This window comes from Trichoplusia ni, chromosome 13 (assembly GCF_003590095.1).
Source record: "Trichoplusia ni isolate ovarian cell line Hi5 chromosome 13, tn1, whole genome shotgun sequence".
Lineage (NCBI taxonomy): Eukaryota > Metazoa > Arthropoda > Insecta > Lepidoptera > Noctuidae > Trichoplusia > Trichoplusia ni.
In genome coordinates this window covers 8,235,330-8,307,418 of record NC_039490.1, presented here as the reverse complement: position 1 = coordinate 8,307,418, position 72,089 = coordinate 8,235,330, and the positions used below count along the sequence as shown (strand labels likewise).

At 34.5% G+C, this 72,089-nt stretch overlaps 1 protein-coding gene across 1 annotated transcript; it reads right to left on the bottom strand.

Annotated features, from left to right (window-relative positions):
* Positions 1-29,298: 29,298 nt before the first annotated feature.
* Positions 29,299-51,104, bottom strand: LOC113500028 (venom acid phosphatase Acph-1-like). The gene is made up of 8 exons (XM_026880672.1): positions 50,998-51,104; positions 40,160-40,273; positions 37,481-37,591; positions 36,289-36,546; positions 33,762-33,944; positions 32,745-32,865; positions 31,526-31,740; positions 29,299-30,857 (listed from the first exon to the last, which is right to left on the bottom strand). The coding sequence occupies exons 2-8, from the start codon at positions 40,268-40,270 to the stop codon at positions 30,690-30,692; spliced, it is 1,167 nt and encodes a 388-aa protein (XP_026736473.1). The 5' UTR covers positions 40,271-40,273; positions 50,998-51,104; the 3' UTR covers positions 29,299-30,689.
* Between the last annotated feature and the right edge of the window lie 20,985 nt (positions 51,105-72,089).

The window sequence follows — 72,089 nt, the reverse complement described above, 5'->3', positions numbered from 1 at the left end:
GCGATCCTTTAATATTGCTAACAACGATAATAACAATTTCTTTTCTTCTAGGTTAAGTTCGTTAGGAATTTCATCGCCAAACAGTGTTAAAATTTTCATTCAATAAACATCAATTAATGAAGTTAATACCGATCACTAAAACTATTAAATATCTTAGAAAACCAGATAAATACGAATTAGGATCGCGACACTAAGGAATCCTTATCTAAAAATAGGTTAAAAAACACAAATTTACATCAAAAAGTCAACCGTCAAATCTCATGAACGTACCAACCATGACTTAACATCGACATATTTTCAACAATTTTCTTAAAACGGAATCAGAAATATATCATCAGTGAGCATTCAACTGTCTTGCTACAAAACGGACAGAAAGCCAGCAAAACCTTAGTAACCTTAAAGAATCTTAAAAACAAACGCTACCCAACTCTATCTTCATCCTATTATCCTGAGGGTACAAAGAACTATCGTAAGCCGAGCCAGGCTGAGCCGCTTCCGAACATAAATCTATTACATAATACTTCCTTACACAAGATAGGCTCTTCGCGTAATACCGTTTGAATTGAAGGTTTTTCTGTTATAGACTATTTTTGGACTCGGAGTCAGAGTAGATTTTTATATTATATATAGGATTGCAGATTTTTGAGTTCATAGTTCTGAAAATTTTTCATTCATTTATCGATCCAGAGTAAAGATGTTAGATTTATTCATTTATTACTATTACCAAGTTTTTGTTAGAGTTTTGCCTTTAGGTTCTTAACCTTTGGGTAACCCAAATGGATTGGAGAGGGGAAAATTTAAAACAAAATCTAAGATTCCGCTGTCTATCTAGCTTGAGCAGCGTTTGTTTCAAAAGAAAAAACAAATTTGCACAAGAATTTGCTCACCTACCAAATTTATGACCTCGCAAACCACTTTTTAAACGTGATTTTTATTTTTACAGCAGCAACAAATACATTTTCTTAGATTCAAACTGCCCAGCTATAACAGTAACAGAAGGGAAGACTAAGCCTAATATAATTCAATTTCCACCCTTCGATCAATTAACACACTCTATTAGAAGAATCTCCGCCAATCCTACTCTCGCCAATAGGCTAAGAGGCATACGCTATTACAAGCTGAATACTATTAACATTCATACTATGATGTTATAGTGATATGAATTCAAATGTAATTTAAATTATTCATGAATTTACAGAGAAACCGTCAGGGTTTAGATGCTATTATATGTAAGCCTTAATCTGTACTCTGTTCTAATATATAAAGCAGAAGAGTTTGTTTGTTTGAACGCGCTAAACTCAGGAATTACTGGTCCAAATTGAAAAATTCTTTCAGTGTTGAATAGACCATTCATCGAGGAAGGTTTTAGGCTATATACCATCACGCTGCGACTTATAGGAGCGAAGATACAATGGAAAATGTGATAAAAATAGGGCAGGTATATCTTCGAACCACGCGGACGAAGTTGCGGGCAACAGCTAGTAGTAATATGAATCCATATGTTATTTAAATTATTCATGAACATACAGAGGAACCGTCAGGGTTTAGATGGTATTATATGTTAGCCTTAAGCCCAGTTACACCATACTCTGTTTGTTAAATCAAAATTGGTCATTTACTAACGGACCGTTACCTCGTCTTGTGTCCCATTATTTTCGAAAATAGCGCAGCGTGCATTTTGACTTCCCCTTGACAGTCTGTTAGTATCCAACTGACGTCTTGACCGGTAATTAGATTTAATGCCTTGTACTCGAAGTTAACACTCGTTTTGTAATGGTGGAAAACTCGATAACTTTAACAGTCCGTTTATTGTCTTAATAGATGGTTAAATATTTAACAGACTATGGTGAAACTGGACCTGTAATGTGTCTGATATGTATTAAGAGTGTTCGTGTTAATAAATTATGTATAGAATTGTTTGTTTGTCTTTGTTTGTGTCAAATTACTTTTCTGCTGGAGTATGAGGTTCTCCTGGCTTCCTTTGTTGGAATTTAAAAATATTTTACGGAAGTATATCTCGTAGTGACTATAAAACATGTGTATGACTATAAATGATGATAAATGAGTATGATTTCCGTGTTTTTTTTGGATTCTATACTCAAAGGGTACAAAAGAAACCGTATCACTAAGCATTCATCTGTCTGTCTAACCTAATTATTGAGCCTCTTCTGCCTGTCCGTCCGTCTAGACCAGGCTGTGTTCTAATGAACGCTGACAGTTGATTTTTAAATTACAATTAAAATGAGGTTCATTTGTATGGAGCCCTTAGTGTCCCGACTGCGATTGCCCTTGACCGCTTATTTAGATACTAAATACCGCTATAGATTATCTTTTCGCTGATTCCCCGTTGCTTCCAATGAATTCATTGTTTTCAGTACAAGAATAAATCCTTGTTAACAAAACGTTTCTTTAATCTTTTTAATCCTAAAAGTATTAACACGTGCCTTCAAGCCCAATATTTCTGAGTAAATATATTTTGCTGGAAAATATGATAAGTTAAATGGGACGATCAAACAATGATTTAAATACAGTCAGCAAAACGAACTTAACGAACACTTTTATAGAGAACCTTATTCCACAGCAAATAAGGTTGAAATTCGCTACGTTTATACCCAAGACTTGCGGAAAAGTGTACGTTCTTTGAAAAAAGAGTCCGAAACTCTTACACTTCATTTGATTTAATTCCGATCTTCATCAACACTGAGTAAAAAAGTTACGAAATTTAAGATTCATGATTCGTAACACGATTTTTCAAGCCTATTTTATTCCAAAGTCGATTCTGAAGTTCCCTCCTCGAGATGTTAATTTTCCTCCCTGAATTCAAAATTAAGTCAAGTTTTTTGGACAAGAAAGGGGTACCTGAGCTTTTACAACGAGCTCTTAAAGCAATGCTTATGGCGGTGTGGAAGCAAGATAGAGCGATATTCTCTGTATAGATCCTTCTCGCTCTCACAGTGTGAGTCATCATGTTTTAGGAGTGCTTGGTACAGGGTCTAAAGTTTGAGTGGCTTGTGACGTCATATCGGTGCTTGAACACGTCGGGTTGAAAGCTCTTAAGGTTTTTGAGGAAAGGAAGTATCTATAGAAGACATTTTTACCAGTTTCCTTACGACATTTTTGTGCAAAATTCTCTACTCCAACATACAACGACATAGATTGAACAAAAAGTGGTTATTACATGAAAATTGCGCTTTAATAATACGTTTACCGTGTGTATTCAGCCTTATACGAAGTTAATCGACTTTCAGGCTTTATCGCGACAGCTAATGACTTATTACGTATAAGATCCTTGCGAAAACACGCCCCTATTACAGAAATCGGTAGCTCAATCATGTTCTTTTGGTATAGCAATAACTAGTTTTTGGATTTACTGTTGATTACTCGCAATAGCAATTATGGGCTGTTTTATTAGAAACTATTCGATTTTGTAACATGGATGGTGTTAAGGAAATCTAATGTTAGTCTTTTACGTTCACTTTCATAGCAATTTGTTGTTTAGAATTTAGAAATAAGTATTCATTAAAAACACCTTCTGTTAACGCGTTTAATTTGATACTTTCCATGTATTATTCATAAAATAACCGCCATGTTTGTTTTAGACGTCATCTGTCAAAGAAAACTTTAAGCTGTTAAGTCGAATCTAACGATACCTCAATTATGTAAATAAATCTAAAATAAATCCATTCAACGGTTTAGGAGTTCTGGAGTTCCCTAGCTTACAGTCGAATAAAACAATACTTAACAAATAGCTATTGTATGAAAGATTTTTTTGACAATACTAGTAACAAAGACATCTTCAAAGCTGGCTCATAACAGATGATTATAGAAGCATACAGATTATAGTACTATATCTGCTGCTGCCATAACAAAGAATAATAATAAAACTAAAGATTGACGCATAAATTAGTAGCCACGCTTTGTTTTGTTTCGAGAGTCCGACTTACTCTCAACCGTTTTTCACCAATTGAGTACGGTAATTCAATAACAAAGATATCAAATATTAAAAGAATAAATGACTATGCCATCAATATCGATATTAAAACGTACCATTCATGTCACATTAAGTTACATCAACACAACATCGGCCTCATTTTACTTACAAGTTTCAAATTTCAACGCGTCATTTATTTTGCAAGAAATTCTGTCATTAGCATATTATTATACGAAAGGAATTTGTCAGGAACGAGATTGAAAATGAATGAACATAAATATATTATGGTTAGAAAGATGTAACTTTGCTGGTAATTTTACCATCATTTATAAATAGGTAACTGATTAGCTAAACGAAGACTGTTATATAAACATAAATACTTACGGAATTCCTGTTATTATTGTATAAATAATTATTTCTACTTATGATCGACTCGTAACAACAAATAAATCGAAACCAAAAAATCATAAGAATCCTAGCCTTTTCCCAACTAAGTTGCGGTCGGCTTCCAGTCTAACCAGATGCAGCTAAGTACCAGCGTTTTACAAGGAGCGACTGTCTATCTGACCTCCTCAACCCAGTTACCAGGGCAATACGATACCCCTTAGTCAGAATAGTTGTCTCACTTTCTAGCTTCTGACTACGTCTACTTCTGAGTACGTAACGACTGTTAAAAATGTGTAAAGCACCTACAATTTGATCAGAACATGATGATCACCCATAATAGATTATCGACCGTATCAAGTACACCTTAACTTGTGATCGATCTAGTGCAGTTTTAGTTTAGCCAGGAGCATCCAAACCTAAGTATATTAATATCAAATGATCACTAGACTAATATACTCCAATGTTTTGCCTCAGAAGCTCAAGTCCCAGTAAATCTTAAGACATTTAATTATACAATTAACTCGCAGATTCAATCGTAGCAAGAAACCAGACATCCAATCTCCGGATTGCATCCAACCTACTTGTAATTAAGTTAGCAGTGTGTGGCTATTGTTTTACAAAGGGATTTAATTACATCTTCTTAAAGCCCTGTTCAGTTGTCTTTTTACCTTCAATGTTAAAAGTAGGGTGTTATTAAGGTCGACTGCTATGTGTTCCTCTGTGGCATGTAGTACTTTAATAAGTGAACTGAAACCCAACCGTAGGAAAGTATGTATGTTTTAGTAAAAAAATCGGTAAATCACAAGTCGGGCTAGCGACCCTGAGGGTTCTGAACAAATACGCTAAAGAACATATCTACAACAAAAATTGGTGGCCCATAACTTTTTTGACGGGACCCCTCTAGGTGAAAATTTAAACCGTATGAATATCATAATTTATGAGATACAGTCCGGAAGTAGATAGACTGACAGATAGCGGAGTTTGTGTTTCATGGTTTCGAAAGTTAACAAGATATTATATTTTGCGATTGATAAAACTCAGCTCCTACAATCATCATTCCAAAACAATCTCAGCGACTATTTCATAATTAAAAATTTCAGAAAAGTACCAGGAGCGCAGGAACAAAGAGAGCTTCGCTGTCTGCAATTAAGGATACGTAGAGCAACCACAGGTAGCGTATTGTTCAAGCTTGCGTACTACAGGGCAGGGTTGGCCTATAAACTCTCAATAAAGGAATACCCTTGTACTTGTGGAAGAGAGGCAGAGGTATGCGCTGTCCCGCTTCAACAACGGCAATAGTATTACTATCAGAGGTGATGATAGCTAGCAACGCACTGACCATAAAGAGCTTTTCTATCAAGGCCCATCAAATTGTTTTTAAGCCATTTCATGTTCTATTTCACTTCTAATTGAAGATTGAGGGCATGGTACTGATAGTCACGTACAAAAGCACAAACTTTTTCTAAAAGTTTTCTCCAGTTGCTAGCCATGAGTGTTGAATTAATTGCCGTTGCAATTGATATACGATTAAATATTTTAATACCGTTTTGGAGTATCCTACTACTATTATAAAGGCGAAAGTTTGTAAGTATGGATGTTTGTTACTCTTTCACGTAAAAACTACTGAATGGATTTGAATTAAACTTTACCACAATATAGCTTATACATCAGAATAACACATAGGCTACAATTTTTGAGGTTTCTAATGTGAGGTCGTAAAAAAACACATTTTTTGCGCTTACATTGCAAACGCTGACTGAATCCTACAAGATAGATAGAAGGCAGATAGAAGGCAGGTATAAATTATAACTTATATCTTCTAAGCACGCGGACGAAGTCGCGGGCAACAGCTAGTTTAGAGATAATGAAAACGATCAATGTGTTTCATTTTCAAAATCTAGTTCAGCACTTGGGTGAGGTCTATCAGTTGTTTATTTTCACTTTCTGTTAATAAATGTTACTAGAAAAACACTTGACTTACCCAGCTTAAGTTGAAATAGTTAAAGTAAAATCTATGTTAACTTTTAAGTGCTTCCAAGGTCGATACCAAAAATGTAGTCCAACTAAGTAGTTTAAATGTTGTGCCCGCAAAATGTTTAAACATTTTATAATAAATAAATATATATAAGAAACCTGTCAAAAAGCTTTTTAAATGTCGACCTACATTCTTGGCCTTAGTAATGTTTTATACCTTAAAGGAGGATAGAAAATGGCGGCACCATTCGTAATGAAATTACGTTTAAAAGCCTTCGATAAAAACTGTATTTATAATATTTCCTTTTATATTTGTGAATGATAGATATATTTAGGCCGATCATCCTCTTTGATCTTTATATTAAAATAATATATAATAGGTAATAATAGGATAATATTACTGATTCGAATGTATGGAAAATACATTTCTGTCAAAACGGCACGTGACTAGATAAATTCCATATTTTCGAGCGTTTTGGTTAGTATTAACTATTGTCTACTGCTGAATAACGAATTTGAACTTTAACATATATGTCTAAGATTGATTTCGGCTAGACAGACTAAGTTTCATTTCATCTTTATCTTTCTTCAACTCCACAAGTCACATTTAAATACGTTAAGTAGAAGCATAATAGTGTTAGACTTAATAAGACCGAGGAAGCTAGCAGAAACTCGTATAGCATAATTTAATATGAGGTAAGTTCCTTCATTTCCTCAGCTCTGCTGCATTTAAGTAAAAATAAATCACAATTTACCTAAAAATTTAGCTCGCTAAAAAGCTATTTCATGTTTCAAGTAAAACTGTAATAGAAAATATGCAACGTATGTCTTCTATACGGCTAAAATAACTTGGTGCGTCAAATAGACTTGAAACATATAACCGTCTCTTTCGCACGCATCATTTACGCATCATTCTGTCTCGCTCTATCAGTATTGTAGCTCATTTTAGACGTACCAAGTTGTAGTTATTGTAGAGTGAACTTTAGTGAAAGCAAATACATTAGTTATTAATGCTGGCGTATTCGCGTTATGCATATTCATCTAGCAACAGGTACAGGTTGTGGGAAAATGTCTCGATTTGAGGCTTTTATGCTTTCCCAACACGTCGGCGAACGTGCGTCGATTGAATGTACCATAAAGTTTGGCGTTTGCGTTCGTAGGTACCTAATGTACCTATAATACTAGAACCACATGTATTCGTTACTGAAGTTTGTTATACAATGGACTTGCTTGGACTAAAGATTGAGTCAAATCATGATAGACAGACTATTATACAATTTATACGTCAATAAACAAGTTTATGTTTCGAGTGAAGCTACGAAACTCCTTGATACAACTTCACGAGAATCACCAAACTAACTTCGTATAAGCACGTCTGAGAAAATTAGCTTAAAACAATATCCATCTGTAACCGTTTGGTAAAGACATTCAAAATCCGCCAAGTATTTTGTATTCGACAAGAAGTTTCGCTTTACCTAAATCCCTTTGTACACGATGCAATGGATGATACCAACTCTGGTCACACTGGCTTATAAGGACTACAAATAAACGAGAACATTGAAGTCATCCTAGTTGTAGGAGATTTCAGTGGTCGGCCTTAAAAGGCAGTCCCAAAGTTCTTTAAAAAGAAAAAGGTCAAGAGCAAGTTGGGTTAGGGTTCCATACTAATAAGTTAAAAAAACATTATAACAGTAACATCGTTGCTTAACCTCTCTGTTTTCTTTATTTTTAGTATTTGTTTTAATATCGTGTTCATGCATCATCTGTGAAAGTTTTACCTGATGAAGTTCATCCGTGTAGCTATCACAGTTAATGAGGTACAGCCTGATGATGGCTGGACAGGCAAACAGTGATGCCTGAGATACGGTCTGAGAGAATATTACCGTTGAAAGTATTTGTGGAAGCGACATGGCGCAACCATCTTCAAATAAAAAAAAACGAAATCTTTACACATTAAATGAGAACCAGTCCGAAGTCACATCAGTAACAAACAAAGAAGAAAAGAAAGAAAACCTCCTTTTTGAAGACGATTGAAAATAAAGCTTTGACTCTTTCAGAAAATGATCGCCATTTTTAACCGACTTCAAAAAAAGGAGGAGGTTCTCAATTCGACTGGTTTTTTTTTTTGATATTATACTCGTCACGAATCGCAGACCGGTTTCCTCGCGTAAAAGATTGAGAGTTTTAATTTCAATCAAGTTTAGTGTTTATTTTATATTAACTGAATGTTCATACTCCCATACGTGATTGTAATGATTACACCCCATTATTGCGGGCGTTATAAGGACTGTTTATGTTCCAACATATTAATATTTACGGTTGAGCCGTGGGGGACTGAAATTTACTAGTTATAAGCAGAGATTACTGAAAGTCACGTTGATGTAGGGAGATGAGGTTACAAGACTTGTATGGTCTTGTGGATTAGAGATAAATGTAGGTTTAAGATTTTTATGTAATTAGGTGAATTTGCTTACAAAAATAATAGAGCGGAGAAAAATCTAAGTGTACAATTTGTGTTTTCTTAGGTGAATGTAAGGGTAAGATTCGTTTAAAGGATCTTTGACTGGATGAACCAATGTTGTTAGTTCTTCTTTCATTTGACGGAATATAGTGTCATTTGATCCCATAAACTGTCATCCAGTTTAACTCAGTAGTTTTAATTTAAAGTCGATTGTAGGGTATTGTTTGGAAAATTAGAAACACTCAGGCTGAAATTATGGAAGTGGAGGCTAGTAAGGTCACTAGCTAGTAAAAGCATACTGGTAAGTGACATCACACGAGATTTTATTTCTCTGTACCACTAATTATCTTTTTACGAGATAAAAGAGTAAATACGTGTCCAATATTTTCTGAAAATCTGTCTGTCTCGTCGGACTAGACTTAGATCTAGATTTTTTTTGTCACGATTTGATCTATCATAAGATTCAAATTACTACAAAGATAGTCAAAGCAAGTTATACGTGGAGTTAATATGCGTAACGTACGTGGCGTGTGTCTTAATCGTTAATAGTATTGAGAGGGTTAATCAAGACCCCATTCACACCCTTACTTACCAAGTAATATATCACAATACATCATATTACGTCAACTGAATCATAATATAACTTCTAATACAATCAACCATCACCACGTAAATTTTAAATGACTTTTATTTCAAAAGCCTTAAGGTTCATTTTCAATAATACATCCATTAGACACAAATACAAAACAAAACTTTTTAAAAACTCTTATGATTGCAGCGTTAAGGTTCAAATTTAATGTTGTTTGTGGCAGTAGTTATGTGGTGGAGTGTACGACCGAATTAGACTCGATGCCAGTTTGGCACCATAACAGCACGAATCACTATTTCACTAAGGAAACGAGTTATCGTCTGATCTAGTATTGGAAGTCATTGTGCAGAAAAACAACATGAAATTGTCCTCGAAATGAAATCGTTATCAAGTACTGTTTGCTGCTATTATAGCAGAATGAATACTTGCTATTTTGCTGAGGAAGAAACTCTGTAAAAAAACTGAGTAGGATTTTAGTCAGTGCCAGTCTGGCAGCTAAGACTTTACGGAAACTCCCAAATTGGAAATCCCATTTGATAATTTTCCATCTGAAAAAAAGCCTGTCTATGTAAATAAATAATAAACGCTTATTTTACTTATGATTCTAATAGTTACAAGCCAGTAACTACCAATCTTAGTAAGTGCTTATCACGCAAATTAAGTAGGTATAATTAGTCCTATAATACATATCCTAAATCATCATTACCTCCTCATAGCTAACTTATTTAGTAGTAAACCTTCTGATATACCCACACAGTGTAACACAGTGTTTAAATGGGCTAGTTTTTGTTAGTGCAACTAGGCACGTTGTTTGGCATCGAGATTCCTATGTATTGAATGTTTTGTTCTCTTTACGTTACATAGGAAGCTGTGCTACTTAATATTCATGCACCCCGTCGATTTTGATCTGTTATGCTATTCTAAGCAAAGTATATTGTGTAGGAGGTTGTACAGTCAGCAAGTCAATGTACACTTTATAAGGATACTTGGAACTTACCGACTGACTATCGTAAAGTAATATTATTGCAATTGTGGAAGTGTGATACTGATAACGCACTACACGGCGTAAAGCGACATACTTTTTTACAACAATAAAATAACTTAAACAATTACTTAGTGGTTGTCACGCTTATTATAATCAAATATTAGGAATTATAAAGGAATTTAAAAAGAGTAATCTCCTGAAAAGTTGATGAGGACCAGTATTAAAAATGAGTTTTTCGGCCGTTGCTGACCGTACTTATAAATGTATATGTATACCTACAATACTCTGGTATAGTATTTCATATCTATAGAAGTTAGTAGTTTGGCTGTTTCTGATAGTTTACAAACATTGCGTCTATATTTTAGGATATTTTGAATTCTGCATAAATCCGAACCTAACGCAGAAGTGTTCGATACATTTTTTTTTGCAACCAAAAATGTTTAACACTGTATATATAGGAGGCAACGCTTCTCACCCATTACTCATACAATATTACCCAGAATATTCTTTAATGTATACCATAGAATATATAAATCTAGTATCAGAGCATACGAATTCATAATTATTTACACCATAAACTCTGCTTGAGTCAAAAACTAGTCGGACGATCTCTATAAAAACACGTCAGTAAACCCACATTAACAAACATAGTTTTATAGTTTACATCCAGTCCTTAATCGTACTTGCCCTTGTATATAAACGGTTACAATAACAATAACTTTTAGGATTAAGTTGTCAAAATATGGCTATCTTAAAACAGCTCAATACCTTCTCAAGCTTTGTCGAACCTCATTCATTATTCCGATTTGATCTACTCAGGTACAAAAAGCCAATGCATTTTTTTTTTTTGTAATCCTATGTACTTGGAAAACAGGTCAATAACAGATTATTTACAAACAATAGACAATGTATTGTTTCATTTAGTATTCTAATAATAAGTACTTCTTAGAACTCGGTAAAGTACATGATTATCTGTGAAACTTTAAACCAATTATTTACCTAGTTAGTAGATTTATAACTTATTTTAGCCTTAACGGTTGTAGTACACACAGTACTAGTTGTTGCTCGCGGCTGTGCTCGCCTTCATGATACCCTCAGACCGAATCAGATCAAAGCTAAATCCACACTTTATCGATATCGGTCCAGCCGTATGACTAAATTTGGTATGGACGTAAGAGTCTTGGATTAACATAGGCTTCTTTTATCCAACAGCGTAAAAATAGGATAATGTTGAAGGCGCGGGGGATTCACAAATATTAAAATCACATGCCCAAAAACACCCAGACCTAAAACAATCATTCGTTGGTCGCACAAACACTAGTCCTTTGGCGTGATGACCACAACCATTGGGCTACCCGTGCAGCCAATTCAGTAAGTTTTAATGTTGCCTACAAAATTTAAATGAACAAGAACAATGCAATTAAAGAAATATAATTAAGTTTACATTTTAAAGCGTTTTGTTAGAAAAAGGCTATCGGAACACGTGGCGTTTAGTTCTTTGTTTAGTAAAACAGTATTTAAACACCAGATTGCAGTTATTTCTTTGTGTTCAGTGGTTAATTACTAAGCTAAGCTAATAGCGAATGTCTGTGCTTTTATAACATCTGTGTTGGATTAGCAAATTATTTCGTTAGTTCATATTATAAAATGTATTAATTAATTTTAATTAAAAAAAATCTTGTCCGAGAGAATAAAAACTGCCAAGGGTAAGTCGGACACGCGATACTGAGATACCGTACAAATAGGTTAAAATATTTTTTTACTTTGAATTACATTGTTCTTGTCGCGGAAATAAAAAAATAGTTGAGCAAAGATAACACGGTTCCTGAGATACAGCCTGTTGACGGACAGGCGAACAGAGAGCGGTGCCTTACTAACAAGCTTTCGTTTTTAGTCTTTGGTTAAACCTAAAAAGACGTCCCTTGATAACTTTAGTAGGTATTTTTTACGACTCAATTATAATATATCTCCAATTGGTCTGCCTATCTATGAATAAATACGTAACCTACATCTTTATTAACTTCTTTTAAAAGAATACTCATCAACCTCACAATTGTCATACAATGACACACAATGATGTCACACATTACCAGGTATTGTATAATGAATCAAATTATAGGCAACATTACAACTGATATCAAATTGCACTTAACTATTATGGGAATTGTATCAAAATTATCAATTAATGAGATACTGATTGTTATACCAAGTAGATAATTCAATAACGTATTTGTGATATTTAATATACGTACCTAATAGAACACCGTAATCACTTAATCCTAATTTGCATGTACGGAAGTTTGTTCCTCTTTCACACGGAACCTCTGAACGGATTAAGACGAATCTTGGTACACAGATAGTTTATAGGCAGGATAAAAACATAGGAAGTTTCTATCCCGGTTTTAAGATCCTGTGGGAACATTTTCGATTTGTAGCGCTTGGACCCGCGGTTATCAGCTCGTTATGCATGTTATTTATTTTGGCAATAATTAATCAAAAAAATCATTTTCATTTTCATTATCATCATCATCATCTCAGCCTATAGCTGTTCACTGCTGGGCATAGGCCTCTCCATACGTTCTCCAGCGTGACGGGTTCATTGCCCTTCAAAAATCATTTTAGTCGTAAGTACCTATAAGTATAAAACCGTACACTATTGAGAGTACGGTTTTAGACTTTTTTTTAAATACCCAAGCAAAGTGATCTGTTCGGCTATTTACTTAGGCTACCTGACAACCCTAGCCGGTATCACTTACTGCCAAGTTTTTTATAAAAGACTTGCCTATTAAAAACAAGCTTATTCCTTATACCCTTGAAACAAAAATAGTCATTGATGGATACCTAACAAGATATACTCGACTTATTTAGAGATACTAGTTAGTTAGGGGAGTTATTTTTGGAAGACAAGTTCAGTTTGTAAGTGAGGACGAACTAGATTGTAATTCGCCTCAATAATTCTGGAGAATCGACTAGAAATTGTTTTTGAGGACCGGTCGTTGTTTTAGCATTTTGATTTTATTAGTTGCTGGTGTTAATTTGACGAATTTTCGTTCACGTCATAGGAATTTGCTACACAAAAGTAAATAAAAAGATTTTGTCATAAAATTAGTCATGGCTCCTAATTTTCTTTTCTAGCTAATTTGCACGGGTCCCTCAGTGTCGCGAGTCGAGTTTTTTCTTTTCAATTACAGTCTCGTAAATTATTATATCACGCAAACGTTACATGTCAAGATACAAAACTTTCGCGTAACGTCACCAAGATACAAATGCTACATTTTAAGTCACAAGCCCACGCGGCTGAACTTTAAATTCCTTTATCTGAACCAATACTCATCTTTCAGGTGAAGGCAGAAAGTACTTCTTTAGATTAATTTATGATACTTTTGTCCTATCTACTTTCTACTACTTTTGCCGTGCCCGACAGGGGTTCGCAAGGCTGGTTAGCTTATTGGGAGGCAAGGTACACATAGAATATTACTCCATCTTTCGGCAAGGCGGCGGAATGTGAATTCGCCTAATCTACCTTCTCGGGGGAGAGTACGGGTAGTGTCAGACTCTTGCTGAATAAACCTAAAAGCCATGCAACGTCTACTCGTTTGATTGATACGTTAAACCCACAGAGTGCGACATGTCGCGTGTTCGATCCCCGAAGACAAGATTTTGTGTGATCCAGAAACGCTTGTCCTGAGTCTGGATGTCTTTGTGCATGTGACTTGAAAGTTTTTGAAACCCCTCGTTACACAAAGATTAAGTTCCTTTATGCGGGTTCCGTTTTTAAGAACAAACATACCCTGTAAACATAGCTTATATGTATTCCAGTTGCGTTTAATCAGGTGTAGTGTAACCAGTAACCAAGTAAGTGAGGCATGAGTAAAAGAGGCCATTTCCTTAACTTAAGGGACCCTTTGGAGAATTTTCCTTCCTTATCCAGCTCGCACCCTCGTCGTTTAAGAGATAATTAAGTTCGCATAATTTGTTTCTAGAACATTCAGGATTATTCTGTATGTTTACACACGTGTTTATCGTCTTGTTATTTGGTGGTTTAAATTTTGTAGTATAAACTACTGAATCGTTTTTGATTGAGAAATGTTTTTATACAGAAGATGAGTTCTGAAGTGAAAAATTTATATTTTACTTAATACATTACTTCCATAATGATGTCTTGCCATAGACAAGACATAGCGCCTTATCTCATTAGGTGATAATAACCTGTAAAGATAGTTTTAAGTTGGTGAACTAAATAAATAAATAAATCTTTATTAATTTACTTTGAAGAATGATTGGGAGTAACATTAAAATATCAAAATACCTAAACAAATAAATCTTTCATATCACAACCGGTACCTTATTCGACGATAGCAAGTACATTACGAGAATACAGCTTAATATTATACCCCAGACGAAGCCATCTGACAATGCATGTAAACCTCTCCGGAGATCACTTGAATGCGACCGAATTCACTTCAATTGAATATAGTAATTTGGATACGGGAGTTGGGATGCTAGGGACTAGACTTGTGCTATGAGGTAAGCAGGACTGATGATGTGGAAGCAAGAAGCTTAGATTATAAATAGAATGTCAACGAAAGGGTGTTTTTGTGCAAATGACTTGACTTTTTTAATCTTATAAAAAAAAATCTAACTTATATAGCCATAACCAGGCGGGCAAAGTCGCGGGCAACAGCTAGTATCTAATTTCAACATTTAAATATAGACCCTTCTCCAAAACAATAGTTTAATTACTAAACCTTTTGGATATTAATATTACCACTTTTGAACATGGGCTACACGAAAACCACTTAAAAAGTATTTATAAAGAATACTAATCGACCGGCCGGTTTCCGAAGAAATTCTTTTCGCGGCTGACGTTTTACCCTGAGGTCAAGTTATTGAAACAACGTGACTTAAGGAATATTTCTTGTTTGGTCCTCTTAGAGGTCCGAAGGTCATGAACTTTTCTGTCAAAGAAGTATCATGAAAGAGGTTATAGTGCTAGGGATTTGAGGAAACAGGAAAACGAGGTTTTTAATGTCATATATCACGTATTTAAAAGTCATTAAAAACATAATACTATACAATACATATAAATTAATTAGCCAAGGATTTAAAATAAACTGTTTCAGTCGGAATAGTAGTCAAATATCTTCATTTCATTGATGACTGTAATTGGGCATTGTCAAAAATTAATGTATTTTTTCTTCTATCAGTAATAAATAAATCAATTTTACTTTCAAACGAAATATTTCCAAAAAATATAATTCGCTCACTATAAATTCCACTTAAATTAAAACTTTTTTTAACACCCTTCGAGATTTCTTCTCAATCGTTTTTCAAATGTCTTTCATTCCCTATCTAACAAGAAAACAAGCATAGTCCACATCGTTTAGCACGTGATATGTACGCAATCTCGCATCGCTGCAGAAACTGGTGAGATCGCTGTACGCTTCATATGAGGCACGTAATTATCCCCACTTATACAAGCCAAGCCTGCGAGTAGTCCCGAGCTATCCAACTAGAATAGGGTAAGGGTTACATTAAAGGGAAATGCAGAAGGACAAGTAAAAGTTAATATCTGTATCTATGATGATAATGATATCTGTTTTTTTTTTTGGTAAGGCGGGGGAATCCTTATGGACACCCACTCCCTCGGGGGAGGAAATGGGTAGAGTCAGACTTTCACTGACTAAACCTGAACCGAAGTGTTTTTGTGTCGGTGTATGGCAATGTGTTACAATCCTTCATACAGGATGGTTATGTCCTGAGTCTGAAGGATTTTTCACGGCGCGGCACCAGTTTGCATGTATGGGTGTGTATTCCTCTTTCACGCAAAAACCACTGAACGGATTTCGATGAAACTTGGTACACAGATAGATTATAACTAAGATTAATACAAATTGGGATAGTTTTTATCCCAATTTTATATTCCAGTGAGATCATTTTCGATTTCAATTGGACAGGCTCGCGGGCCACAGCTTGCAGTGTAATATTATATATCAGTGCGTTCTTGGTACCTATTATCGGAACTTTTGAACCTTTCGAACTGAACCTTCTGCAATATCTCCGCATATAGGGTCTCCATCTATTTGAGAATGTGAACGAAAAAAATCTAATTTTCTGTAAGATAGGTTGTTAAATCCATGGATCCAGGGATCTTGGAGTACGGATTGTAATGTCATTATTCTAAGTAACACGCAATCAGTTTTTGTTCTGTTTCAAAGGGAATGCTCATCAATCTCACTGTTTTAAGAATAATTGATTCGTAAATTAGTTCAATTACTTAAACGAGTTATTTTTTAGTAATTAAAATTTGTTCGAAATTTTATTTGATAGAAAGTACCATCATAATAATATAATGACCTTATATTCTATCACTTCTGGTATACAAATATTACCTTAACCATATAGACAGTAGAATTTGTCACTATGAGAATCAAAATTAACTTTTGGACGTGACTTAGCCAGTGTGGATTTCGGTTATCACTGATTTTAAAATTAGGTACAAACTCCATTTTTTTTCTAAATCTATATAGCCTGTGTGAAATACATTGATGTAAGATCGAAATCATAAGGTTTACACTTGAAGAAAAATGTTCACGAACTTTTGAAAGATTAATAATGCCGATAAATAAGTAAACCTCAAACTATTGCACTCCTGTTTTTCGGCAGTCGCGTAAAAATACTCGTGATTTTACCCTTTAGGTGCATGCTTTAGTAATAGTCGAAGTTGGATACTATAATAATAATTATTATACTGTATTCTTATTTCGTTGTGTACCTGAACCAACTAAAGGAATGTGACAGCAAGATAACCAAACTACAGTCCACATAACACCCTCAGAAAGCAAATAGTTCATAAAGTCTTGGCTAAGCCAAGATCTAGTCTACGTTACTGTCTAGGTTCCAGAGTAACCTAGGTTACCTAGATGTAGCTGCGGAGATTACTGCACAATATATTCGGATGGGAGAACATTTGGTTTAAATACACAACATTAACATGGTTTGGTCGCAATGTAATGTTGGTTTGGGGTTTATTCCCTGGTTGGGTAAATTGGATGGACATTGAGCCATGTATGTATACGTACTGTGTTCATAATACTAGTTGTTACTTACGGCTTAGCCCGCCTGGATGCCGGTTATATCAGCAAAAAGATAACATTAATTTAACGATGGATAAATTTGCCTCGTGTTCCAAGCAGTTAGCAACCTCCATACCAAATTTCAACGAAATCGGTCCAGGTAGTTAGTAGTGAAGAGGTTACAAACATACCAAGAAAAAATACAAAGTGACTTGTACTTTCGTATAAATAAGATCCCACCAAAAACATTAAATGTAAAAAAATGCCAAGTCTCTCGATGCAGTCTTTCCATCGTAAAAAGTTTTGAGATCTCATAGAAGCCAAGTCCTATTCAAAATATTTTGTAGTTATAAATCAACATTTAGTAATTGTATCAATAGTTTTCTTTATATTATAATTATAGTGACTTGGCAATGAGCACAAGAAGAAACAAATAAAACGGCATATTTGTAGGAGTTGAAAGTTACACACACCGCATGCGTAAACATTAATATCACAAAATTAATTTTCTTTTGGTTTATCCGTGTCGTCCCAACCGAATTTCGGCAACGGCAGTCAGTCTTAGTGTACTCTCGATTCATTTACTTTCATAAAGCGATGGCCCGTAAGGTATTCTTAATTATTGTATTGGAGCATGTAGTCGGTAGTGACCATCATGATTCACACATAACAAATAATCTGATCACTGGTCTCGTCAGTAACATTTGCACATAATTCCAGGCATCAAGCAGCTTTTAATTTGTGCTCATTGCCAAGTCACTATAATTATAATATAAAGAAAACTATTGATACAATTACTAAATGTTGATTTATAACTACAAAATATTTTGAATAGGACTTGGCTTCTATGAGATCTCAAAACTTTTTACGATGGAAAGACTGCATCGAGAGACTTGGCATTTTTTTACATTTAATGTTTTTGGTGGGATCTCATTTATTTTTTGTAAGTGTATTTCTTTCTTTTTTTTTAGGTGTCATAATTTCTAGGACTTCAGCTACTGCTTTGCTTAGAACCCATTCTCTATCTCTATCTCTTTTGTTTCTTCTCTGAGACTTCGTTACTTCTAATGTAAACAAGCTTAAACTTATATATATATGCATATATATATCTACTAACTTACAAACTATAGCTAAACTAAACTAAATAACACGTAAAGTTCTCCGAATATCAATTATCACTACAATATTTTTTAGTTTCGAAATGGTTTTTCATAGACAGGTGGCGCTATCAAATGAAAATTATCGAATTATTCTGAAGTACTACTTAGACTGCGACGAAACCATAGCGCGATTCAGACACGTACAACGCCATCTATCGAGCGCGCATACAATATTTATCGCAATACAATGGAGTTTTAGCTTTATTAATTTAATGAATTATGAATTTTATGTATTAATTTGTATTAATGATAGTCTGTGTATTACATTTATATTATTCTTTTCTATTCTATGTATGTATTCATCCAATTGAATAGGTACTTAAACAACGAACAAAGTTAACAATGCAGTCAAAATCCATACATAATGTTCTTGCCAAACCGCAAATATAAAATTGTTTTCTATGGCATATTATTTTTTTATGTTTTTATAATTTTTCCTTTATATGTGGCTAAGGACCTATCTTGGTGCAAAATTTGAAGTTTCTAAGTCTGCTAGAAGTACCTTAGATTTTTGATGATCTGTCAGTGAGTCAGTGAGTCAGTGAGTCAGTGAGTGACAAAATGGTGTAACTTTGATCGACCGTAACTCCTAAACCATTAATTCAATTGGCATGTAATTTCGAACTTAAGCTTGTTCTAATGCCTACTATTATTCCCCGAAAAGCTAAACTCCTAGCTTTGTCCACGTCGAAGATACAGGGGGGGCGAAACAGCCGCGAATCGCTTCGAGAAAAGATGGTACGGCCGTGCCCGTTTTGCTCGAGACTTGGCAGGGGCACTGCCGTGCCCTCAGATAAGTGTGAATACATTTTTCTTTAGGAATATATTTTTTTTCGGAAATTGAGCTAATTTAGGACGTCAGCTAAGTCAGATCAAAAAATACAGTTTATCTAGTCGTTTGACAGTGTTGAGGTAATAATGGTTATTTGTGTAACGTCAAACCAAATTAGCATTCAAAATAATTATCTGTGCAATTTAAAAAATAAAAACTATTATTTTATCTATGTCACTATGTACAAAATTCGTTTAGTCGTATATAGCTGGTATTTTCGAGTAAAAACCCTTTCGGGCATCGTTAATAGGCCGTAAATCAGTTTCATTACAAACAAATCAATGACTCAGGTCACTGAACTGGCACTGTATCACAAAACAACTAGCAAAGCAATAATATTATTACAAACTACAATCAAAATAACAGACGTTAACAAAAAAGGTTCCAATACTTTTCACACGAAGACTTAAAATAAGCATTCATTTGTTCTAGATAATTCTGTAAGAAGTTTTACAGTAAAAAGGTCGACAATCAACGTTAAAAAGAATAAAAAACTAGACTGATTCTTAGAAACACTCTCTACTGATTTCGAGTTCTGGTTTAATGATTTAGTTAGATCTTTCTTTAGTTAAATAATACTTAGATATTCTCTGGTGTACACTATTGGTTGTTTTTTCTATTAAGGACAGAAGTACTGTGAGTCCGTTGATCTAAATACCTACTGGTTTTCGCGGTACATTTTTTGTCACACAAATTAAAAAGTAAATTAAAGTACTTAAGACCTGTAGAGGTGCCTTTCGTTTAAGCAGTCTATTTATTAACACGTTGGTAATAGTTTTTAATAATAATTAATCAATAAAGGTTGCCTCGTGAGTGTTTCTCGCGATCGTCCAACAAGTTTAAATTATCCTATTCATAGCAAAACTACCCGAGCGAAAATACAATACACATTGTTATAAAATTACATAAGGGTGAGTATAATATAATATATATAGAATATCACAATTATTATGAATCCACGACACGATTTTGTTATCAAGTTAGAATTTATAGGTTATGCGTAACGTTTGCAAAATTGAAACCAAGTACCAACATAATTATTATTTCACCGAACCGTAATTTTTAAAACCGAACAACACCCACGAAAGTCATAGATTGGTAGGTACAGTCATCACCTGCCAGTCACCCGGCCGGCGTCAGTTGAATGAATCAAGCAAGGGAAACGAGTTATTGTGCCTACCGAGGATTGTTCAAAACCAGTTTGGTAGGTTTTGTTAGAACACTAAAATTATTTACAAGATCTTTCTTCGTATTTTGTTGGCTAAAATAAGAATTTTATAATTACTTTTATTTGAAAGAAACGTCGTGAAGTTTAGTCTTTTCAAAGAACATTAAAGTGCCGTGTTTACAATTTAACTTAACCTCTGACGGAAGTTAGATTCGCAATTTTTTAATTAAAACTTTTATAGACCAATTACACCCGACGGCTGGACATTTCACCCTAATTTGCTTTTTTGTAGCTGAGACACAAGTCACTGTGTATTATGCCGCAAATAACCAGAAATGTATACTATCGTAAATATTATAAACAAAGACGATACTTAATATTTATCGCTCTTATCTTCAAGATACAAATTGTTTCGAACATTCTGTGTACACATTTTTGACAGCGAACCATTAATAAAGAACAAAAGAAATGTTTTAAAGAAACTTCTTACCTTTTTTTACGGCCTTCAAATAAAATTCCTCGGCATATTAGCTAACGAAGAATATTATAAGTTCACTCGTACTCGCCACACATAATTTTACCAATACATCCACAATGCGACACAGTAGGTACACAATTTCTTGTCACGAGATGAATCACCAAAGAATGCACTCTATATCTCACAAAAACTACCACAGAAAACCACACAAACACTTATAACATCACTTTTTTCGATTTTAATTCGTTTTTCGGAACAAATTCGCGTTATTTTTGTACAATATTCGACACGAGACAAAAACTTTTCGACGATAGCACGGCGAGCGGCAGCGACGCGACGTAACACCCTGTCTTTAACTGCACGACTGACATAGAAGTATAACCTAACAAAATCGAAGGAGGCGACGCGCGTGTAATCGCGTAACAAACTGTTGCTCTCCCGAACTCGGTCAGGTTGCCGCGGCGATTACTATAAACAAAACTCGAAAAACTTTGCTTTTCGAGTGTTATAACGTTACAATTCACTGTTATTGTGTTCGTTTTAGGTATTGCTGATAAATTACGGAGCTGTGCGTGTTTAAAACTTGGTTTGTGCGTCAATAAAAGGTTTGTTTTTGTTAAAGTCACGAACAACGCTGGCCGCTGCGCTCGCCAGGCGATGCGCTTGAGCCTTGAAGACTTGAAGTTGCACTTATTCGCTTGTTAAGGCGCACAGAAAGTGTTGCTAACTTCACTTCGTTAGTTAGAGAGGGGACACTTACCTGCGTAACCGGTTTTTTTGTCGAGTGTTTTTTATAACAAAAAATTAACTGTGATCTTTTGTACAATAATGAAGTCGGAACAGGCAGCTGATAAATCTATATATTACGTTACACGTTTATCTCACACTTTGGTTCTTATGGTACTTTTAAAGTGTTATGAATAAGTTCATGCTGTGGTATTTAAGTGGATAATCTCACTTTGTTTGACAAGATTTTGTTATTTTGTCGACTTGTGATAATAAAATTGTTGTCTTACGTTTCAGCTTATACAAAATCGAACTATGTAATTACTTCTGAAATAGATATTATCTGCTATATTATTTCAAATTTTATCTTTAAATTTCATTAAAAAAAAATGTATGTAATTTTTAAACTTAGTTTTTGATTAAAAAGAGATTAGGTAAAAACGGGGTACGCTATTTCGATTACCCCACCGTACTAAGTTCATATAAGCTAACCATTTAGTCTAGACTACTTTATTATGAGGAGTTGATTGGAAGCCATGTTTTACCTATCCACTTATGAGAATATTGCTTTTACAACACTAATACCTATACAAAGAGTGTAAATACGGTTTAATATGTTGCTCGTCCTTTTCCACAGCATTGGAAGAGACCTTCGACCTTGGTCAGTTGAAGGACCTGTACGGACAAGCATTATTTTGTAATACGTTCGCAAAATAATACAATTAAAATTATTATTCATGTTTTAGTGGTTAGAAGAAGAAGCCTCGTCAATTTTGTTTTTTATTGATACACTATTTATTGCAAAGAATCTTTCAGTTGCAAAGTGAGGTGCCCATGTCTTTGAGATAGAGTCCCGGTACCTAATTAAAATATATATATTAAATTTTCTTATACATGATTATGATTAAAAAAATATTGACTTCTCTGCATTAATAAATTAGGATTTCTGTTATCTTGAATCTTTATCATAAAATAGGTACATGTATTTCGTAGATATATTAAAAATAGTAAAAACAAAGACCGGCGCAGCACTAGCAACTAGCAGTACAGTGGTCCACAAAATTGTTTGAAATAATTTAATAGGTACCCACACAATAACGTCTTCTTGACTCCTTCGGTGAGTGTCGTTTTGTGTCACTTTAAGTTGCAAATTGACAGAAGGACATGAACGAGTCAAAGTTAAGGTTTCTGAAGTTTGAATTTAGATTAATTTATCCTCGAACACGCAATTAGTAAAAGACCCCGGTGGATAAAATATTAAAAACAAACAGTATTTAAGAGATCCGTAAACTCTTTTTTTTCTCGTTTTCTTTGTCTATTGTCACCGGCCTGTATCTCAGGAACTACGGTTCCCTATCGTTATTTTTTCTATGTTGTATTCAGTAAAAGTTGACACTTGACCAGTTTTTTTTTAATGAATGATTTCTTAAGTCCTCTTTTATTTAAATTATATCATGTTTTATAATGTCATGCAAATATAAATAAATTAACACAAACAGAATTTAAAAACAGATTTTTTATTATTTATATCGCACCACTTAAAACTAGAGCAACAAAATGATTAAGTCATTGAATGCATAATTAATTATTTTGTTAACTAATGATAAATAACATTAAGATTATATTTCATTCATTATTTTAACATTTTTATATTAATATGTAAATCATATTTACTGTTAAAAATCATTTAGTATATCTGTGATAGCCTAGCGGTAAGACTGCGGGACTGCCAAGACAAAGGTCACGAGTTCGATCCAAAGGCACGTTGTAATCTTTTTAGAAATAAATATCTCAGCTTCCGTTTCTCTGAAGCCATGTAAAAATGTGGGTCCTTTGCCTCATCTCTCTCCTGCTGAGTCGGATTGCCGTACTTTACGTGCTTTCACGGTTAACGAGACATAGAATGGTGACAGACGGAAAGACAGAGCGGAGTTTTAGTAGTAGGGTCTCGTTTTCAAAAATCATGTGTTCTAGACTAGATATGACACATTTTTGGTAAAATAAATTATTTATTAATGCTTTTAATATTGAAGTATTTTGCCTTTGACATTCGCTTGAACGTAAACATAATATTATTTAAACAATTTTACACGATTTTGGGAATAAAATAACATTGCTAAAATTACATCTGAAAATAAGTCATACATTTTGAATGAATTCCAGTGATTTTCTGTATAATTTACTGAATAAACGAAATATGGTAACTATTAATGTGATCGGGTTTTCCACCTAAAATCTGAGTGTGTATTTTATTCAAACACATATTAATTAAATAAACGACTAAAACGACTGATATATTTCAGTGGTAAATTCGATTTGGTAATCATTATAGTTGTGTCATATATATTTTTAGTCGAAAATTTTCTTGGTTTTGAAATATAGATTTTAAAAGTATCTAACAAATTATCTCATAGCGATAGCGATATCTCATAATCATCAATCATTGTATGTTTATTACCTCAGCACGCTAAAACTGCTAGACCAATTTCGATGATTGAAATGAAACTACTTTTACGGATATTTTCGCGGTTTAATTTTAGATTTTAGACGTTTCGATACCTGCAAAGGTTTCGAAACGTCGTGTGTGTAAAATCTAAAATTAAACCGCGAAAAAATCCGTAAAAGTAGTTTCATTTTAATGTCTAACATTCGCGTAAACCTAAGAAACCACAATTTCGATGACATTTGGACAATGCAGGTGTGGTAAGTTCAAGCAAATTGCGTCAAAGGAGGATAACATTTTTCGGGCTATGTGCAAGCAACAGCTTGTCTGTTCATAATTTCATTGATTCGGTGTGATTTTTGTCACTTACTGGTCGGTTATATTCGACATCATTATAACTTGTATGCAAAGATATTTCCTCCAATAAACCAGACATTATTAAAATGGATGAATGAAAAAAACCAATGATATTAACTTACATACCATATTTTGAGTAAATGAGTTGTGAAAACACACATTATCAACTAAAGCCCTATAAAATTGATTTATCAAAAATGTTCCTTCGTTTTCTGTCATCGCACAAATTGATGAGATTGCTACTCTTAAAACGGCAATGGAACTTAAACAATACTTTAAATTCGCGACTCGTACACAGGGCCGTTTCCTCCATTATTCTTATGAAAACTGATTTATTGTTTGAAGTGTATTAAAGGAATTTATTTTGACATTCATACTTATTTGTCACTTTTTTCATCGACCTCTATTATCCACCACCATCTATTACTAGCACGCTTTCGGTATTAAACAAAATGATAGATTTAACGAAGAGTGATTTGATTTTGTGTAGTCAGTGCCCAATCTACATCTACACTAATATATAAAGCTGAAGAGTTTGTTTGTTTGTTTGAACGCGCTAATCTCAGGAACTACTGGTCCAAATTGAAAAAATATTTTTGTGTTGAATAGACCATTCATCGAGGAAGGTTTTAAGCTATAAACCATCACGCTGCGACTAATAGGAGCGAAGATACGAGTACAATCGAAAATTTGAAAAAAACAGTGCAGGTATAAATCATAACTTAAATCTTCTACCCACGGGGACGAAGTCGCGGGCAACAGCTAGTGTATTATGTATAGATACAAAAATTGCGAATAATTTAAGCCTTAACAAAAACACTTTTTTACACTTATCTGCATTAAAGACAGTTTAAGAAAGATCAAAAAATTGTTCTCTGTCAAAAATTCAGCATACTATAAATACATGTCAAAGTTTTTTTTTCTGTTTATATTAAAACGTTTGGTTCGTGCCGCGAACGCTAATGCACCGCAATGCGTGCAGCAATTGTTTTGTATTTCAGTATCAAAATAGAACGCAGTTTCAAGTCAAACGTTGTACGCGGAATTTAGCTATTTTCATTTCATTTTTCAGATCGCTGGAGGAGTTTCAGTAAGTTATTTTTCATGTAAATACATTACACACAAACGGGTTATTTGAAAGAGACTGCGGCCCCTGAGTTTATTTCGACATTTCTTCTCTGGGTAGTCAGATAGGAATTGTCGAGTTCAGCGTTATCAAAGAAGACGTGTAAAAGTGATGATAATTATATCCTACTTGCAGTATAAATTATTTCACTTAAATAGCAACTATATTGGTGTAAGTTTTGTGTCTTAAGGTTTTCTGCATATAGCTATCTAAACATAATTAACGAGTTTTTAAGAAGCGCGATCAGACGATTCATAAAAGAATATTTACTTTCCTTAAAGCAGTTGTTAATTTAAACCATAAGGGAATCAAAAATTGATACATGTTTTAAAAAGTAGTCTAAACTAGTTATAGCTAACCACTTACCTACAACAACAAGAACTCAAAAAGTTCATCCTATTCAGGCATATAAACACATATACTTAAAACCTCGTAAAACGTAAAGAATATTCCACAATATAGACACATAAAAGGACCATCAATTGAAATAAAAATCAAACAACAATGCGACATAAAAAGCCTTAACGCCTAACCGAATTCGTATAGCAATATTACGGCTATCGGCGCAACATCGAGTGGTTATTACATTCAGGGGTTTGCCGTGAGTGCCTGTTCAATGAGATATCAATAATTCGTCTGAATAATATCCTCCTGATTGTTCAAGTATTGGTCGCAGCAGCCGATTTGAATGGCAACTAACTTGAATGATAGAGTTAAGCGTTTTATATGTTCCGAGTAGTTCCGAGTGCAACGACACAAACATGTAAGACTTGGTATTAAGTAATTGGTTTAAAACTTCAACTAATCAACTATTTTGATTTGCTCATAATTTATATTTTTTCGTTTTTCTTTTTTGGTATGTAAAGATTATGGTATAAAATGTATTCCATGAATGTGTAGTTCTATTTACAAGTTCATTTTAGTGTTACTTTATAGTTATTAGGAATACGCTTTCACTGAAGTACCTAGTAATAAAGTTAGTACCTGGTACCCTATTTTAACAACTTCATTTTGTTATGTAACTTTATTTACTTATTGAATAGAGTACTATAGCTTTACAATCAATATTCAGAGTACCATAAAATATTATGCGACGCCTAACAGAATCTGAATAGCAATGTAACGATTATCGTACACTTTATCCTTTACAAATAAGACCGGTTAGGCGTCTAAACATACCTTACATAACGCATTACCATGTTTGATGGCTGTAGATGTTGAAGAGATCTTTCTAATATTACTTTGTTATTGCTACAAAATGTTTAGTTACGACTGTTACTAGTTCAAAGACCGGGTGGGTCCAAACTAGTCGGGCCCTCCCGATAAACATGCTTGAGTATTGTAAACACTCTAATAATATCAAAAAACACTTTCACGAAACTCTCTTTACTAACTAATCTATCATCAGCTATTTAATAATTGGTAACACATCTTTGTGAAACGATTTAAGCAACATATAAATTTATACTGACTGTGGGAGTCGCTTTTTTAAATGTAAGCTTGGCTAGCGTAGCTGCAACAGTAACATGAGATGTTGGCAGACTTTGGACGTGATATTGTGGTGAAGTCTTAATGTCATGAAACAAAATAAACCTTGAATTTTCTGCTCAGTCATATAACAATTTAAACGCTTCAAATTGCCTTTAAAATAGCCAGTAATAGCTTATTCAACGCTAGTCAAAGAAATGCTTACTTAAACCAGTCATATCAAGAAAAACATATAAAATTCATGCGTTTTCAGCATTGCGATTCAAGATGGCCGAATGTGGCATTAAGTGGCGGAGTGTGCAGTTTCGCGGCCGCTCTGGCACTATTTGGCACTATTATGGGACTTTTGTAAAGTATTGACCTTAATATATTGGGACGCTGAAATAATGTGGTTCTGTATTTCTTGGGTAAAGCCTCTTTTGTAAGCCTGTCCAAAAAAAGTATTGTTTTGTTTTTCAGGGTTCATGTTACTTGTCTGTTTTTAGGGTTCCGCACAATAAAGGTAAAACGGGTACCCTTTACTAAAGCTCTGTGGTCTTTCTGTCTGTCGTCCCGTGTGTCACCAAGCTGTACCTCATGATCTGCGATATCTAGATGTTTGATTTTTTCACAATTTATCTTGTTATCCTTAAAACTAAAAAAAAAAACGAAATTAAATGTTGTTGGTACTATATTTTTCTACTTCTTTTAATTATTTTTCTTCGTCCTATTTCTACGGAACCCCCAGTCTCTCCACATCTGTCGTAATTGACCATTTCTTTTACAAAAAATTAAAATATAATATTTTTCATCTACCTTGTCTGCTTGATCCTACGTCATGGAGGCGAAGCTTTTTAAAAAATGTATCTCATTACTAAAGAACAAATCCTTAAATCCAAGCAACCCTGTACAGTTAATCACACAAGCTGAACAACACTTCAATAGCAACATGACCCTTATTCCTAAATACATAACGTTCATAATCGTTTTCATTTTTTTCGACAACACCACCAATACTGTGATACCAACAGCGCTCTTGTAACAATATCCATAAGGTCGAATTTCATTTTCGTGTTTTTTTTCCGTTATGTGGTTTATGGTACGGATCTTAAGGGAAAGTCGGATGCAGGATTTATAATTACAGATGTTATTTCCATTTTGAAGCCGCCGCCGCATAATCCCAAATTGTTGCTCTGTGGTTATTTGAAGGGTAAATCCTATCTTAGTGTCTTAATAGGGTTGGCACAAATTAAAAACTGGTTTGAAAGTTGAGGAATTTTGTCATCTGTTTTGTAAACTATTATTTTTTACCAATTCTGTAAAATCCGAACGTTATTACCGAGTTACCGCTGTCTGTTCACTTGTGACCTGGTTGTATCTCATTAAAAGTGAACTCGCACCGCCACGGTTCCTCATGATATGTAAAACGTTATTAAATAATTAATTTGAAAAGTACCGTGTTTTAATGTGTAGTTAAATACATAAGACTGTCGTTTTAAGTACAGCATATCTAGAAACCCACTCAAATGATTATCCCAACTCCCAAGCAAGAACAGAGAGCCTGTGAAAATGATTTACACACACAGTATATCAAATACTAAAACCCACGTGAAATTACGCTGTAAAACAAATTTCCCTCTGTGACAACCCTAATCCGGGCCTCGATGATACAAAATAAAACATTGTAACACCCTTGTCACGGCTCTGTTATTAAATAGGCTATATATGTGGTGTGTGTATGTATATGAATGTTACACATATAATACACATATGTATAATACACCAGCTATTGTTCACTATCAACATATTCATGGCCGTAGCAACCGTTGCTTAAATACGATCTTTAATTTAAGTCTATAGTTGAATGCCTCTTTTTATAGGCAGCAGAAATGTCAACTGTCTCGCTATTACTGTTTATAAGATATAGTCGCGTGACAGACGGACATACAGACTGACGAGAGCGGAGCCTCAGTAGAAGGGTTCTCATTAGTAGGTTGTATGCACGGTAGGTACATGTGGTATGCACATTAGATGGCAGCAACATAATAATTTTGAAGCTAAGCTTATGTAAAGTTCTAAAATATAAAAGTTGAAAACCTTGCCTCGGCTCTTTAACTGGTTTAAATAAAAAACAGAAAACTGTAGTAAAACATATATATTTTACAAATATCCGTTCATATTTGTTAATATCACAGACAAAGGTATTTAATCCTCACGACAACCCTGCAAGGGGTAAACAGACCCGTTTTACATTTTGTGCACTGACCTCTATTATAATAAAGTGGATTTGTGATAACAATGAATGAAAATTGCTCTATAAACATTGATAGCGGTAAAGAAAACTAGTAAACGTTTTTGAAACAAATGTTTGAAAAGAAAAACGGCTTTTTCGAAGTCTATAGTGTTACAACTTAAATTAAAACTTAACGAAGAAAATCTATCATTTTGTAAGAAGAAGCCAGTCACGGGTATTATAATACAGGTCAGTGATTTTGTTCACAGTACAATAACTTGTAGCAACGCCATCTATTTAAAATAAAAAGGTTTATTTCCTCCGTACGTATCAAGAAATTCAACAGTTTGACGACAGAGTGCGCTAGTACCTATATTTTTAACAGACATTTTATTTGCCGTAGACTTGGACAATATGAATATTGTATGTATCAATAAAAATATAACAGTACAATTTAAATAGCTATGAGACAGATTGATCTAAATTTTTATTAACGCTTTGCATTTTTCGAATCATATAACGCGATACGTACGTAAGTATTTAAACATTTAAGTAGATATCTATATTAAATATAATGAAAAAAAAATAAAGATATGACGAGGTCCTTTCCTTTTAAATCTTACTTTTACAAGATTTATTATTTATTCAATTGATTAACTCCATCCTCAATCATACATTTGTAATGTAGTTTTTTTTATATCTTATCAGAATGTTTTCATTGAACTAGTTTTGTCCTTTAGTTTTGCCGTCATTACACTTCTTTTTATCTTTGCATAACTCCTTTGGAGTACGTAGACAGACGAGAAAACAGACAATTAAACAATAATTACCTATATCCGTTATAATCACAGAATAACGAATTCCTACCTTAGCTACTTATCATTAGAGGTCATAATTAAGTAGCAACCTTACAACTAATTGGTAACTTAAATTATTGTAGCCGATATCATATCGCTCTCTCGCTCTGACGCGTGTATAAATTAGTTCTAATTTTAAATAGGCCTTTGACATAAAGATAGTGTCAAATGTTTAATTGACGAATACGAATTTAGAACCAGGAATCCTTATTTGAAATGAGCGTTCGATTTTAGAATCCTTTTTAAAATTTTAACGGTCGAAATAACGGCTTCGATTTATTTTAAATTCTTTTTACAATCAGCCATTGTTTTTGGGCAAGTGACTTCGTCAGACGGGGGTTAACTGTTTTTGATCGATTTTCGATATTTAACTGTCAAATCGAGAGAGCGTTAAAAATCGTAGCTACATTATAAATTATTACTAATACTTTTAAGTAAACTATAACTCTGTTTTAATATTACATATGGAGTAAAACTCTTTCTCTGGTAATAAGAAGTCTTTAGTTAATTCTTTGAACTTAGCGAAGTCGCAGTAGCTGGAGCTACCGCAGGTCTTGATCCTGAGGATCTGGGCTGACGACTCGCCTGCTTGCGGAAGATAGACAGGCTGGAAAGAAAAGACACAATGAGTATACCTACATAAGTAGGAGAAATGATAAGGTATCATGGTCTTTCTATAAGATATATTTTTGTTTATTCGTCCCGGAAAGTCGAGTAATTGTCGCAATATGTATCTAAATATAAGTAAAAGAAATTATCATGGTCTTTCGATAAAAAAAATAGGTATATGTTTTTTTGTTGACACTGCCTGGAAACCGGAGTAGTTGGTTTCTATGTTTATGAGAACTACGAACTGTGTGAGTGGCGTGTGCCGGTTTGATTCCCATATGATTGACAAGTTGAAAAGCGATTTGTCAAACATTTAAACTACATAATTTATACAAATCCTTGGTTCAGTGTCTCAGGTAGTTTTGCTGATAAAGCAACCAGTGAGTTTAGCGAGGAGTCGCAGGTTATCTGTATAATCCTACGAATATTATAATCGCGAAAGATTGTATGTATGGATGTTTGTTCCTCTTTCCCGCAAAAATTGCTAAACGGATTTAAGCGAAACTTAATACACAGATAGTTTATAACCTGGATTAACACATCTTATAGTTTTTGTCTCGAATTTATGTACTTATGGACCACTTCTGCACTCTACGGCTAGTATAATCATAATTTTATCATGTTTCATACTGCAAAAAAACAATCAAAAGATATCAATTTACTCACCAGCACACTATAAGCTCCTGTACTCCTGGACCTGTACAGCTCCAGCGCGAACACCGCACCATACTCAGGGATGGACTGGTCTGTCTTCACATGGGCGACTTCCATCAGGGATCCTATGTTGAAGTCGTGCCCGGAGACCAGTCTTAGCCTCTGACTGACTGGCTTGTTCGCGATGAGATCGTTGCCCACCTCCGTAAATAGGTTTAGGAGAACTCCTGGTGAAGATTGGAGAAGAATGAGATTTGGAGCGTGGATGAATGATGTTGTTTTGTTTTGATATTTCGAGTATAGCAGTACTGTCTTGGAGAAGACTTTGCACATGTTTAAAGAATAAATAAACTACCAATTTTTATTCGGATTATATTTGTTTTTAGCGCAAATCTGCCAGTGCTTGGGTAAACCTTAGTTAAAATTTCTTCATTGTATTTTTGTCTTCCATGACAAACTTAAATAAAAGTGTAAAATATAATAATTTATTTTTAAAAGAATAACAAATGGAATTTCTTGCCGGTTCTGCTACATAGGAATGAAATTTTGGAACCGTGAACCTAGACACAATACCTACAGTAGCGATTAAAAAGTGCCTGAAAAACGGCCTACTTGACTTTTGATTTTGATCAGTAGTCAGTCTTTTCGCACATATTGTTTACTTAGGCATGTTACTAAGTTTTTTGGCGAGATTTTAATTTGACATACCTTTAGGTTCGCAAAACGGTTTTTGTCTTGAGAAACATTAACTTATAATCGATGGGAAAAACCACAACACGCAATCATAAGATGATCTCAACGCAAATGTTTTTACAAACAAAATGATTTCTATAATCGTTTTCATCATTTTTTTTCGCGATCTTGATCTCATAAAGGATTCTCTACAATATTCTGTTAAGCACCTTATAAGCCTTACATTGTAAAAGTTTGGGAATTTAAACTGGATTCAATAGGTAGTAGTAGTTTAAATACTAATGCGTATATTGAAGAAGAATATGGTATTGGTATGAACTTCGCGGGCATCAAACCTACGACGTATTACCCACGGGTTTAACTTGTTGGCTTGCCTACACGACTCGGCTACCCTTTCATTCAACGGCCATATCGCTCTCTCTCTTTTTAACAGTCTTTTTTCTAGACACTTATCTATCTACCTAAGGACAGTAAGGCCGAATTGATTAAGAAATTTTGAACTAATATCAGAATTAAAGAAAGTTCTTTAATAACATACCTCCACCAATCTTCTTCATTTCATCACATCTGAAGTACAGCCTGTATGCCAGCCTGGCAGCTTCACTTAGTCTAGGCAGCAGGGGCTTAGCCCAGTCCGGAATATCTAGACCCAGACCGACCTGTGAACATTATTGTATGACCTTCAGTATTCATAATATTGTTTAACCAACAAAAAATACAACCAACTTAAATAAAACTACTAATCTAAACTATAAAAAAATCCTTCTGTCACGGGCTTAAATCACATGCTCAAAGACACCCAGACTCAGAACAAGCATTCGCGGATCACAAAAATGCTTGTGCTACACGGGGATCGAACCCGCGACACGTCGCGCACGTTTGGTGTGGTGACCTCAACCACTCGGCTATCCGTATAGGAACTTGATGAATTCATTCCATTTTCATGGTTAATGATAAAAGAATCAACATAATCGGTTTATCCAGTCCGAAGTCCAAAATAGAGACGAATTGATCACATTCTTCTTTTTGAAGTTGGTTAAAAAGTAAATATCACAGGTTGAACTCTTAAAGATAAAGGTAGAGGAAAATAATGCAATTTAATTGCAGAGATATCGGTTTATGTTTTTGTATTTATAATGAACTTGGATTGAAACAGGTATTTGTTTAAATGCAGATGTTTTTTTAATGATGCCTTCGTGAACAAAGTTGACGTCAATGTAACAAGAGTATAATGAGTTGTTTTTTTAATTAGTACAATGTTACTTGTAAGCATTGTTTTGAGGTACCTTGTCCAAGCAAAACAAATACATAGGTACCTTAGAAATACTTTTTGAATAGCACTTTCTTGATATATTTGTGTATAAGAATAGTGTGCCCCAAGTTAGTTGCTGACAGCTTGTATTTTGTATTTAACAAAGTATCATAAACTGCTCTTGCATTTAATCAAAATAACTGAACATCACAACTTCGTCTTTTTTTTAAATCTCCAATATTCTTGAGCAGAGAACTGCCCACTTTATCGTCTAACACCAAGAAAAATAAACTCTACACTTACCATACTCCTGAACAGGTCGAACAGCGTCTCAAACATTAGCGGGTTCTCAGTAAAGTTCCTCCCGGTCTTCGCCTCCAGTAAGGGGATCAGGTCCATGTACGGAGCCAGCTCGCTGCTCAGGGATGTCTCTTTAGCTTCCGTCATCAGCGTGATGAAGCGATCGCAGTTCGAGTAGTAGCGGAGCTGGAAAGAAGATGAAGGTTAGGATGACGTTTCTCTTTTGGGAAACCTTTTTCGGATATTTTTGTTGTGTTCTTGGGTCGGGGTATTTTGTTATTATAGGTTCCGTTGATACCGCATTTGGTAGGTACAAAACCTTATTTCGTTTGGTAGGTTAAGGTGCAGCGCAGACGACAGACTTTTGTGCGATCGAGTATGTATATAATTCCATCCCTACTATCCCTACTAATCCCTACTAATATTATAAATTCGAAAGTAACTCTGTCTGTCTGTATGTCTGTCTGTCTGTTACGCTTTCACGTCTAACCACTGAACTGATTTTAATGAAATTTGGTACAGATATAGAGTTGACCTTCAGAAAGAACATAGGATAGTTTTTATCTCGGACTTTTGAAAGGTTCTCTTGGAGACGCGATATAACCGACCTCGACGCGTTCGAGGACGCGGGCGAAAAGCTAGTGGGTTATATTTTCACATACTAAAAAGTGCGTCACGGATAGTCTGTCATCACCCACCTCGGATATACTAAATCTGACATGAAAATAAACTTGTCTTTTTTGGGGAAGTTCCGAAATGGTCATGAACACCTTTTGAGACAGGAATTTTGTAGGTGACAGACTGATTGACAGCGAAGCCGTAGTTATGAAATTAAGTTTTTACACTTCAAGTGCGGCATCCAAAAAATCCCACGCAATCGATTACAAGGATATAAACGTAGTCATCTAAATAAAGGCCGAAGTAACAGTAACAGGGATACTCGTGGACCGTAAATTAAATTCCAGCTTAACTTGTAACTGAGCATCGACCTCCTGAGGTCGCAATAAATCTAACTTAATTTAATTGGACCTTAGATCTTCTGTTTTCCAACTTTTTCCAAGTAAAGAAAACTTTTAGCCGATCAAGCAAAGTTGTGGAAATACTTTTGCATGTTTCCTGCAAATTGCTGTTTCCTTTGTCTGTCAGGTGTTGTAAATGATCATTGTTTTCAGATGATAATAGATGGCGCTGTTAGTTGATATAGAAATGTTAGTTATAATCTTTCGGTTTTTTTTTTGAGTTTCGGTGCAGTGATCAGTTTCTAGAGAGAGAAAGAAGGAAAATAAATCATGTTTAATTGAAAAGTAAGTCAGGTCGGTTAAAAAATATAAATTACTATTAATCTTTGTTTTAACGTTATCTAACATTAAATAATTTTTAATGACAAACTAAACCAGTACATAATTAAGCGTCGTATTATTTACTCAATAAAAATAAACAGTTAATTAATTATTGATACTTAACATCAATACTGACTTTGCTGTTTGAAATAGGTACTCAGGGGTAAAAACATCAATCTGTCTACCTGTCTGTCCGTCTATCACCAAGCTATATTTAAAGGACCGTGTTTACGAGACAGTTAAAATTTCCACAATCACAGAATAATACAAATTATTAATTATTAGGCTAAGCAACATTCATAAGGATAGGTGATATTTTTTTCATCATAATCTTCCTATCGTCATCTGACATAATCATACTTCACTTTATTCATAACATTTATTTATACCAAGTCATCTCATATCTTTAAAGTGATGAAGTTACTGTCTTATGTAATAACGAACTTGATACTTATAAACAACTGATAATGCTTCGATAAAGTATAATTATTGAGATAATTGCCATACGTGTCATTCACGGGATTTTTTTGTAAAAACATAGTTCTTTTTATCTCACTCCGTCTTTGAATCACGTTGGTCGAGTGTCACGTTCATAGCACGTGGTTCAATTGGTCGACCATCGTAGTTATGTCACGCAAACATTATCTGGCATGTTTAAGTTATTCGATTTGTTGGTTCAGCAATATTTCACTTCTTGCCTTAAATATTGTAATGAACGGGTCAGTAACTGTATTTCTGAAAAAGAGTTTTTAAATTGACTGTAATTTAAATGAGTTTTGTAATCTATGTTTCCAATGTCAGTCAATATGGATTTTGATGGATTATCTTCCAAATATTAACGGGATAAAATAAAAGAGACTATGTAATTTGGAACTTAACAGAAACCCGTTCAATCAAAATGATTTACCTCCGAAAACTTGCACATAATATACCTATGGTACAAATCAAACTAAATTGAAAACGCTCAACCCGTTCGGGAGTTATGCTGCCACACATAGACTGACACGTCAAACTTATAACACCTCACTTTTTGCATCGGGGGTTAATAAAGACAAAACTTCAAATATTATTTTCCGGAGCTGTGATGCCACAGACAGACGGAAGAGACAGACACATCAAGCTCACCCCTCTTTTTGCATCGAGGGTAAAAAGGACAAAACACAAGATCTCAAATATCAGTTTCCACTTACATAATCTTCAGTCAGCGGTACAGCCTTATACGGGATAGGTTGCCACAACTTCCCGAGACCCTCATCCCATTGCTGTTCCGGTTCCGGGGGGTAGGCAGCAGCCATCGCCACTTGGATGGTCATCTTCGTCCGTTCCTTGTCTGTACTCCTGATGGCGATCTCGTCACGAAGGTACAGGTTGGAGATCAGCTTGTGACCTTGAGACCCGTACCTCTGGCGGTAGAATTTGCCGATCTGGTATGCTCGTCTTTTGCCGACCTGTAGATAATATTAGAGTTAAATTTGGCTCTCGTACACAAGATATGAGACAATATTTGGGATGAATGGGAGGAATGATGCCAATGCATGGAATAATTAAGTCCTGTTGTATGTTATTTAGAACATCTTTTTTTTAATTACTTCTTAGAATTTTTTAGCTGTGTTCAGGTCGACTAAGCTAAGTTAAATTCTAGTGTGTATATTGCCTCTTCATTCTATTTGAAAAAAATATAGTTTAGTTCTTGAAGATAGATATCATTGCGGTTTTTATTAAGCAATGAAAAAGAAAAACTAAAATTCCACTTCTCTCACACACTACATTAAAATCTAAGCAAAATCTCTATCTACCAAAAAAGAAGAGCAACTCATACAAAACCAGGAAGCTATCAAGTAAATCAGTGTAAATACTTCCAGCCGACAACCTTGGACCATTCATTACAGCGGTCGGCACGAGGTCGACGCGAACACGTCACAAAATCAACTGTTACTCTATAATGTAGAGCTGAAATAATTCATATTCTAGACCATATATTATGTAATCAGCTATTGTCTTTTGAAAAATTGGTTTACTTAATAATTGGAAATGAACTAGCTAAGTCTACTAAGAACCTGGTTTAATTTTGGAAAGTCAAAATCTTGTTGTAAAAGACTCTCACAAAATATTACTGTTAGTTGACTACGATTCTGCTTCAGGTACTTACCTATAGTGATTATCTTTCTACTGAGTAAATGCACCAATAATCTATTATTGGTGACCTTATAAAATGATAATTATATTATAAACGTGAAAGTTTGTTTGGATAAATTGATAAATTAACACATGGAAAAAACTTCCCGATTTTTTTTCGTATTGAAGAGGGTGGGGCCGTTGGCAATACCTAGTAAATTAAATTAATACATCTTCATTGTACTTTATTTGTGAAAGAGTACTTACATTGGTCAGTCCCTCAGGTCCCTCTATATAAGTGAGGTTTTTGATCAGCTCCTGCTGGTCTGACAAGGACAGTTCATCAGCATCCGGTGCCCGTTCTCCATGCCTGTTTAACTGCAAAAGAAAATACTCGTTTAATATAAAATTATTTGTACACGATTAAATTAAAGATTGTCTGGACTTAAGTTAGTTCTACATGTACAATACAAGTCTGATTTGGACCCCTGTGAGTGCAAAGTTCTTCGTCATGATATTTTCATAATAATATAGAAACTCGATATGCAGAGTCTGCGAACTCGTTTTATTTTTCGCTGCAAAATAAAATAACACTCCAAAATTGGTGACCGTACAATAAGCTAAATATATGTTAAATTTATAACCGCATGAGACGTCGCTTAACTTTTTTAAGCGCTTAACTTAACTTTTTTTCATGATTAAATTAATAGTTATTACATCGGCATCAGGAATATTCCGACTGTGAAATTTTCAATTGGCTCAAGCTAAACCCTGGCGACAGACTACCTAACCTTAGTAATGAATTGCCTTTCATTGTGTTCAGAACTCAAAAAAATGTAATTGAGATAATTCTGTAAATAATTATTTAATTGCCGGCAATCATTATTAACTAGGTACACAAATGCATTGATGATTTGGTGTTCAGATCATCATTATCGGCCTAGCCTTTTCCTTTGGTGTTCAGATAAAGTTTGAAATTAACATTTATGTCTCATAACATACTTCAATATTTATTTATTAATTAATTACTCTTTCAAAGAATTGTTTAGTTATATATTCAATGGTAATAAAATTATTTTTATGTATCACGATAGCGTGTCATCCATATTTAAATAGTATTTAACTTCACTTAAAATCATTGCAATAAATTGAATAATGACAATTTATTGACTTTAGTCTTATATTCACTTAGTTTAGTAACTTTATTAGTTACATTGTAGATCCTGGTTTACAGGAACTGTAGGATGACAAGAATTTCGAGCTGGCTCGTACCAAAAATAATCAATCTTTCTAAGAGAAAGCTTGACGGGACTGCTAGGTCCCGTTGGATGCAGGTGTCAATGAATCGGTCGCGCTGGAGAACTTATGGAAAGGCCTATGTCCAGCAATGGACTGCTATAGGCTTAGATGACGATGTAGAGATATCGTGATGCTCAGGTAACTGGTTTGAGGAGGTCAGATAGGCAGTCGCTCCTTGTAAAACACTAGTACTTAGCTGTATCCGATTAAACTGGAAGCTGACCACAACATAGTTGGGAAAAGGCTATAATGATGATGTCAGCCTATCATGTTATGACGCATCATCAATTTTGTCCCCACGTGTCAAGCCATTAATGGTATTTGTACAAATACCAATGCAATCGACCATTTTACGTGACCCATGGAGACCTGATAATCTGGAGTCCACGTTCCTGCCACTCAGCTAACAAATACGTAAATGAGGAATTATAATTGGTATTATCCAAGTGTTCAACAATAATTAGATCAGATATATCTTGAAAACAATAACATTACTGATAATATGTTTTGTACCTAGATTTTAATTGTTATTGTAATTAAATATTGTTTATTCGTGTTTATTGTATTTTCTCTACTATATATTAGACCGTAACTTGTTCCATTTGTTTTGGTACAAAAAAGATAAACAATTTTTGATACAAATAAATAAACTAATGATATATTTCAGTCTATATTTGATTTGGTAATCTTTATTGTTCAACATTTGGTTTTAAGTCGCGTTTTATTTTTATACTGACGTTTTAGACACAAAGACAACCAAGATTGTTTATCTTTTTAGAGTATCTTAACTAATGGAATACGGCTGTGTCTTGTTTTTACTACAGTTCTATTTTTCAGGATATGACTAGGATATGACTAAAGCGTGACAGGTCCAGAATCAAGGTCCAGTATTTGGTAGCACTTTTTGGATAACTTCTTTTTAAACGACTTCCTTCACGCAAATCTTTTTCCCAAGCAAAGATTGGGCTTGTAGCGCGTCACGAATACCTATTGACATTGTGATCCACGCCGCGCAGTAAACCTAAGTATGCAGATGCTTTTTGACTTCTTCACCTTTTTTGCCCTTTACTATACATCGTGGCTCTTCATTGGTGCCATTAATTTGTTATACATATACAGAGACATATTAACATTAAATAAGTTAACTTTTGATCAATGGCTATTAACCCTAACCGAGTGTCAAATTAATTTAAACAATTAATAATTTGGCCATGATTATTCCTACCTTTGGCATGCTCAACATGGTCCAAAATATTAAAAAAATATAGTATCGTCTTACTAGAAACTCATCATCGGCCTAGCCTTTTCCCAACTATGTTGGGGTCGGCTACCTGTCCAACCGGTTTCAGCTGAGTACCTGTGTTTTACAAGGAGCGACTGCCTATCTGACCTCCTCAACCCAGTTACTTGGGCAACACGACACCCCTTGGTTAGACTGGCTGTCAGACTTTTTCAAGCTTCTGACTACCTGTAACGACTGTCAAAGATGTAGGAATAACAGCCGGGACCCACAATTTAACGTGACTTCCGAAACACGGAGGAACTCGCTATGACAAAGATGGTCACCCATCTACGGACTTATGCGGTTATAGCACAGCCACGAGCTCCTCGCTTTCTAGAAACTATTGAACAATTATTAACACTTACAACTAAAGCGAACACCAGCTCCTGTTCATCCAACACTTCGTTCGCCACTGGACTTGCGACTGCTCCATGGCACAGAACCGCCAGATACGCTACAACTAGATACCGGAACATATTCTGCAACAAAAGAAATTATATTGTAAAATGACGGTGTTTTATAAGTTAAATCTTCATTAACTAGTTCGAGATCTATAGGAAATTTTCATTACTAAACTGACTATTAGAATGGAGAACTTCATGAAGGCCCCTGGTCGCCACATGTCTTTTTCATCAGAGACCTATTTATGTTTGTCTGTTCACTCAATGGACGTGCTGTAGTTTAGAGTAATTAGCTTGTTATATTAATAGCTTAAACCTTTTTTAGGCATACTAGAAATAATAAAAAAATGATTTGTTTAAATAACAGGGAATGAAACTTCGTGTGACGTCGCTTCTTCGTATGAATTTTATAGAGTTACGTCAAGTCGCAGTTTATTTTTTCGCAATTTTGATCGTTCAGATAAATTCGAGAATACCTGTCTCATATGTTTTAATAATCTATGAGGGGCTAAAAGTTTTCTACTTTCCATACCCAGTCATCATCCCTAATTTAAGTTGTGCTAGGGTTTCTCCTAATTACTAAAATAATTCATACAATCAACGAAGACGTTAATAATTTAGATGATAATATTAAGCTAAGAATAATTAGGAAAACAACAACTAAGTAGATATAAATAATCTGAACAGGAAATAATTGTATTAGTAACATACATTTTATTATTAATGATATAACTGAGAATTAAACTAAAAACAGTTGCCGATAGGTAGCACAGATCACAAATGTTATTACAGAATAAAAATAATAGTAGAATTTTAATCAGTAAATGTTATCTTTGGTATTATTTTTATTGGGACACGTGATTTTGTTTTTGTATTTAATTTTAGAGGATTGAGATATAATGTGAAAGAAGAATCCGGTTAAGTGCGAGAAGAAATCGCGATGAGGGTTCTTTGGCAACCTTGGATTTTTTTGTTATATCGGCAATAAAGAAAACATATCAGCGTTTACTTCATCATCATCATCATCATCATCATCAGCCTATCGCAGTCCACTGCTGGACATAGGCCTCTCCAAGTGCAGCGTTTACTTATACTATTCAAAATGTGCTGATAGTTCGCTTTAATATCAGAGACCTATGACTTGGCAGTCTTGCGGTTTAACTACTAAGCTATAACAGGAAGGTTCCGTAAGGTGAGAGAAATTCTGGAAGCAAATTCGAATAAAAAATATTGATAGGGTGTAGGAAAAGGTTCCAAAAAAGGGTGAGGATGGGTGAAAAACGAGAATTTTCTGTGGTAAAAGTTTCTTGGAACCTTCTAAAGCTACAGAAGGACTGACCAATGACATCGTTCTATGTCCGGTTTGCTTAACGTTTACCATTTTGCCGGTTAGAGGTTGTGTTATTTATCAGTTTGTTTAACTTATTGATATTATCTAATCTATACTAATATATAAAGCTGAAGAATTTGTTTGTATGTTTGAACGCGCTAATCTCAGGAACTACTGGTCCAAATTGAAAAATTCTTCTTGTGTTGAATAGACCATTCATCGAAGAAGGCTTTAGGCTATAAACCATCACGCTGCGACTAATAGGAGCGAAGATATAATGGAAAATGTGAAAAAAACAGGGCAGGTATAAAGCTAGTATGATATAATCGTTAATAATGTGCAGTGCGACTGTCATCAGATGTAAGTTCATGAAATGAAATTATCTGTTTCTGTTGCCGCTTCAAGCACAAATAACAAAAAATAAAATTGATAGTAACCAATGATTGGTACTGTTATAGTTTTCATGAGTAAGCAATACTTTAAAACAAATGATTTTCCTTTAGTGGAATCCTGATCTGTTCTTTAGCCTATTTGTATGGAACCCAAGTGTCACGAGCCCGTCGCCCACTGGACCGGTTCTACTGATGGCATATTTTAACGTAGAACAAGCACGGCATATTAATATAAATTACTAGCATGTTATGCCAAATTAGATTTCAAGAAGAAAATGATTTATTTTGTTTTTTTTTAAACACTAAGGAATTTAATCCTTGGGTAGCGGGGGGTTATAAACATACAACTCACATGCACAAAGACATCCAGACTCAGAACAAGGATCGTGGATCACACAAATGCTTGTCCTACGCGGGGATCGCACCCGCGACACGACGCGCAAAGTGGGTTTGGCATGTCGACCTCAAGCACTCGGCTATCCGTGCAGTCAAAACAAAATTCTGACCACCCCTTCACAAAAGACAAAAAATTGTGTCCAAGTTCTAAAACACACATTTTGCCTATCATTAGGTCACTAGCTCAGTTCTACACTTATCAATCATTTGAGCATTTTATTTAGCAGTTAATTAATCTTCTTTTTTGTACCAAATCGCGATAAACCATTATCTTTACTGACCTCTTCGTGTTCAAATTACAGTGACGTCATTTAACCTTGTTTTTATCTTAGCATATCTGTGCTTGTGATATCTAGTTTGCACTGGTTTCTGCCTTTTGGAGAGGGCTGGCCGTATTGGCAATTAATTTGGCCAGCCGGCATTCTTCAGTTACTACAGTGAACTCCTAAAATATCTAACTGGTTTCAACCAGATATTTTTACACACACAATTAGCTCCTCAAAGGTCATCTAGACTTGACATTTAGTCTACAGATAAACCAAGACGTTAAGGTCTCCTATTTATAATAGTATTGTTATTGGTTGGTATTTACAAACAATCTATAATTCCTAGAAAAGCTATGGAAGATAAGATGCATGGCGAAATTTATAAGGAAACGGTACTTTTCTGGACAGTCTAACCGTACAAACGTAATTTATATCGATAGTGACTTTTCCGTCCGTCGTTTAAGGTTAGATTCCTTTAATTTTGTGCTCAAGGGGTAAAAACGGATCCTTATTACTGAACCATCACTGTCTGTCTGTTATACGGAAACGGTGGAAATTTTCACAGAAAATTATCTGTAACATGTATGTTAAGCATCGATTTGGAAGGTGATCAATTTGATAGGTGGCCATATTTTTTTAATTTTTCTGCCTTTTCGTACCTTTCAGTGTCGCGAGTTCCACTCGCACTTGACCATTTTACATTTTGCCTAACACAACATCTACACAAGCGAAGTCGGGAGCAAACGCTAGTAATCACGTGATCGCAACATGCGCAGACGCAGGGAAGACGTTACACTGAACTTTAGATTGTTTTGAACACATATTATCGTGTCGGGCACGTGTCTTCAAAATGGATGACCTGGAGATACTGGCGACCCCAAGATAAGATTGAAGAAAAATATATTCTGATATTGGTGGCAAATGTTTTTTGTAAGATGATTTGTATTATTGAGGTGTGCTGATGAAAGATTATGAAATGGAAATGCTGCTTGTTCTTTTCATATAATGATGACTGCACGGATAGCCGAGTGGTTGAGGTCCCGCCAAAGCCATAGTGTATCCCCGCGTAGGACAAGCATTTGTGTGATCCACGAATGCTTGTTCTGAGTCTCAGTGTCTTTTACTGGATGGTTCAAAGTTCTATAGAGTTTGTCATTTGGCCCAGTACTGTATAAAAATCGCCGTGTCTACATTAATATAAGTATATACAAAAGTCAAGATTAAAGAACAAGCGTTTAGATCAATTCTCCTCCTTATGGGCAGCCTTAGCCCAGCTGTGAACCATTCATAGGCTGTTAGTATAATGTTATGATCCTATTACGCATGTATTTTAAAGGTTCACAGTCGTTGCATCCGGATATCTCAGCACACGTCGTAATGATAAGGACGACCTCACTATCATTGCGTTTAGAGTAAGAGACGTGAGTCATCCTACTAATTTAATACTGTAATTGCGAAAGTATTTCTGTCTGTTTATCACGCTTTCACGCCGGGTTTTTGTTCCCCGTACTCTATACACTGAAATATGCCTAAACTGCTGAACGGATTGTAGTGAAATTTGGTATGCAGATAGCCTAGAGCCAGCCAAAGGACATAGGCATACTTTTGATTTGGAAAAAAGGAGTTTTAAGGGGTGGTCAAAGTTTATGTGAAAGTTTTTTTTTAATGCACTACAGTTTTAAAAATTGCCTTAAGTATTATTTACATAAAAAATAAATATTTACAGCGGTTTTTAGGTACTTGGGGGAAGGGTTCAAGGCTACATTTTATCCCGGCATTCCCACGGTAACGGGAACCACCGCTAAAAACTGAAGTCCACTCGGACGGAGTCGCGAGCAACAGCTATTACCGAATAATTATAATAAACTATCAAAGAAAGTTATAGTTTTGACGTGTTATTGACGTACTTATTGTGATTATATAAGACTGCGTTCACGTCTTTAGTAATCTGATTATGTTATCGTAATTGTAGCCGTTTCAGTATCATCATCAGTCCGTTGCAATGTGGTCGCAATCAGTGGATGGCTTTGCCGGCAGTGGCCGGATATAGACTTCTGGCAAGAGATCGGTTATACTTCACATTAAAAATGAGAAGATTAAATATAATCCTATTAGGGTGTAGGCTAAAAGGCAATTAAACAACTGCTAAAATAAGCTAAAAATATATATTTTTTAGATTGTTTTGGTATCAAGGTTCTTGAAGAGACAATTCAAACGCATTTTAACTCGATGGTGTTTTTGGTCTTAGTTCCTATAGCCACCTTTCAGTTCTATGTCATGTCGTATTATTGCATTGTCAATCAAAATAAATATTCTATAAATGTTTCAGTTTCAATCTCAAACCGAGATGGATCAAATTCAACTTGCAAGATTTGATTACGGACCGACAGACAAAAGGTTTTCGAAGGCATTCCAATTACATGCACAAAAACACTCTGACTTATGACAATCAATTGGAGGTCACACTTTGCGCGGATGGCGTGTTACCTCTCGGTTATTCATGCAGTTATTACCCACTTATAGGTTAACTAATCAGTTAATTTTATCTTTAAAAAAACGTCTCCCGCGTTAAGAGATTTAATCCTTGTGTCGCAGGTAGTGTAAAATTTACAAAGACACCCAGACTCAGGACAAGCATTCCTGGATCACAACAATGCTTGTCCTACGCGGGGTTCTAAACTGCGACACTAGGTGTCTTAACCACTCGGCTATACGTGCATTCAAATATACATATACATAGAACATGCTGTGTTTATAATTGTGTAACAGTGGCAATCTCTAGTTTGCGGTTATCAGACTAGTAAACTACATGTATAAACAAATCATGTTTAACAACATACAGGCGTGAAGCGAGGCTAGACTAGTTAGTATTTAGAGCTGTTTTGTGGTCTAGACAGTTAATGCGAGAGCAAGATGCAGCTAGAATTGTAGAGCGCTGTCTCACTTCGACAACGAAAACGATAGTTCTTTTTATAGGGTTCCGTACAAAACGGGAGAAAACTGACCAAATAGGGTAAAAATAGAATAGTTTAAAAAATCTAAATATCCACATTTCAAATGCCACTCCTTTTAAATTTTATCAAAATTGATCCCCTTTTTGTATCTTAACTTTCGAAAAAACTAAAACCTCTCTCGTAATTTAATCGCGGGTCATTTCACAATCATACAATATACATTTACAATATTGTAGTTATAATATAATTTGATGTAGTTATTCAGCGGTACTCTACACACAATCCTTACTAAATATTATAAATGTAATAGTAATTCTGTCTGTCTGTTACGCTTTCACGTCTAAACCACTGAACTGATTTTGTTAAAATTTGGGACAGAGCTAGAGTTGACCTTGAGAAAGAACGTAGGATAGTTTTTATCCCGGACTTTTGAAGAGTTCTCTTGGAAACGCGATATAACCGACCTCGACGCGGGCGAAGCCGCGGGCGAAAAGCTAGTATAGTGTAGTGACAGCTATATGCGAGCGATATCGAATTCAATACGGTCACGGCGATGTGTAACATAATACTCGATTTGTTAAGGCCGACACATATTTAGTCGTGGGTTTCACACGACGTCAAAAAATGAAGCTCAAATAGTAATTTGTTAAGAAAGTTTTGACAGACGTTGTAATACATAATATTTCAAGCGATTAGAAAATTTAATAAAGTTTGAAATGGATGAAAAGTAAGTTAAAAAATACATTTTCTTTTGACATCCTGGTCGTTATCTAAATGGATAAAAAAACTATCAAATCAGTACAGTGTCTAATATAATATTTAATTCTCGTGTCATTGTGTACGTAATCGAACTCCTCCGAAACGGCAAGACCGATTCTCATGAAATTTTGTGTGCATGTTGAGAATTGGACTAGAACTATATTTATGGCTAAATACCTTTTGCTATGACAGCTAGTAATTATACATACATATAGGAGATCTCTAAGTTTCGATAAATAATAGACATGACGTCATATTTTTTTGTTCTTCAAGTAAAATGAACATTTTCCTTCTTTTTTTCGCAACCATAAACCAAATTACAGTGTATAGAATTTACGCGTGACGTCATTTCTTTGTATACATTTTGTTTAGCCGTTTAACTTAAATCACTTGTACTTTAAAGCAGTTTATTTTCATCTTCATTGAATGATCAGAGAAAGACAATCTAATATTACTTATACATACTTATGTGGGGCACAAAAAAACATTACTGCATTAAAAAACTGATTTTTGGAACCGTTTTTTGTAACTTATCCGAAAAGTAACTGGTTTATAATTTTGTAACAGCAAAGCGAAAGGAGTCTAGACATGGAGAGATCTAGCCAATAGTTTAAAAATCTAATTCTTAATGCGTTTAAGGTCAGGCAACTGTACATCGGATTTCGAAACGAGAGCTTTGCTCAGTTAAATGAGTTGATTCCCAAAAGTATATTTTTAACTTCTCTGTATTTTCGTATAGTTAAATCTAACTCCCTCTTTTAGTGGCTTAGTAGCGGTTTCGCCATAATTTGTTTTGCCTGAATTTGGCTAGAGAACTACCTTCAATTGTGAATATTTTTCAGGGGCAGCTTCGTCCGAGACAAATTAAAAGAGCAGGCGAATGAGGTCCACTAAACTTTGAGGTGAAATAGTATTTCTCCAAAAAGTACATTACACAATTAAAATACTGATACACATACCGGATTTCGCATTTATGTTTATGTGAAACACGATGAGAATGCAATAGACAATGTATTTGTGCTATTCAAGATACTCAAAACATTTATGTTGAACATTGAAGATGGAAATAGCAAAATAATTTACTCCAAGAATGCATAATATCCGACATGTGTATATGTATACACATGAGCATTAATAAAAAACGTCTGACTATTAAATATGTTTGAGGCAAATAACTTGTCTGTCCGTCTGTCCTTCTATCAGTCCGTCTGTCACCAGGCTGTGTCTTATGAACCGTGATATTAAGATAGTTGGTTTGTGGCTTTTAATGTATAAATTGATCTGTACAATGTTTATTTTTAAAAAATTAGCTTATAGAGTTTCTTGCCGGTTCTTCTGCATAAGATTGAAATTTTGGAACCGTGCACTTAGTGTTAATACTGTAATACACTTTAAAAGTGCCTGGAAAATGTCCTACCTGATTTTGATTTTAACACATTTTGGTTTTGAGTTCTTTAAAAGTAAACTGGTCCGAAAAATATGTGACAATTTAGGACAAATAATTTAATAGTTTGTCTCGAGGTACCTTAAAATATTTTTAATACCACATATTACTGTCAATCAAAACTCAAAAATTCCAGTCGAAAAATAATTAAACAATCACAAAGATACAGACAGTTAGACAAACACGAGAATTAAAAGATAATTCAATGCGAACACATAAAAAACACCATAAAAACTACGATTAACTGATTTCAAGCGAATCATATAAAGAAGGTCGATGGACGTTCCAAGGTTAAAACAAGGACACACAAAAACAACGCTTAATAAGGTGTTATTAAGACTGCTTTCTATAAGGATAGGAATACCGCTTTAAAGAAACTGATCCTTCTGTCGCTTGGGCTTCACAAACATTCAAGTCACAAGCACAAAGACACCCAGACTCAGGACAAGCATTCATGGATCATACAAATGCTTGTCCTACGAGGAGGCCAAAACTGCGACGAGGTTTTACAAACATTAAAGTCACATGCACAAAGACACACAAAGAATTTCTTAATCGATGAATTGATTAGATCTGCGAATCTCTCCCGTGTAGTCAATGTTTGTGCAAAAATTGCTAAACGAATTTTGGAGGATTTTTCTCTTGCCATTCTTTTATGTGTTTAATTTGCCTAAGACCATATGGTTCTAAAACCACTTCTATGTCCATCGTCTAATATTTCTTGGAAATATTAACTAAGTTTCATTTGGTTGTTTTTTGTAGACTACTCAACATAAAAAGGTTTATTCAACAAGGGTTAAGCAATTGAACCCTCACGGTAAATAATTATCATGTAATTATTGCATGTATTATACGTTGTACTAAAACGTATAATACATGCAATAATTAACCTTACTTTTTTAATTACACTTCAGGTGATTCTCCTTAAAATGAGTATTAATTTTAGGGTTCCATATTGATACATGTCTGTTTTTCCGTCTTACAAAAGGCTGTATTTCATGAACCGTGATAGCTATTCAAGTAAGTATTTCACAAATTAATATTTCCATAGCCGCTTCTGTTGCAAAGACCATAAATAATTTAAGTGTCAAATAAATTGCTATCACCCAACCTGTATGTTTATCTTAACTATACTTGTACGGAACCCTCAATGTCACAAGTCCGACTCGCACCTGACCGTTTTTTTAATTAGTGTCAATCTCCTGGAACAGGTCTATAACCTTGTTAGTTTGCTGCAAGTACAGTTATTCTCTCGTAAGGATTTTCAAGTGACCGATGAAACGGATCGCATGTGTCAAATCTCAAAATTAGTGTCGATATAAAAACGGTGGTTGTAAAAGTGTGCATGTACATTTATTATAAGTAGAATTTATATTGATTTTGCAACTAAATGTTCAATTCTGTTTACAAGGTTTTTCATGGGTTTGTAATATTTCTTTTGTTTTACTTTTAAATAAACTCTTGTTATTCATTTATGTATATTTAAGTTAACAAGACCTGACAAACTTTTATCGTTTCCGAACCCTAAGATTCGGAGGTTTATTTCAAAAAGGAAGGTGGTTCCAAATTGTCAGTATTTGTTCTGTTTATCACCTCAAAACTTCCTACTAGATGAACTAATTTTTTCCACGTTTTTATAAACCCACTTACTTGTATGTTTGTTTGTAATTCCGGTTGGAGTTTTGCAACTTAATTTTGAGGCACTTCCCGATAACTTAGCAGGCTTAAATTCAGGGTAGCTTCAAACCCGATGACAATGCAATTTACAATTATAAAAATGACAAATTTTGATAAAAATTCACATTTAAAAACGTGGCTATTTAGATTTTTTAAATCTATCCATTTTCAGTTTGACTCAGGAGTTCTTATTTGATGCCTTTATTCAAAAAAATATTATCCTACAATCTAAACCGACATATAAGGTATGAACTAGAACAATTAAGATGACTTTTCATCTAGTTATAACTACCTTATTTGATGCTAGTTAATATGAGGTTGGCGTGAACTGATATAAGTATGTCAAGAACGATTTATACATCGCTCAGTTAATGTTAGATTAATAAGTTATTATATGCATTGTACTTAGGTTTAACAAGACATTTTTGAAATACTGCATAAATATGTTTATAGATATTAAGAATTTTGTTAGTCGGTTGGATAAATAAAACTTATGAAACAAATTTTGCGATAAGAAATTTGTCACCAATAAAATTTATGTCTTAACCAATAGTTGCTTAACCTCGATTTTGATTGTTGTTATTCATTGTTATAGCTTTAAATAATCAACTTTCAAGGTTTCTTTTTATTTTAAGATTATTTGTATTTAACTCTCACTGTAGAAAGGTTCCGACATATTGACCGTTTGTTTTAGATTAACAGACAACATCTTGTTTATATATTTATATAAATCCAGATTGACTTAACTTAACCATGCGATCCTTAGTTAAAAATCTAAAGATTATTATTATGTAACAACGGTTTACCAACGCCTAGGAATGAGGATCGCCCGACTAGTTTCTAACCTAACAAGAGTCCTTAATCATAAGCTGTAACTAGTATACCTATCCCATGAATACGCATGAGTAAACATTTAAAGTAAAATTACAAATCCATGTGAAGTTATAATAATATCAAAAAAATCTAGAGACCTACTATTTTGTTATCAAGCAAAAATGTATTATTCATGAACACTTTTCAGATTTGAATGTTTGCGATATTGATCACTTTAGCCTAAGCTATTTGACTATAACATAAATATTTTAAACAGCTGTTTCAACAAATACGAAATTATTTTTAATTTACTAATTCAAAGAATGTGGTTTTAATTTAACAATTAATGATAATGACAAACTTTAAGTAATGCTGCAGAGAAAGAAAGTAAGCAATGATCATCATAAGAATCATACTGAGAAAGAACACAGTTTCACCACATTTTGATATACAGTATGGAGATTTAATATTTTATATTCTAAGAGTATTATTTATATAATTATTATTTAAAACCTATGTCTATTTGCACGGGCGATTTAAACACACAAATGAGCTTTAATTAAAACTATTATCAACAAATACCACAGACAATATTCCGAAATTTTAATCGAAAACTGTATTAAAACAAAAAAAAGAACTCACTATAACTGTTTTATAATTCTCACTTATCAAAAGATCATAAAACCGAAATACAATTCGTCTAATCTAGATCAAATAAAAACATAACAAAACTATAAAAACAAAGCAACTTAATTAAAAAAATCAACTTACAACAAAAACTCCGGTGTTTAAACTAAAAAACTAAAGTAAAATAACTATGTTAATGCTTCACGGTTAGGCATTGACTGGGAGCTGCGCACGCGCCGGCCGCTATGTATAGCTGAGACAATCCGACGATAACTATGTTTTGACTTATAAACTGTTAATGCTACGTTGTGACGGAGGTTGGGTTAACATTTGAACCCGAGATATTTTAAGTTTAAGATAAATTATATCTGTAATCGATAAATTGGAATTATATGAGTTTATGTAATTTTGTTTTTTTATTTGTCAAAATGTTTAAATAGTCCCTTTTTATTAAACCGACGCTAAAAGATAGGTGGTAAGAATGGTTAAACAGACTTATCTTATTAAACTTGGACGCTACAGGGGTGTTATAAAATTGACGTTTCTATATGTCTGTGGTATCATAGCTCCCGAAAGGATGAAGCGATTTCGATTGATTTAGTGTCTTTTGTATTAAAGGTGAATAATGTGCGAGTGTTCTTAGACATGATTGTTAGAAATCGTTGGAGCCGTTTAAATTTATTGACTAATTTATTACTGGCCAGGGTTATTTTAAGACATAATATTTATTGATGAAACATGCTTTAGCAGGATCGTGCTATAAAGCCCTGTTATAAAGAAATTGGATTTTGTCGGAACATTTGGCGTATTGTAAGATTACATGATTGAACAAAGTTTTATCAAAACAATTAACTAAGATTACGATAGCGGCGGAATTATCACAAATTCCTTTGTCACACAAAATGATAATCTTGATTAGACCAAAAAGATAATCTCTTTATGATAATGAAAAGTATGATTCTGCAAGATCACAGTCAAAGTTGCAAACAACTCATTGCAGACGCACAGGAAACTATTAGCTGTCTTGCTGTCTTTGTCATTATCAAGGGAAATGTAGAGACAAATATAGGTATTTGTGTTTTAGAATATCCGGTTTTGTGTTTAAGACATGTGGAGTTTGTTTTACTAGATTTGAAGGCTGAAGGAATATGTTCCTATGACGATGAATGAATGGAAACTGAATTCTCCTAAACATTTTGCTTATATAATTATTAGAAATTGAGTACGAATATAAATATGATCAATTTCCACTGGTGTTTTGCTAAAAATCGACAATTATTCCGTCTAGAAATATATCTTACAGTACCAATGTGTGGTCATAACATTGCCATTATAAATAGTAATATAATAAATAAATAATAATACCAACCTAAACACTTCCCACTGCTGGGCACAGGCCTCTCCCTGTACCCTCCCCGGGTTTTAGCACTGATCACTCACACTTGGTCACTGCGGGTTAGCGATTTCAGATTACAATATTTGGAATCCAAAATGCGTCACGATGTTTTCCTTCACCGTTTTTCAGTGGTTTGTGCAAAAAACATATGATTTAAAAAAAAGTCGAATAGGTACTTTGCGTAGGTAAACGTTTCTCTTGCACACGACTTTTAGATCCGTAATTAGTGAAACTAGGAAACGAAAAAGGAGAGATAAAAACATAAGGAAATAACCGAATTTCTTTAAATCTTGAAGGTCGCCCTCTGAAGGGCCTTTAACGTTATCAAAAGAATATAGGAAGTTCTTTAATATATGAAATTAAAAAGGTCGATTATGTAAATATAACATTTATTTATTAATTTGATAAGCAAGGGCCAATAACTATATGTAACATTCTGCCTTATGTTAAATTTTCATGTTTTGAATAACAAAAAAACCAGTCTTGAGTAAACTGGTCTCGAGACACTCGGGTTCTGTAGATACAAATATAAATCACTACAGAAAATTTGTTACCATGATGTAAACAATCACATGTCCTGCTACAGCAGCAAAAAATCATTAAAAAAATTGACAAAATTCTAACTAGTTAGCGACAAACAGAGGAGCATTAAGCAATTTTACTTTAAAAATCGAACTATCGACAAACAACGTTTGCAGTTTAAAACCAATACGAGTTTATTTTCTATTATTTTTCAAAGAACTAATTGGAAACAAGTGCTATTGTAATTAGATGCGTCCCTAATTGAAAACGGTCTCGTTTGAATGCTAAGCGAGTAATGTTAGTTCGTTTTAAACCGCAGTTTAAACCGCAAACGGAATTTTTCTTGCCAAGGAATGAATGAGAAACGTCACAATTTATTAAGTGTTCCGTGGCTTAACACGTGTTTATGTCAAGAAGGTACCTATTAGAAAAAAAACACATTTTGTCAGTCAGACAGATTTTCAAAATATATTTAATACGTATTTTTTCTGTGCAGTGATTTCAAATCTCGTGTGACGTCACTTACCAGTACGCTTTTTACTAGTAAGTGATGCCCTACACCACTACCATACATCTTAAGTTCTTTTTATCTTTTAACTTTTTATTGATGAGATAAAGCGAAAAATAAGTATGTATGTTTTTTGGAAATCTATCTGAGGTACTAAACAGTTTTATATTAAGTACTAGCTGCTGCCCGCGACTTCGTCCCCGTGGGTAGAAGATATAAGTTATGATTTATACTAGCCCTGTTTTTTTCACATTTTCCATTGTATCTTCGCTCCTATTAGTCGCAGCGTGATGGTTTATAGCCTAAAGCCTTCCTCGATGAATGGTCTATTCAACACAAAAATATTTTTTCAGTTCGGACCAGTATTTTCTGAGATTAGCGCGTTCAAACAAACAAACAAACTCTTCAGCTTTATATATTAGTATAGATTAGTTTTAGTCAAATATATACCCTGTTGTATTTGTTGTGGTTTAGTTGACAGTTTTAAGAGTGGCAAGGTGACCGTAACGTTGCTTGTGAAGACAAAAGGGAAAGAGTGCTTGTCTTTGGAAATTATATTATTTTTAAACCATCGACGCAAAAATACCGGAGTTGTAAGTTTAAAGTGTCTGTCTGTCTATTGCATCATAGCTTCCGAACGGATTGAGCAATTTTAATTCAGTTTGTTTTGGTGTTAAAGGTGAATTATGATTGAGTGTTTTTAGGTGTGTTTGATATAAATGATGAAAGTTGTGAGGGCTGAAAGTGGGGACGAAGAATGTCTGCAAATATACTCAAATGGGAACTGAAATGAAAGCGGACATTTTCTTGTTCAGGTATTCAATAATTGTTTACTGGATTAGCAATATTAGCATATCATTGTTATATAAGTAATATTGCGGTAATTTAAATTCAATTGCGACTTACATTTGCAGCTGCAAGCAATTAATATGTTCAGTAAGTAAAATTTCTTTGAATAGATAAAATATATGTATAAATAAATAGTGGTGAATCCAATCCGTGATAGCTACATATAGTAGATAGTATTTTTTATGGGTTATGAATTTCTGTTGCCAATATTTAATTTTACTTTCCACATTTAATTCATCATTTTCCTAGCCTTTTCCCAACTATGTTGGGGTCGGCTACCAGTCTAACCGGTTTCAGCAGAGTACCAGTGTTTTACAAGAGACTGCCTATCTGACCTCCTCAATCTAGTTACCTGGGCAACACGACACCCCTTGGTTAGACTGGCTGTCAGACTTTTCAAGCTTCTGACTACCTGTCTCGACCGTCAAAGATGTAGGAACAACAGCCGGGACCCCCAATTTAACGTGCGTTCCGAAACACGGAGGAAATTGCTATGACAAAGATGGTCACCCATCTACGGACCAACCGCGTCAAGCATAGCTTAACCTTTGATCGAATCACTTATGCGGTTATAGCTTAGGCACGAGCTCCTTAATTGCATACCAATAATGAAAACCGGGTTCGAGCAACGATTATGATCCATCAAAAATTTGATGCATTACCAATTTAGGCAATTTATTCTTGCTAATCTGTGTTTGTTCAACCCTTTTTTACGGAACCCTCTGTTCTTTTGTCTGACACGTATTTGAACTGTTTTATTACACTACCTCCTCAGGTGAGGAAGTAGTAGTCAGACTCTTACTGATTAACCCTTAACTACCTTACAACGTCTCCCGCATATGGCCAGTGCTTGGCTACCCATCATTTCGGAGTTCTTAAGCCTTAACCAAAAAAAAAGGAACTTATGATTAACATGAACATAAACCAGTTTATTTTAATAGTTTTATCAATATATTAGTTTCCAAGGATAACGGTTTATCATAAACCAGTTTATTTTATCGGTTTAAGTGTGCTAGCAGTTTTTGCTTTATAGCCTATAATTGACTGTTTTATGGCAAAAAATAATAATTATTCAATGATTGCTTTTTTTATTGAATTATTAGAGGTTCAGAAAGGGTCAAAGAACCTACCATCACAAGTAATATTTTTCCAGTTGTAGACGAGAAACACTGTTCAGAGCCACTAGACGGTCCTTTGCACATATCTATTTAACTGGCCAATCTTGCTATCATAGTTTATGAGACAGAAATACAAACAGACCAACATACCTAATTATAGGGATCCATTTTCTACCTTCTCCATTCGAAACCTTAAAAAGTATACTATCTTAAGAAGCCCCAACAAATAACCCCTACAATCCTAAAACCTCCAATACTACACGAAAACACCCTCCAAACCCCACCAAACATTATCACTTCACAAATAAAGACAGGCAGTTAATTAAAATGAATGCATACATCAATAACTAAACATCGATTGAATATTCGTGGCGATACACGCGGCGTCTATTTGAGTCTATCTGGATATTCACAGCTGAATAATTCAAACCTATATTTCTGTCATGATGTACGAATGCAATGGTATTCGGTATTTTTTTAGGTTTGTTGTAGTTAAATGGTATATATGGGACCATATTACGGGTCTGTTGTTTGCCTGTGTGTCTGACGAGGCTTTATCTCATGAATAACAGTTTCGCAAATGATGCATTTTTGTTAAGTGGCGGATTTTTGTTAAGTTGCGGATGGTACGATCATAAATATGACAAGTCTAATAGAACAGTTTTAATTTTTTTCATCATCTACCCCCTTTTTGACTCCATAATTGCTGGAACCTTCACCTCAATCCATGGTTTCATATTTCAAGTAATTCACATTTTACTCTTTTAATTTTCACAACCCAAAACATTTGGACTCCACGGATAGCCGAGTGGTATAGGTCACCACTAGTATCCCACCGCGCGCAACGTGTCGCAGGTTTGTGAAACCCCCTAGCACATCGCCCTTACAACAGACCCAAGACGACGGGTCGCGCTTTAGTTCTGACGGGTGTGACCCTAGTATGAGGCGAGGCTCTGTACACGTCGGCCTCCACACGCAAACGCGAAAGCGGCACGTGTAGCAATGCTATGCGTTTAGACGTGTCGGCAACAAAACGCGGCTGACGTCATCCGGCGGTTAGGATTAGTCAGTAAGAGTTTGACTCTATCCGTTCCCTCCCCCGAGAGCGGTTGTCCATGAAGATTCTTCTGTATAAAAAAAGGTTTGTGAAACAACTGCCACAAAACGATTAGATTCCTTAAAGGTATCGGGGTCGAGTCTGGATGAGGCTGGCACAGGACCGTAGAAATTGGCACGAGAAAGCGGAGGCCTATGCCCAGCAGTGGGAGGATAAAGGCTGTGGATGATGATGATGGTCCCAAAAGCCGCATCCAAATATTCGTGTCTCCGAGGAAGCTATCGACTTCACAAGATCACGCATCGTTGAGCAAACTCTGCATCCCGTGTCATTCAAGAGGTTTTTTGCATTCCAAGTGGCGACAAATGTATCAGGAAACCAAAAAAAAAGGAAATAGGTAACAATTAAGAGTTTTATGCTTTTTGGAAATAATAAAATACTTAATGGGAAAAAGCAGTACGAATAGGACTATTGATATTATAATCTTGAAGGTATTGCAGGAAGGAAAGGGAAGAAATCTCGTGATCGCCTTGCGGTTCAAAGCATGCATTTTGATGAACAAGTTGCGGGTTCGATCCTAATACAGGCAAAGTACTAATATGACTGAATAACGATAAAGGAAAACATAATGAGGAAACCTGGATTTCAAACATTAGAATCTGAAATTGCCTATTTCCTGAATAATAAATACTAAAAACAAAGAACTAGAAAAACAACATTTCAGCAGAAAATAGGGCAACCCGTATATGTGGAGGCTAATGAAAAACAATCTATACAAACAAAGAAAAATCTAGACATAGGCCTTCACCCGATGCCTAAGATTACCAGGCATTTTGTAAGAAGAATCCTTATTTTTAATATCTCGCGAACAATAGACCTTGCATACCTATTCTTAAGAGCTTATTGCACATGCCTTGAACAAAAGCTCATTGTTTTGAATTGAAAAACGTTCTGAGATTGAGAATTGCGAAGATTTGTTAATTATTGCTATCTCCTTTTATGTAATAGAGGTTAGTGCTAGAAATAGGAAGAAGATGGCTCAAATACTAATAAGATGACTATTGGGATTCGTGCATGTTAGGGCAAATCAAATTTGTAGTGAACTTGTTACTAGCAAGCAAAGCAATTGAGAAATGTGACAGGTAATGTGAGGTTGATGTTAGTAGTAAACTTGGGCCCCAATTTCGCTATTTACAATGGCAATTGGATTCTCTTAACCATTAGCCTATACAGAAATTGTAAATTCATTGTATTGATCGAGAGTGTTTCGCCTTGTACTGAATTACCAATGATTGTGTTTCAAAATTCTTAGGAGAATCCGAATAGTTTAAAATTTAATCCAATTGCCATGCATTCATCGGCCATTGTAAATAGCAAAATTGGGGCTCAGTCATATCTACTCAACAAATTTGTCATTCTTACCAAGTTGGAGATTTGGATCAAACTCGTCATTATCAGAAAATTAATCATTCGTAGCTTATTTTTTAAAACTTATCATGATCCCTAGAGAATTGAAATGTTTCTGTTTAAGCACAATATAAATTTTCCCTTGCAAAATGTGGTCTTAATAACATAAGCACTTAGACAATCAAATAAAAATTGTCACATATTGGAGTCTAAATCGGTTGATAATAAGGTCTTGTATTACACTTTGCCTAGTTTCTAAAGGGCCTTAGCAGAGGAAAAACCAATCAAACTGTATGCTGTTTTTTTCGATTCTTCGAGTCATTTCACGTTTGCAAACACTCGGGCACAAAGGAAAACGATTATTGTTTACAAGTTCGCTTATTTTTTAAGGAAATGTAGACATATTGGGGAAATTGACTTGTTTTTTTTTGGTACGACTGAATTGGGCAGAAAAGATATGTTTACCCAGTATTAAGTGCATGTTAAAGATTTTATTTAATAAAATATTCTGAAAATAATATATCATTAACTAAGTGTCTAAAGGCAATTTAAACAGCTCAATAATTTAATTAACAAACACGTTATTGTGTTTTAATTAATAAAAGCATTCACTTCAATGAAAAATCTTATTTGGTTAGTAACAATATTTATTAGTTGGACCTTATGTTAATAAATGTGTCTGGAGAACTAGTCTTGCTAACTAAATTTTTAAAGAATCATTATTCATATGCCCTTATACCAACTTTTATTTGGGGTCGGCGCAACATGTCTTCTTCTTCCATACCTTACTATTTGGCGTCATCGCACAAGAAACACTCTTTGCAGCTATATCATCTTTCACACAATCCATCCATCGTTTCTTTGGTCGTCCTCTTCCCCTGTATCCATCCACATCCATACTCAATATTATTTACGCTTATTACACAAGATGTTAAAAAAATTAGTTTAGAAAAAGATTTCTTATTTAATAAACAAACTAATGAGTCTCGGTGCTCGATAAAACGCTAGTGTTGTGCTATAATCGATATTAATTCAGGTGACACACCGCCCTCGCGTCGATTTAATACAGTCTGCACCGCTGCACGCCCGTAAATAGGGAGATTGCCTTACAAAGGCGGCTAGTGACGCGACACATTTTTATCGATGATCTTACGTTATTGAATTACTTATTTTTAAACATAGTCACAATGGTCAGATATTAAAAACAATCAGTTTAGAACGAATTGACGAAAAAGAGATCTTCCTTTCCCAATTTAAATCGATAAAATTACCGATTGCCAAAATCAAGCACTTCTTCAATCGTGGGTCCTCATTTCTTGTTATTATTTTTTAATTATTATTGGTACTTGCAGACCTTATTTTGTCATTTTTTTTTACTTATTGTGTGTTCATAAATTCCTAAAGAATAGGGACGATGACAATTTTTTTTGCAGTGTCCGTCTTGTAGTTTTTTGTATAATAATGGATAAGTATTTTTTAATTTGTCCCGCAAACATAAATTGACCATATTACAGTGAATGAAACTTACGCGTGACGTCACGATTGAGTATAAATTTTACTCTATCGTTACGTCACAAGCCCCCTCTCCTAAACTTAAAAGCAGTTAATCTTTATCAATTCTAGTTTTTTTGAAAAAAGAAAAAATACTTGTCTTACTTTTCAATTATCTAACTGAGGGACTAATGAGATATTTTATTTTTATACCCAGTCATCATCCCTATTAATAAAAGTATTTAACAAATTTTCATCATCATCATCCTATAATCGTCCTCTGCTTTACATAGAGATCTATCTTCGGCTGCTTTATACGGGCATAGCAAATGCGAAAAAATATTTGTATGATATTTCCCAGAATTTATCGATATCAACCGTGTCCCAACCCTACTAGCAACTTCAGGGAATCGGGCCAACGTAATGCCGGTATATTGAAGGAAAATATATCTTTGTGTAATAGTTGAGATACCGGCGTCGGCTCCCCGTAGAAAATATCGAGGTACTCCGCCTTACCGAACTACTAAACAAGATATATTGTTTTCTATAAACTGTTTATATAATATCTGGGGTGTTTATATGGTTATATAAGATTTTTAATAAGGTTTCCTCAATAATATTTTTTAAGAGCAAAAACTAAATGCACTTCAAATTAAACTACTGATTGACTGCTAAGAAAAACTTGGTGAAATTGTTATGGATCAAATTACAGCTATTTTACGTATGCTGAAAAAGATTCAACAAATTCGGTTCATCTAGTCTGAAGTTCTGAGGTGAATTAGTGATTTGAACATTTTGTAGAATTTTGAAAAAAAACTGAGCTAACCAGCTAGTTCTCAAACAATTTCAGTGAGTTTATAGTTAGATTACAGTTTATAGCTGCATTACCATGTTTAAGCACAGTAAGATAAAGTACCCTATATATGAATCCAAGGTACCAGCTACCTCTATAAGAAATTTCATCGAAATTAGTCCACCCGTTTGGGCGTGAAGAGATGACAAACATACACACTCTCATACTTTCGCATTTGTGCAAAACGATTTGTGCAATAAGGAGTTTAATTGCTGCCTAGAGATATTCAAATCACATGCACAAAGACATACATTTTTCAGGAAACGCATTTGCTTCTAGTAAAACAGTTTTTGAAAACCTGGAAACTACTGAAAACTACGTTAAATCAACTCAATGTAAGTGGACTGTTGCTCATTAGTTGCACAAAGCGTGCGCTGTGTGCGTCACTACTCAAGAACATTAGGCACGACGTACACTAAACGTGATTTTTTCGGTTTTTTTTTGCAAATATTTTTGTGTACAAATGTGCACAACTTTTTTTTCTTTTATTACCTTTGTCCATAAGCGGGAGTATGAACTGTTTTTCTGATTATCAATACTAATGTTATAAAGCTGAAGAGTTTGTTTGAAAGCGATAATCTCAGGAACTAGTAGCCCGATTTGAATTATTCGTTCAGTGTTAGATAGCCAATTTATTTATACCATGATGCTATGATTTATAGGAGCGGATGGGCAATGTAATATACTACAATGCCCTCTCAAGATATTTATTCGATTTTAATTGTTTTACATCTCCATAACTACGCGAACAGTTAGTTTGTTATATGTATTTGCGCTTAAAAACAAGCAATAAAAATTTAATCTACATCTATCTGGCACAAAATCTGTATATCGTTGGCTTCTTGTATCGAAATTATGGTTGGCTCTTATTGAAATAAAATCTAGTTCACTATCCGTCTAGACTTATTTATGGTAAGTTCAAAGGTCGTAACGTATGCGGGCGCACGCGTACCACAATACTAGTCCCGGAAGCTCTGAGTTTTGTATTCCTGAGTTTAATTATCCCAGCTTGAATCATAGTATGTTTATCTGGTGTATGGGGAAAAGATAATAAAAGTTATTATGGAAATAATGCAATCAGCATTATATTTTGACAAATTCAAGACTTTTTATTTAAGATAATCGTAATACCTATATGTTTTAATAATTCATCCTTCAGCTAGAGAATTTTTCTTGTATCACGGTAGTGCATATGAATACCCCTTTATTCTAGACGGGGAATCCTCATGGATACCCACCTCCAAAAAGGGAAAAGGAATACTGATAATACACTGCAGTATTCACAACTTATTTTTAGTGATCCAGAAAGATGATTGTCGAAATGATAATATTACTTTTAATACAACAAAAACAACTTAAAATCGACCATTCAGTTTAACTTAACAATAGTCTTTAATGAAATGTATGAATGGGGCTTTGATAAAGGTGTGGTCTTTGTTACAGCGGTCTCAATAAAATATTGTGTAATAAACTGTGGACTTTTACGAAGAGCGTAAAAGTGTTGATTTGTGTTTTGTGTATTTGTGTTAAGTGGCTCCCCGAACAGATAAAAGTTAAAAAAATTGTATTTTGAGGTTCCGTATCTACAGGATAAAACCGGAATAATAAAGTATTACTTGTATATCTAGCCATCCGTTTCTATTTGTTGCCACCTATTGTAACAATTTCAAAGTGCCTGGAAAATGGCCTATTTGAAAAAAAACTTTTGATTTTGATTTTGTCTGAAACCGAGCACATAAACCGTGATAAACAGTTGCAATTGTCACAGATATATGTATAATTGCGTTTGCAGTCATAAAAAACCGTTTAACAATAATTGGTAAGATAATGAAGTTGATGAGTGATTAATTTATTTTCGCCTATTTATAGGCGATATAGGAAAGCCAAAATGTCGAAAGTCTGACTCGCACTTAAACATTTCTTTGACCAATTATTCTATAACCCGTATTGGCCAACTCGCTTTCAATCAGACCCCACCCCAAAAATCCGTTGACCGACATTAAAACCGCCAGCGAATCTGTGCGATTATTTCTGGAAGTTTGAATCGTCTTCGTAAACTTGGGAACCATCATAAATTGTTTGAAATAGCCTTAAGTTTCAAATGTAATCGCTGGGAACACTCTAAGAAGCTATTCGTAATTTGGAATGAATTGAGATAGCTGTATTTAGGGATTAAATTGCTCGTTCGAGGGCCGAGGAGCGTTTAGACTGAGGATAGTACTTGAAGAGAGTACTGGTCTTTAAATGAACAAATAATGATGAGGAATCCTTAATGATTAGGATCTTTTACTAGTTATGTACAACAGTTACTAATAAAATACAAAAGCTTTGTTTGGTCGAACGCAAATTAATAAAAGTTATGGCTTTACGGAGAGAGTTGTTGACTTTTTCACGCCAAAACCACTGAACGTAACTGCCGCGTAAGGCATGCATTTGTGTGATCCACGAATGCTTGACCGGCTTGTTTGTAAAACTATTTATTTTTAATTTTTGTTCTAGCTGGCTAGCTTTATATTAATTATTTCAATATCTACCATTCGACTAACTAAACCATAGAACTTATTGTTATCATAATAACGAACCAGAGACATAGCCAAGGATGAAATACAATAAAAGATCAAGACAGCAGCACTATTACTGAAAATAGTGGTACCTAAGTGAAGATGAAAGCTGTAAAAAATATGATTTAGTAGGTATCGTCTAAAGCCAGTAGCAAGTCATATCAAACACAGCACAGGAAAAGCAAACAGCGTACGTGACTGACTCTTTATTATGGTCATTAAAACGTTCGCCGCATCATTATTGATGACCAATATATCATGAGATGAAATAAATGATTATACAACTCTGATTTGCGAAATTTATGACAACGCCATCTGTTGACGACTTTTAGGTTGATTGTGGCTGTAGTGTTTTAAGTATGAACTAGATGGCGCTAGTGCGTTATACATTTTGCAAGGAGGCAATTTTGGAAGGACGAAGTGTAGTTTGTGTTTCTAATAAGTATATTAATTTTGGTTTCGTAAAATAGATGTCGCTAGCGTTAAGAGCAAGTTTTGAGTTGAGTTTGAGTTACCTACAACAAAATACCTTATTATAACCAAATATGAGGGTTCTAACGAAATTTTTACATTGATATGTTCCTCATGTTTTAAGATTTTATGGTTAAATAAATTTAAATATTATTAAGTTTCGACCTTCATTTAAAAGCAAACCATAAATAAAAGAAAAGCATTAACTAAGTATGATTTTATTTTATCTTTTCTTTGTGAAGTGAAAAATAAAGATAAATTTTATATATCGACAATAACATAAAAACACCACAATAATAAATAAGAGTGCTACCTTTAGAAATTATTATAATTAAACCCTCATTATATTTAATTAAACCTTTGACGTACAAGGTAAAGTACAGCCGTTCTGCGACGTGTAAAAAAACGGCTTTTATTGTGACAAAATTCCGCGGGGGTTGTAAAGGGGGCAAAAAGTGGGGGCTATGGTATGGGGCCATGCGCCCCTCGGGGTGCATGTAAATTATTGTTCTCTTCGGGATTGGGTCAAATGCCAAACGCTCTTTCACGCAAAAATAGGGATGATAGTACACATTTTTTTCGGCCGATGTTTTTTTAGATTGCGTGACATCCCTTTATCAAATTTTACAGTAACTGAGAAGTATGTCGGCTAGAAGATTGTTGCCATAAATCTGTACTTGTGTTTTTTTTTTCAATATTTTTTTTTGGCGAAAGAAAAGATAAAAATTCATCAAAAGAGGTGCCTTTTGCTACACTACTATATTACAATAATATTGTCTTAAAATAATTCATTACTTTCTAAATTAATTATGTAAAATCGATAAAAACTTTGCGGAAGGCCCAGAACAAGATGGCAGGAACTCGACTTTTTCGCACGAAACTGGCCTCTTTTAGCCATAGACCGAGATAGATGGAATGAGGGAAAAGGGAGGTAAAAGGCTTTTGTCCTGCAGTGGGATAATATGGCTGCTAAAAATAATAACAATTAATTATTACAAATTTCTGCTGGAAGAAAAATCCTCCTTTCAGAATAACCATCAGACTTGAACCATCATCAACTTTAAAATATTTCTGAAGAAGATTTTAATTAAAGATTATCGATTAAAATTTTGTCGACATCTTCCCCTCGCTATAAAAGTCAACATAGTTAATCGGTGAGTGCGCTTCACTCATTTTGCAAGTTTTTTCGTTGAAACCTGCAAAATAAAAATGAATTTATACGCTGTGATTTTTTTCTTTTTTCTAAAGCCATGTTTGTGTAACAAAGTTTTACGACTATTCGCGTGTAGGCCAGTTTTTCTAAAGGGTAAGGTTGTTTGGCAAAATCAACCTGTGTATTTGTTTATGTCACCGCTGATCGAGAACTCATGGCCCCAAATTGATGTAACCGTTTTCATTTGTTTATTGATATCAACTAAAATAATTGAATTTGAAGAAAAAAGAAAAATGCACAGAGCTAACGACAGTTCTCATTTATTTTCACAAAAAAGTCTTTTCACCCTGGATTCAGGTTCTTTTTGATCACATAATTCTGATTAATCTGAAGTCTGCGAAGTTTACAAAAACACAGCAGTAAATAAACAATTGTAACAGTTCCCCCTTCTACTTAATCAAGTACATATAAGCGGTAAGGTGAATAAGCTCAATCACCGGTAAGAGATAACAAAAGCTGTGCTGGTTGTTAATTGCGATCTGTACGACTCGTGGAATCCTCTGAGCACGTGGGAAATATATAGAGCTGTTGAAATATTTATTTACAATATTATACGTGTGTGACAAATCGATTAATTTTGAATATGTATCTTTTGTTAGGGGTTTACCAGAAGGGTGGAAATGGAACCCTGTTAATGAGGCTCAGTCTGTCCTTCTATAATGACACTATTCGTATTGTCCTTAGCATTTTGCCAACACAATAATTTTAAACTCAGTAAATGGCGGAACACTATTTTTCAATACAATATATCACAAGAACCTAGTGTACCTGGTACCTAGTGTACAAATGAAGTTTGTCATATTATTATAATGTAATTCAATCAACGCTATAACAAAAAATAAAATAAGTATAGACGAATTTTTTCCCTTACTTTTACTTTGCCCTCAGAGTTGAAAATCCGCCTTTCACTAAATTCTTCGTTTCTCTTATTATTAATGTTAAATCCAACTCTATATATGTCCCTACACCCGCAGTCACATCCGTGCTACAGAAATGCAAGCACTGCTCATCCACAAACGTCCTCGACAGGCTATAATTCTGACGATATCCGCCATTTTGGGTGTTTTGAGCACTATTATACAATGTTCCACTTGGTATTTAGCCCGAAGGCACGATTTGATTGACATTATTCGTTGGTCGTATGGGGGCGTGCAAATGGCAGGTTGGAATAGGGAAACAGAAAAGAGGGATCTTTAATTGTCGAATATTGTCAGTTAGTTTAGCCGTCGCGAAAAAGATACTAATACAGGCATTATGAGAACTTAAGAAGTCGATATATTGAACTCAGTATTTATCACTCGCCTCTAATCGTTAATCGATGCTTCCTGAATGGTCCCGCAGAAATAAGGGCCAAATGTTTGTCCCTATCTACATGTATTTACAACAATAAAAATAATATTAAGCCGTCAGGTTGTGAGTTTATCGTCATCAAAAAACGTAACGTGTAATATTACTAATAGTAATACTAGTAATTTAATCTAATGGGATGTTTTCATTTTTTCAGATGATGATCAACCCAATTCTACGATTCATCAAAACTGTCCCACTGGTGTGTAGGGCATGCTAGATACCTAAATACACATGGATACGCTTGTAATAAATACACTACAAGCTGTTCAACATTCTCCAATAACCAATGATCATACTCTACAACAATCATCATCTCCAACTTACTGCGATGCATCACCAGGGCCGGATCTAGGGGCCCAGGGGAACCGAGGTCTCGAGGCAGCAAAGGAGTGGGGGCCCCCTTGGTTCAAGTTATTTTCATTCAGTGAAAGAATTTTTAGATGCCTACTTTGGTGGTGGGCCCCCTAGGCACTAAAGTGCCTTATGGATAATACGGCACTGTGCATCACCCACTGCATATACCATTCTTCTCTATCTTGCCCTTCTTTCGTCCTCTTCCTCCTATCGTCTTAAACAACAATCTTTGCCTTTAATTAAATTAAAATAATCAAGCATCGTTTATCCCTCAATTCTGCTTACTTCCTTATCGATTAACGCGCGATATCCTGGTATTGGCAGGCCACATTAATTTGATAGATGAACCCTCGTTGCTGTTTACTCGCCAAATTAAGTTTGTCTTTCAACGATGGTGGAGATAACTGTTGTTTTTAAGGATTGGTATATAAAAGCTGTTTTTGGAGGGGGCTTAATACCTCTTTTTATTTTCCGACAAAAAAAATTTCGTGTTATAAGTTTGACGTGTCTCTCTGTGGTATTACTACTCCCGAACGGATTTGCAATTTAAATTTAATTTGATTTCAGTTGTCATAGCAACAAATTGTGAAAATATTCTTTCTTTACCGGTGTTTTATACTTCAATTTAACCTAACTAAAATTTTATAAACTATTCTAATTAATATGACGATTTCAATTAACTTCATACTGAATTAGAAACAAAAATTCGAACTACAACTTATAAATTCAAACCGTAATTCATCAACCCATAACTTAGAAAAATAATATTAAACCAATATTTGAATGTTAAGACGATTCACAATTACGTTAATTCTAATCATCATAGAAGTAAGACTCCCCCCTTAACCCCCCCCCACTCCGGGATAAAAGACGGTTGATGGCGGACATACATCTGTTAACACTCCCGGCAATACCCAGTTTCCGAGTGTTCGCGGGATTTCCCGAGCTCTTAACGGGAGTACTTCGAGAAAATTTTTGGACCCTTCCCATCCTGTTTTTGATTTATAATCCACATTAAATCTACGGAACGGCTTGGTGCGACTTCGTAAGCTTTGGATGAAAGCAAAATTGGTACTCTTTTGAAATGGCCATGGATTTTTTTTCCGTAGGTACGTGTATTTTTTGTAATATAAGCTGTATATAATTTCATACTTTGATTCCATTTATATTTTCTATCATACCCATGTAACATTACGTACCTTATGTAAGTATACAAGAAAGGCAGAACGTTACTCAAAAGCTAAACAAGGCAACATTTTAGATTCCCATTGTAGATTTCTTCTGCTGGGAATTCAAAATTGTAATTACGGCGCAGGAAGATTATGATGGTAAAAACCAACCAAACCATGCGCTTTTTTCAGGATTTTTTGTGCTTTAAAATTTGTGTTGTTCAGAAATAGGCAAATATGTGTCTAATTTTTTTTTTGTAATCTAAATGATTGACAAAAATATATTTTGAGTTTCTATACCCATTTATCAATACTTTTATTTTTGTCTTAACTCCAAAGTTTACGTATTTTTACAAGAAGGTCGCTCTCTGAATCATTTATGTAATTTACTGCAGTAAGATTTCCTGGTAAATTAATATGTGGCTTCTGTTTTTTCATTATTGTATTAACGTTTAATGATTGAAGTGTCTGTACGAGTCTGATACGGGTTTGTTGCTGTGGGAGCAAGCTGCCGCTATGCTCTGTATAAAGCGCTGTCTCACTTTTCCCAACATCTTTTTTTGACCCCCGACGCATAAAGAGGGGTGTTATCAGTTTGATGTCTCGTCTGTTTGTTTCATCATAGCTCCCAAACGGATGAAGCGATTTCATTTAAGTTTTTTTAAGAATGTACAGCAATTTGAAAATGGATACTCTCTCACAACAGTAGAGATACAAATAAAAAAAAATTATACTTTCCTCTAAAAATTATCAAAAAATAAACTCGATTTTAAAGTGCCTAAGCATGTATTAATATAGTTTAAAATGGATAGGCAAATTAATCTCCATGCAAATACAAATAGATTACAAGTCTGTAAGCAGCTTAAGTTTTTCCGAACTTTTATGATTTCTAAAGTGATATTTCAGTATATACTGAATCTAGTCATTTGTTTGTGTTACATCCTGAAATTTTTCGATAAACTCGATGCAAAATATTGACTTTTTCTTCTTTTCAAAGGATCTGTTAAAGAGGGATTATTTTGAGAGATCAATGAAAGTTAACAAAATAATAAACGGTTTTTAATCTTGAAGTGGAATCTTTTGCAGTATTTTACAGAAATTTAATAACATTTCTTGACAATGATCATAAGAGCTCGTGGCAAAGCTACAACTGCACTTGTTGATCGATCATAGGTCAAGCTATGCTTGCACGCTCAGTCCGTGGATGGGTGACCTACGTCATGACGAGTTCCCCCGTGTTTCGGAAGGCGCGTTAAGTGCCTGAAGCACGACGGTCATTACGGGTAGTTAAAAGCTAGAAAGTCTGACAACCATTCTCAATACTCAATATTTTATTTGCACTCCACAATGTAAACATTTGGTCTTAACAAAATAAACTTAAGAGCAATCGTGAACCCTGTCGGGCACGGCAAAGTAGGAGAGAGGAAAATTACATGTTAGTACTTAATTTATAAACATTTTTTAGGATGCATATACCTATAACTAATTATTTAAATTTAATTCTGACTAAGAGGTATTGTGTTGCTAGGTAACTGAGTTTAAGAGGTCAGATGTGCAGTCGGTCCTTGGAAAAAACTATTACTTATCTGCCTCTGGCTAGACTGGAAGCCGACCTAAACATAGTTGCGAAAAGGCAAGACAAAAAATAAAAAGTGACAATATAAATTCTAACAGCATTAAATTGCCTAAACGGACAGAGACTTAAGACTCCTCCAACATAATAATATCGATATTCTGTGTTTCCGATACACGGTACCGATCGCGATGATCCGACACGGCAATTAACGGGACGACGTTGTTGAGACTTTGATAAATTACATTTCAGTACCTAAACTTCAGAGGGAAATAATATATTATAATATGGGTATAACAACCAAATATTTTAGAACATAGTAAAGTATGTAAGCGGGGCGCACGTGGCCAGAAATTGCAAAAGATAGAGAGGTTGGAATTAGAAAGGGGCAGGCTTTGCCCAGCCGTGGGATCTAAAAATTATGTTCTTTTGACTGTTGGTCTAGTGGTAAGAAGCCTTTACTGCTGTAATGAAGGTCTTGGGTTCGATTCCCGCCTAGATTTTTTGTGTGATTAGTTATAATACAGGCTATGCTTGGTTTGAGACTGGATCGCGTTGCGTGAAAATTGTATAACATGCAAAGAATCTGTAAGAATCTATACTTACATAGTTTTTAATACATATAAATAAGTATAAGAAGTATCAAAATAAATCTATCTGTACGTCTGTGTGCTATATTTTCACGAAATTGCTTTAACGATTGTGATTAAATTTGATTTATCAGTAAGCTTTGATTTGGACCACTTTTACCGACATTTACCAAGAATCCAGTAATTTCAGGGCATGGATAATTACAAATCCATTGGATATGAAAAATCTTTTGCAAATAAAAATTTGAGGATCCTACTCAAAACTATCATCACGTGATTTTAGCATATGTTAATTTTTCTTCGTATTGAGAACCATTTCGTTAGGGAACCCTAAATAACACATGTCACGAAACTCGTGTGAAGAACTTGACCGCATCACAAAGGGAGACGCACTTTCAACGCGCCGCGGCTTTGCTTGTGCTTTATAACCCTTTGATGGTTGTATAACATGGTACAAAATTAGGAATTGTATTTTTCTGTATGGTACTTATTCAGGTGACTATTTTATTATTAAAATTGGTTGGATAAAGTGACTAGTGTGCCGTCTTTACTTGTTTTGATCCTGAGAAATTTCCAACGATTGCTTGAAAGAGATTTTAAAGAGAGAGAAATGGTTAGAAAAAAATAACATAAGTGTAAATAATAATTGCGAGTCTGAGTCTGTGAGTCGAACTCGCGATTGTAACTGTTTTACTTAATTCACTGTTATGAGTACATACTTCAATGACCTAAAGTCATAGATATTACATTATTAAGAGGTCACTTGAATTAAGCGTTAGTACTATGGAGGATTTTCCGAGCTTAAGTGAAAAAAAAATGTTTTGTAATAAGGATTTCTTTAGTCCATGAAATATTAATAATAAACTATAGCCTAAACCTCGTATTATAAATAGTCCACATTTTGTAATACGGTTCAATTAATGGTGGCCCTATTTCTCGAACCGAGTTACACCATTGTATATGCGCCCTAATTAAAGTGACGACTGTTTGCAAATTCTATGGGACGTCATCCAACGACCCAGCGTGCATCATACATGTCAGTTTTAGTAGATCAGTACTGGTTGTAGATTAGCGGACGCAACACACGTTAGCTTGTATGATATTTCAAGCGATAACGGTATTTTTTGTGACATGGAGGATTTTACAAACATTTGAATTACATGGGTTTCACAAACGTTAAATGAAAGCCAAATAATGTCACAATTTTGGTATGTATTTTGAAATATAAAAAAGATATAGATTTAATAATGTCTAAAAAGACGTTTTTAAATGTCACTCCATTCAAAATTAATCTTTTTTTTTTTCAAATCAATCTTCAAACCCGATGACAATGCAATTTACAACTAAAAAAAGATTTGTAGATTTTTTTAAATTTATAAATTTTGTCCTAAAAATCATTGATTCATCTTTTTTCCAAATTTGTTACAAAAATGTTTTATGTCACCAGTTTTCTTATAATTTATGTTTTTGTTAACTGTCTCACATTGGCTAAAAAATGCTATATTTTTTAAACATCTTTTTCTCCTTTCTAAATACAACTAACTAAAACTAACATTTAACTTGTAGTAGAAAATTCAAGACGCTGTCGTCTGTCGTATAATATAGTGAGCACGCCATTACGTAACCGGAAACGCGGCCATTTTTCCCAACTCTCACTTCCTGTCGCCGACTTGAGTTAGGGCGCGAAGCAAGGAAGCAAGGATTCTTGAAATTATGTTCCACATTAGCTACTTTGATGACCTAAAGAGTTAAGCGGTGCTTAATTTTGAGTGATATTAAACTTTTTTGGTATCTGTTTATAACGTTGTACATTATTAGAACGTTATCATTATTTATTTTAAGGGGGAAAGTTTAGACAGATAGTCATTTAAATGATTCATTAACGAAGTCGGTTTATTAGAACAAAAATATTCCTAGTATACAGAAATAAGAGCCACAAATAAAAAAATCATATTTTTCTGTCTATCTACATAAAAGACAGAGGGTATTCTCTCATATGCCTGAAAAATTGCAACGTATCTCCATGCACCGACACCAAAACACGGGTGTCGTAGCGAGACGGCTCAGTTTTTGTTAGTAAAATCTCGTTTTGTAATAAGAATAGTTTTAACCTTGCCTAAGCTTTAGTACCGTAACAATGTTCAGTACCGTATGTTCTAGATTGTTTAGGTCCGAAACTAGTCGGGGTTGCCCGACTAGTTTCGGACCTAAATAAACCCCCATCGTAAAAAAGGCCAAATAACTGGAGGTTTATATTTATTAAAACCGCAAATTCTTGTCCCCTGGACATGACATTAGTGAAGACGCAAACGTTTCTTTCTGAGAATTTCAAATGAAATGCTAGTTTCTATTTAAGCAGTAGTTTGCCGTATGTTTAAATGCAAAAAAAAACAACATTTAGTAAAGGTGTGAATTCATTATTTATTTACAATATTACTAAATTTAATATTTACTTTTTACAATTTAATATCGATACAAATAAACCATATACATAATTTACAGAGTTTCAAAAAAGACATCTTCGACCCTGCCAAAGTCGGGAAACGTGACCAGAAGGGTGGCTGCATTGCCACGTTACTATGGCAATGCTAATTCTTTGAGTAAAATACACACCAGCCTTCTGATCATGGGTGGAGTCGACCAAACGCTTTGCATGTTCTTTATAAAGAACTCGTGCACCTGGTCTCCATGTCCCGAACGTTTAATCCCAAAGGACTGAAAAATATAATTACACCCAGATCCAGGACACGCATA

Excerpts from the sequence above, each read along its gene's own strand:
- LOC113500028 (XM_026880672.1), bottom strand. The coding sequence starts at position 40,270 with ATGTTCCGGTATCTAGTTGTAGCGTATCTGGCGGTTCTGTGCCATGGA. Across the intron at positions 36,547-37,480 it reads GACCTGAGGGACTGACCAAT|GTCGGCAAAAGACGAGCATA; the intron begins GTAAGTACTCTT and ends TATTATCTACAG. Across the intron at positions 33,945-36,288 it reads TACCGCTGACTGAAGATTAT|CTCCGCTACTACTCGAACTG; the intron begins GTAAGTGGAAAC and ends TCTTCTTTCCAG.